Genomic DNA, 72,089 nt, shown 5'->3' with positions numbered 1-72,089 from the left:
TGGATTTGGGATAAGGAAGATTCAGACTGTATAAATTTCATTGCAATGAACCTCTATGCCTTTTATACAACAATCTCATCTGTTATTCTTCTTTCTCCCCGCTCAAAAAAAAAATATCCATTGCAAATTTGTTTCTTCCTCTAAAAAGACACACAAAAGTTCCATGCCACACCAAAACATTTGTCCGTGCCAAGGCTTCTATGAACTGTGAGATGCATCGCCCGAAAGAGAAGCAGTCCCTCACACTGACAAATAAATACATAAAATAAAATAATACAACTGGGTTTTTGGCTCCTCTGCAGCCGAGGAGTATAGAAAAAAAGAGGAGCTGGCTGAGAAACAAAAACAGATAAAGTTTTAAGAGTCTGGAGCAATTGTGTTTGCTTTCCTTTGTGTCCCTCTGCCTCTCTCTCTCTCTCTCTCTTTTGCAAAATGGGTTCGGCCCAAATGGATCGGGGTCACTTGCTCTTGCTGTGATTTTAAATTTCTTCTTTCCTTACAAAAGAAAAAAATCTAAGTAAGATGTGCGTTCCCTTTGGATGTGTTAGAAGGACGTCGCCTTTGCCACGGTGCCCTGAAAAGAATGCCTAGACCTCTGGCCCCGGCGGAGCAGAGCTTAAAGCACTCTGTGTCTAGCATGACACAGCTATCTCATCTGTCGAAGACAACTGCGGCATGCTCCACGCACCCAGGACATTTCATCCTATCCCCGCATCAAAAAGCCGTCCTAGCCCAAGTAAATATGAACACAAAAGGTCTGGTACGAGAAGCAAGCTAGCAAACGTCTTCTTTTTAATTATACACAGAACATTTGAATGTAGCAAAACAAGGCAGCTCTGCCACTAGCGTTGCAGCTATAAACCAGTTGCAACTGAAATATCTGCACTAAGTGAATGCCTCTGTTCTCGTACTTGAATTTTTAAAATGTTTGGTTGCTTTGCCGGCCCTTTGGAGGAGAATTCATTTTACTAGGGCTCTGATATTAACTCGCAAGCTTATATCTGTCAATCCAAGTCCCATGTCGCGAGTACGCATACTCTGTCCAGACATTTTGCCTGGAAAAGTAGTACAACTTCACTGCCGCACATTTCCAAGTATTAATCGGAGAGGAATTATCAGAGTTACACATAAGAATCTTGCCTTAACTAACTTCTGTGATTCCTGTTTTATTGGAATGGTGGATATTATCATATAAACATTTTGGAACCATATACTTCTTGTTTTATATACTCTGTCCAGACACACACATCCAAGTATCAATCAGAGAAGAATTGTCAGAATTCAGATATCTATGTCTCTCTCTATACACACACACACACACACACACATATATATATGCGCCTCTTAGCTAAGTTATGCATAAGAATCTTGCCTTTACTAATTGGTGCGATCCCTGTTTTATTGGAACGGTGGCTATTATCATATAACCATTTTGGAAGCATGCTGTTCTTGTTTTATATAGTTCTCGAAGTTGGTTGTATTTTGACTTTATGTGTTCTGTCAGCTTCCTCAAGGCTCCCATTGGGGCTGTAAGACGCGCATTTACAGAATAAACAGGAATATATATATTCCATTTAGCCGTTTTTCTCTCCCGTCATCTCTGCTTATCCATGCATATACATCTATGGCATCTATGAAGCACAATCCAAGACTCCACAGTCTTGTATGATACACAAGCACTAAAAATTGATGCAGGCATCTCTTGTATGTGTCGTTTTGCACTGCGTCTGTATTGAAATTTGCTTTTTAACAAGGAGACGTTGCCCAGTTAAAAATATTCTTTTTGCTATTAGACTCTAATCCTGCATTTAGAGTTCTGTTTTCAGTTGGCATCTAGCGGTGTGTTTGTTAGTCATTGTTATTCTGCTTTTCTTCGCAGTCTCCTGTGCCTAGATCCCAAAGGAAAGACAGAGAGAGTAAAAGAATCCCAAGCAGATAATCCTTGTGCAGCTTTCTTTACAGAAAGGGAAAGGATATCTAGAAACAACACTCCTGAAATGTAACTTTTATCCACTAGCTTTTGCATTTGCTTTTTTGAAGTGGCAAAACAAGCAGGCATAGAAGAGCTTTCAAAAGCTTGCATTCTCCTCTAGTTATTCGGAGTTTGCACACATCTGGATCTTGGTCTATGTTGGCATAGTTTATTGTGATGGAGGCATTCGGATATCTGTAGTGGAAAATAAAAATGGCACCAAAAACAAATCCTCCGGAGGTATATATTTGGTAAATCCAAGTCAAAGGATGGGACAGAAATCTGTTTTGGTCTTAGTTTCCTAAATGGATTGACCAAATGAACATTTCCCAAAGCAAGAGGAGGCCGAGAGTATGTGTCTCTGAATTTTGCACTGTTGTTTCTCAGCTCGAAAGTTGCAGACAATAATGCATATTCTCAAGGAAATTTGCATGGAAAATCAATGCAAATCTTCTTGCATTTTTACACACACACACACACCAACACAAAAACTGCAGACTGTGGCTGAAAATGGGATGAAAAGGAATTATGATGGAACACATGCAAGATTGACACAGACCAGGCACAGATTAATTTGTCTTTCCCTATATAACAGCAGAACTGCATATTTCTAATAGCCTCCCAGCCTCCAAAAAAAGGACGAGAAGGATACGTATTTTAAACACAAAGACGCAGAGCATAAATAGTTGCGCCTTCTCTATTAAGTGGATAAATTGATTTGTTCGTAAACTGTGTTTAAAATGTGTGCCATAAATATTTGGTGCTAAGATACTGTCTTTGAGTAACCAAGTCTCTTTTTTCTTTGTCATTTATATTTACCCTTGCAGGAATTCCTGCAAGATATTTTTAGGAGTTGTTGTCGTGTCATTTTTAATGGAAATGTGCTCCTTTCATGTATATTTTCTGAGATGCAATTGAAACACGTTTTTACTTTTTTAAAAAATATATACATAAAGAAATAGCCTTCTCATAGAAGTGACGGATTCTTCCAAAATACAGAAAAGTATTTTGTATTTCGCTACCTGTGCTAAAGATGAAAATGCTCTCCTGACCTGTGTTAAGTGAGATCCTTGCTTCTCCGCACCCCAAGAGATCCCAGCTCAACCTCAACTAACTGAAATTAGAAAGGAATCGGTTACTTGCTTCATTTCTGTTCATAAAGTTAAAGCAAAATCAAAAAAGGAAATCCACAACAGAATGGGGCTTCTTTTTTATTATACCTTAGTGCCATCTACTGTCCAGTCGTGACATTTAATTCTCCCTCCTTCATTTAAAGATTGGGGAGTTATATACACACCAGGAGGAATAAAAGTAAAACTTTGTTTCCCCCTTTTTAAATTGGGATTTGCATTGGCGTGTTTCGCCGCAACAACGCCTAAATGTTTTCCTGATGCAAAAGCATGGAGGCTCCCTGAGAAATGCAGTGTTCGCTTCCTAACCAAAGGGCTTGTGCCCTCAAAAAGGATGAGGGACAAACTGGATCTCAAAGGCAGTTGTGTTTTGGCTTGCTAAGGTTTATTTCCTGGACTATATCTCCCAGTATCCACATGGCCAGAAGGAGGAGCGGTCCACCTGAATGAATACCCTTCCAAACTGAGGACAACCACAAGATATTGATCAAATGCAGGCTATGACTAACGTCATCAAAAAGAAAAAAATCTTTCTTTCCCCTGTATGATTTCTAACGCATTCGCCTGATGAAGAAGCCAGTGGAGCTTTGAAAGCTTGCAACGTGTATAATGTGCATTTTGGTTGGCCCAGTAAAGATATCACTGTTTTGTGGATTTTGAATGATACGGTATAAAAGGAATACAGTGGGCCCTTGATATCCACTGCGGCTTGGTTCTAGGACCCCTCCACTATGGATATCAAAATCTTCAGATGCTGAAGTCACATGATATACAATAGTGCAGTAAAAATGATCTTGGGCAAGTCACGGGCTCTCAGCCTCAGGGAAAGGCAACAACAGACTCCTCTGAACAAATCTTGCCAAGGAAACCCCATGATAGGTTCACCTTAAGGTTGCCTTAAGTCAGAAATTACTTGAAGGTACACAACAATTTCCTTGAAGCCTGTTCCAGCACATAGACACCACCACTGACTTGGGAACCACCTTCCATGACTGGATATGAACATTAGCCCACCTTTCACCTCACTGACCACTGGTCCCCTCTCCCCCACCAAAGCTGATAGGCAACCATTTCTTCACTTACTAGATCTACAAGACAACATTTTTTGTATTTTCTTGATGGGGAATAAGGGGCACATGGTCTCAAAAGCACAGGGAACAAGTCCAAGAATGAACAGGAAGGTACCGTAGGATAGATAGGCAGCCTCATTCAATAGACGGCAGTTGAGGATAAGAAAAGCAGGAAAGAATGGAGCACCAAAGAGATCAACACAACAAGTAGGCTGAATCCACATGGTCATCTGTCTGAGGGAGGCAGAGACCATCTAATGAAGACCCTCTAAAGCAGTGATTCCCAAACTTTCAGTTTAATCAAGGAGCTATCCAAAGTGCTAAACCCTATCCCAGGAGTTCCCAAACTTTGGTCATCCAAATGATTGGACTTCAAGGTGAAGTTGAAGGCTTTTATCGATGGCATCCATACATTTCGCTAGCATCTGTGGCTGGCATCTTCTGTGAAAATGCTAGCCACAGATGTTGGCCAAACGTCAGGAATAAACTCTTCAAGAACATTGCCACATAGCCCAAAAACCCATAAAATCTAAGGTTGGACTTCAGCTCTTGGCATTCCTCACTGTTGGCCAGGCTAACTAGGCCACCAGAGAGCCAAAGTCCCAAACTTCTAGAGAACCAAAGTTTGGGAACTGCTGTCCCATTTCAACTGTAGGCTCCGAAACTGGGATAGTTCCTTTCAAGTTGAGGTTAAACCTGGAGCAGATTCATTGCCTCACTGATGTGGAGGCCACTCGTTCTGGCATCTCACATGCCCAGATATACACTCACATAACGTTTGCAAAGGATGGCAAGTAGGTGGGTGGCTAGGTGGGTGGGGAGAAAGATGAGACGGATCAGACATGGAAGGTGTCCTCCTTCTTCTGTGACACATCAAAGCCTGTTCTGTGAGTCTTCCCCACCCATGCAAATGCTGTGTCTGTGGTCTCCTTTGTACCACAAAGCATCTCATGGTGGAAAGATGGTCTTTAATGTTGCTGGAAAAAAGACGGACCTCCAGACAAGTTTAAAGAAGAGGTGCAACTCTCACATTCATAGGGGACTGTAGTCTTCTTCTGTGCCATACTCCAGGCAAGACCATCCTGGAAGGGAAAGGAAGAGTACTGCCATCCTTCCTACAGAGTAGGAAAAGGGGTTTTTAAAATAACAGAGGAAGGAGAGGAGGAGGAGGAGGCAAAAGGCTTCTTGGTGTCAGTCAGAGACGAAGGGCTCAGTTGGGAGTCCTGGTAGGAACCCAGATAAATGTAAGTGAAATAAAGGATATCTCTAATGTGTATGTTTTCGGCGAAGACTGCAGAGCAACATCCATCATTCTCCTGCCAGGAAAAGTGTTCTTTTTTATTTCTTTAAAAAATTACTTCTCTTTGAGCTGTGATGTGGCGTGAACACCGGGGTAGTTAAAGGCTCTTTCAATGACTTAAAGTGCCTTAACGCTAATGTTTACACTCAAAGTGCTTTGCTCTGCCAAACGCGGGGGTCTAGTGTAGTGTTTTCCAAACCACATTGTCAGAAATTCTGTGATTCCACACCTCTCGCTCGGTTTCAATCTCTTTCTTTCACACATATGTACGCATTGTCATTTTATTCACAATGGACAAAGAAGACGATGCCAATGCATGCCTTATAACACTGTTGTTGTGTACCTTCGAGCCATTTCTAACTTATGGTGACCCTAAGGTGAACCTATCATGGGTTTTTCTTGGAAAGATTTGCCTTCCTCTGAAGCTGAGAGAGTGTGACTTGGTAAGATCATCCAGAGCTTGATTTCCACAGCTGCGTATCGATTCAAACCCTGGTCTCCCAATGTCCCGTCCAATGTTTAACCCATTATACTTAATGGCTCAATTGTATTATAATCTGGTAAGAAAAATATTTGGCATTGCTAGACACACATGTTCTTTCAGGCTATATCTCTGCAGTGTGGACTTTAAATGAACCGTGTATTTAAATCTACACTATTTAAATGTTCCTCATTCTAATTGAATAGAATGCTGTCCCTATCAAACTACAAATCCCAGAATCCCATAGCATTCAGCCATGGTAGTTATAGCGGTGTCAAACGGCATTATTTCTGCAGCACAGATGCATCCCTAGAGTTATGTATCCATAACTGCAATACAGAATGCCAACCATTATTCACAACTAGTTGCTGCTTTGGGTCCCATATGTGAGAAAAGCGGGATATTAAATAAATACATATCTATATACATCTGAGCAACAGGAGCCATGAGGAGTAATGTTGTGGATCATGACATGACATGAAACATGTGCTATAGCTGCCTGTTATGGGACACACAGGAAAGAGATATAAGTTGATGGTCACCATATTGTTTAATATAATGGCTATTGTGAACCAAAGTGAGTGAGTATCATGAACCGATCTCACGTTTTAACAAAACGGATGGGGTTGCTGGGAAAACTTGCATCCATCTTTACCTCCAAAGATATCTATAAATACTTAGTTCTAAGGGCCCTTCCTTTGCCTCCATTGTGTGGGCCTAATTTAGGTGCTTTATCAAAATGATTTAGAATTACTCTCTCATGAGGAAGCCGTATATCATGGCTTTTATTTATTGGAGTCTTCCAACAGCGTGTGTTCTAATGCATGTCCTGACTTTTTGCCAAAGCTGTCCGTCGAAATGTTTGCCATCGGGACAGCCCTTTCCGGGGGAGTTATATTTATGAGATTTTTTCATATTCATACAGACCAATTCATCAAAATAAATCTTTCCCGGAGGGAAATAAATCTCTCCCTTGACACCCCCAAAGCAGGTAAAAACGCCCCTAACCTACTGCTAGAAACCGGACTGCATCCTTCCCAAAGTAAACTTCTGTCAACCTCTTCCCACCTCCAGAAATGGTTAGTTTCAGGAATGGAAGGAAACAGTCCATACTTCAGCTGTGCAGCATTTTCTTGCTGTAACCTTTGCAATTCTAAGTTTTCATGATGCAATTTAGTTTTGCATACTGAATTTTAAAAATGCTCTATATCTATCCATCCTCCTATAGTTATCAGGGTCCCAAATGTGGCCGTTGAAAATAGACACTTACAAATATACACATAAGCATCCCTGCCATTCAACTGAATAAAGAGATGCATCTCTTGGGGTGCCATTACAAACCTACCACTCATTTATAGTCCAATTTAGACACTGATGAGACCCAGAACATTCACTTTGTGTTGCATGCAAAGCCAACCAGGTTATTTTGGCACACAAGACCCGAAATCAAACAGGCACCTTTCTCTATCTGGCAGCAATAAAATACATCAATAATCAAATAAATTGTTGCCCTTTCATATTGCCCCAAATCTGCTGCCCAAAGCATTTGGCTCACCCGGCCTGATGGCAGAGCTGGCCCAGTGCGTAATATTCTGTCTTTCCTTAATAGTCTTGGCTAAATTACCCATCATATGCGACGCAGGTATAAAAGCTGTTCTGAACATCAAGTGATGGATCAAAGAAAGAGGGCGATAACTTTTCCGCGGGAACAAGCCACACCTCTCGAAGTCGGAGAACAAGGACAGGCAGTCTGCATTTTAACTACCTTTCCTGGACTTGAAACACCATTCACAAGTCTCCTACTGAGGCGAGAGTCTGGTACTAGTAGCTACAAAGATCCCCATCTACCTTCCTCTTCTTTATCCACTTCGCTTTTCTCTTACAAATGACATTTCCCTCGCCGGTTTCAGATGAATCGAAGCTGGCGCTTTTTTATATATATCCCTGTTGTTTAAAAAAGAAAAAAAAGCAGAGGAAGGCAAATTCTATTCAACTCTTTTTTAGACTGCTGGGAAGAGAGTACAGTTTGCAAGCACTTTCTATGGTACTATAAAGCAAACTGAGCTCTGTCCGTTTTATATAAGGGACACCATTTTGCTATGCCATTGTATTTAATGGGACTTGAGCATTCATGGATTTTGTTATCCATGGGGGGGTCCTGGAACCAAACCCCAGAGGATAACAAGGGCCTACTCTATTTCTAAATGCTCAGCTGAACATATTAAGTTACTGCAATACTAGAAATTTGGGTAGTGAAAGGAAATTTCATTGGAGAAAGAATTCCTATGGGGAGCAATGTCTTCACCTTGCTTCCTCCCAATAGATCCACACCTGGATTGCTATGGTTGTTTGTTGTTAGCTGTCCTCGAGTCAACCTCAGCTCATGGTGACCCTATGGATGAGACATCTCCAAAACCTCCTGTCCACCACTGTTCTGCTTAGCTTAGGTCTAGTAGATTCAGGCCCATGAATCTGAGCCTGGCCATCTGGTGCACGGCCTTCCTCTCTTTCTACTACCTTCTACCTTTCCTAGCATTATTGTCATTCCAAGTGAGTCATGCCTTCTCATGATGTGGCCTAAGTACAACAGCCTCAGTTTCTTCATCTTGGCTTCCAGGGAGAGTTCAGGCTTGATCTGTTCAAGAACTTATTTGTTTGTCTGTTTGGCCATCCATGGTATCCTCAGCACCCATCTCCAGGACCACATCTCAAATGAGTTGCTTTTCTTTTTACCTGCTTTCTTCACTGTCTAGCTCTCACATCCGTACATGGGGATGATGGGGAATACAATGGATTGGATTTTTCTAACCACACCTGGATGCCACCTTTAAATGGCAGATCTTCAGGCTGTTCAGTGTCAATCCTTGTGGCAGTATGAGGCCTTAGGTTTGGATAGTTTTGGTGGCACCTGGCCTTCTTTCCTTACTCATTCAACGGAATAGCACATTTCTTCTTGCACTTCAAGCAGACACCTAAAGTCCAAAGACCACAATCCAACAATTCAGGTCAAGTCAGGGAACTTGGGATGGAGACACCATATTCCAGTGTTTGATTTGGAGCACATCTACACTGAAGAAGTAAGGCGTTTGACACCACTTTAACTGTGATGACTCCACCCTCCAAAATCCTGAGATTTATAGTTTTGTGAGCTACCAGCCCCCTTTAGCAAAGAAGGCTAAAGATATTGTAAAACTACAAATCCCAGGATTCCATAGGATGGTGCTGCAGCACTTAAAGTGGTGTCAAACTGCATTCTTTCTACAGTACAGATGCACCCTCAGTTACAGTTGTCCCTCTCCCGACACAGCTTCAACTACATGGATCTGGTGAAAACAAATGTTAATATCTAAGCAGGTGAGAAGACTGGAGTGAATCGTAGGGGAAGCCAGAGATATTTCCACACTGAAAGCTCGGCCTGATCGCTTTTGACAAGCTCATTGTGGCTCTCGACAATTGGAACCATTTGTGCTGCTTTATTAATGTAATGAAACCTATCCTCCAGCAAAAACAGAAACCAAAGGTTGCCACAAGAGCTGAAGGGCAAACTGAAACTAGATCTGCTTGGGGATCTTTTAAAGAAGATGGAAAGCTAATAAAATCCAGCCTTCTTCCCTCCCTCCCTCCCTCCCTCCGTCTTTCTCTCCTTTTCAGCCACTTAGATTCATTTGCCCACCGTTCTCCATCAGGTTGGAGAGAATAGTTCTGCCTGTCCAAACTTAATTGACTCCATCAGCTTACTTGTTCTCCAACAGGCAACATTTTCTCATCCAGTGTAAGAGCATGATGGGTTGGAAACGACATTTCTGGGTATTCTACATATCCTATTGGTTAGTCCCAACTAGAAGAGAACTGCTGAACCCATTGTGAATAGTAAGTCAACACACAGGTAAATCCTGTTGATTCAATAGGTGTACTTTACCTGGGAGTAACAATAGGATTCTGGCTGTAACTGTTACTTGTCGTGCCAATAAAGTCACATTGTTCCTGGTTTGTGTGTTACATTTCAAATGTAATTTTCTTGCAAACTAAGGGCCTGAACAGACAGGCCAAAATAAAGCTGCTTTGGGTCACTTTGGAGGTATGCCGTTTAAATGACACACGCATCTTAAGAGGCCAGAAGCTGCACCAAAGCTGCGCTCCAGTCTTTAGGACTGGAGTGTGGCTTTGGTGCGGCTTCCAAGCTCTTAGAACGCATGCAGCATTTAAACAGCATACCTCCAAAGTGACCCGAAGCGACTTTATTTTGGCCTGTCTGTACTGGCTCTAAGTTGCTAAGAAGAGCAACCTGTTAACATGTCCTTGTTGTTATTTCTAACCCATTACTTCCATGCACTGGGGAAAGTACATCCAAAAACATACCTCTGAGGGGCTTCAGATGCTGTACTTAGGGATCCCAAGGGCTGCATGAACATATTGCCCATCCCTGGCAATGTGCGATCAAGACACGCTGAGCCATTTTCCTGCACAGTCTCTCTGTGACACATTTCGCAAAGTGAGTGACAGCAATAGAAATGGATTGGGAGTGCGATTTACTCTGCGGTGACTCCTTTAAAAACTGACACCCCCCCCCCTTGTTTCCAAAACTGAGCTTCAAAGTTTGCTCTAATTGTGAAAACGAACACACAGAGAGAGAAGGGGCGAAAAGAAAAACCAATCCATTCTTTAAGTTTCTTTTTTCTTTGGGGATAAAACACTAACTTCTAAAGGAGCAGGTGGAAAGGCAGCTAAAGAGACCTCTGAGGTCAGGGAGGAGGAATTTCAGAGTCCAGTTAACTCATTAAGTTTAAGTGGAAAATAAGGGATGAAAGCTTTGTCGAGGAAGAATTAAGGAAATACCTAGGAATGGGTTTACAAAGTGAAATATTTTCTCTCCAAGCCCAAAGGTTAGCAGGTTGGTTTCTGCCATCTGTGACCGATTAAATGCCTTGGATGGGGACAGGTGGCTTTAGGAAATGGAATACTTAAAGAGCTTTTAAAATATTTGCAGCGCTCAGACGGGGTTATTGGATCCATTCTCGACGTAAGAAGCGGAGTCACAAAACTGAAAGAAAGCCACCTTTTCCCAGACTATAACCATATTTTCTCATAATTATCGGGAGGGCAAAATGTTACAATTAATATGTCACCATGCATGTTAGCGCTGCCTCCTACCTACTAACATGGGAGGGAACCGGCTCCGATTTCACACACTTTTAACTAATTGCAAAGTTTAAGGTTGCTGTTCGAAGCGTAAAAACCACACTTTGGCTCCATCCACAAATCAAAAATAATCTGGTTTGACACCACTTGAACTGCCATGGCTCAATGCTATGGGATTCTGGGAACTGTAGTTTGTGGTGGCACCAGAGCTCTCTGACAGGGAAGGCTCAATATCTCACAAAGCCACAAATCTCAGAATTCCATAGCACTGAGCCACAGTGTTTAAAGTAGTGTCAAACTGGATTACTTCTGCAGTACGGATGCAGCCGTTCTAACCATTGACACAAATCCGGTTGAGCTTGGTTGCAGTGTGTCTACACTACATAGCAGTTTGATACCACTGTAACTGCCATGGCTGTGTCCTATGGAATGCTATGGTTTCTCTTTGGTGAATTACTTTGGCTTCTCCTACTATAGAGCTCTAGTCTGCTCCTCAGAACTACGGATCCCAGGGCTCCATGCAATGGAGCCATGGCAGTTAAACTAGTATCGAGATGCAACGAGTATGTAGTGTGAAAGGGCCCTAACTGTTCAAACTGCCCTAGCTGTATACTACAGATTTACTCTTAGGATGCATTTACACTGTACAAATATAGTCAGTCTTCATAATCCACTGATTCTTTATCCACAGATTCAAGCATCCACAGCTTCAAAATATATATTTTTAAGTATAAATTCCAAATAGCAAATCTTGATTTTGTCATTTCGTATGTGGGACACCACTTTATTATACCATTGTATGTAACGGGACTTTAGCATCGATGGATTTTGGTATCCACAGGGGATCCTGAAACAAAAGCCAAGGGCCTACTATAATGCGGTTTGACACCATTTTAAGTGCTGTAGCTCCATCCTTTGGAAGCTTGGGATATGTAGTTTTACACCTTTAGCCATCTCTGCCAAAGAGTGCTGGTGCCTCGCCAAACTACAAATTCCAGGATTCTGCAGAATGGTGCCATGGCAATTACAGTGATAATAAACTGCATTATTTCTGCAATGCAGAATTTGCACCCTTAGTCTCGAGAAAACATATACAGGATTGTACTCCAATTTGAAAGTAAAGCCCATAAACAATCAAAGAGACTTTCCAATATATTTGCTGAATGTTCCGGGAACGTTTAATATCTGTGTCTCACACTTTATGAAATTTGATTTCAATATTTGATTATGATATTTGACAGCAGGCATGTAATGCTGTTTCGGATTTGACAGGATGAGTTAGTCAGCGTTCAATAAGTTAATATTTGACAGGAACTTGATGATTGTCATAGAGTGATCACGGCTGCCATGCACCAAGAGACACCGGCAGGCCTCAAGCATTCAGACTGAAAAACCTGAAGTAAACCTTGATAGCCGCTCTTAAACAGTAAAATTAATCTGGACATCTGAAATTCTTCACTGTCAAGGAAGAGATTAATATCTATTTCCGATCTGAGTCGCCGTTTCTCCTGTAATTCCATTATGTCCCATTTCTGCATTCATCTGTATTTTTCAAAAGAAGTTCTCGAAGGGCATAAGCATATACATTTAAGGATGTATTTATACAGAAGCACCTCTTTATTAATTAAAACATGTTTCCTCTCAAAATAGTCATCCCATGTCTACCTTCGGTCAAAATGTTGTTTCAGTGAGCATTTTCTCTCCATGTCTGCACCTGGCAGTATGCAAGAGCCAAAAGGCAGTGTGTATGTACGGTTCCCATTGGTGTGTTTGTGTTCATGTGTCTGTGCATACTTGTTGTTGTGTGCCTTCAAGTCGTTTCCGACTTACAGCAACCCTAAGGCAAACCTATCATAGGGTGTTCTTAGCAAAGTTAGTTTAGAGGAGGTTTGCCATTGTCTTCCCCTGAGGCTGAGAGAGTGTGACTTGCCCAAGGTCACCCTCTGGGTTTCATGGTTGAGCTGGGAATCGATCGTCAGAGTCCAACACTCAAACCACTACGGTGTGTACACCTACCCATATACACAATAGTCTGAATCCTATTGCTTAATCTCAATGAAAGTAGATCCATTGAATCAACTGTTGGCTGTTGCACCGACCCATAGGCAAATCATGTTGTAAGCCGCCTCAGTCTTATTGAAGAGGTGGGGCAGAAATAAATTATTATTATTATTATTATTATTATTATTATTATTATTATCATCCAATATAATAATAATAGGTTTTATTTATATACCGCCCAATCACTGGGAATCCGAGCGGTTTACATAGAGGGGATAACAGACAGTTCCCTGCCCACAGGCTTACAATCTAAAAGACACGACACAAAAGGAGAAGGGAATGGTGAGGGAGGGAGGGAATCAGGTCCAGCATTCTTCTCTCCCTCTGAGGCCTGGACCAAGGCAGATGGACCGGAGGGAGGGCTCTTCTTCTTCAGGCTAGCCCCTGATGGTACTGGGCCAGCCTTCTCTCTCCCTCAGAGGCCGAACGATGACAGTTGGGGAGGGAGGAGCCTCTTTCTTCAGGCTAGCCCCTGATGGAATTGGGCCAGCCTTCTCTCTCCCTCAGAGTCCGAAAGATGACAGTTGGGGAGGAAGGAGCCTCTTTCTTCAGGCCAGCCCCTGATATGTCTACTCTAGTAAGGAGGAACATGACTAGTGTTGCCAGGGTTGCATCTATAACAAACCTCAGTGGAACAAAGTTTGGTTTCTGAATTAACAGACCCAAACATCTCCAAAAACTGCTCCCAAATAAAAAATAATTGCTCGAATGAGAAGCCCTTGCCAAAGCTGTTTTTTGCTAAGTCGCGCTTGTACTAAGGATGCCAATGCTCTCAGCTTGGCCATACTCCAGCTATTTTTCCCAAGAGAAGGATGCCTCTCCAACCCTTCGCCCTTTCGCACCCCATTCCATCTCCCCTTCGGATGTTTCCTCCCACACTTCTCCAGAGCTGGACTGCATTTTGATTTATGAGACGATGCTAAGATGCAAATCCTCTTCCCTTTCCTTTTGCAAAGCTCTGTTTTAGTGCTTTGCATTGTTAAGGAAAAGAAGTGGATTCTCTTGTCGAAAGGGTGGCTACACATCATCACACAAATGTCAAGCTTCTAGGAAACCACTTTAGAACACACGTGCACACACACACACATTTCTTGTAGAGTTATAGAACATCAGTACTCAAAGGATGGGACATCCTTTGTCTTGCGTAGCATTACTTTGATCATGATTTTGGAAAACAACTATGCCTACCTACCATTTACTAAGACAAAAGCAATTGAGTTGGCAAATTTATGCTTACCTCATAGGACAAATATAACTTTTGGGGGTCCAGGAAGGAGTAAAGACATCTGGAATCTTCCACATTTGTGGAACACTGAACCCACTCTGTGCTTTCATCCAAACTTTACAGGAGGGTTAATAGAATCATCTTGGGTTGTTTTGTATGGCTAACCTGCTTTACAGAATAACTGCAAGGTATGCATCCCCACCTTTGTGACCAATGTGATACCTTTGCAGTCAATGTGATAACTCTGCTACCTGTGCCTTGCAGTAGCAAGGCTGGAGTGTTGTCTATAAACCCAAAGCTTACCTTCCATCCCCCAGATAGCGAAACTTCACAGTGTGCTGCTATCAGCACCTGTGGTTGTCGATTCCACCTCTTCCCATGTGCCCTGCCTCTGAGTTGTAGCATGAGTAATCTAATTTTCCTGCATAGCATGTTGCTGTTTGATAGACGGATTGCCAGGGGACATTTCATGTGTCAGCATCAGTGGAAATTACTTCTAAAGGAAGCTCACACCCTTGCACAAGCGTGGAATCCAAATCTCTGCAAGGCTTGTCCATGCATTTGCCCCCAGTTTCACTCCCACTTAATGTATTCCTTTGCCTCTGGCAGGGAAAATCAGAGAGAATCGCTACAGAATACTGATATCGGCCAGGAGCCGGGAGGAGGGAATCCATAATTAGGAATATTTAGATGTTGAGCAGCCAGTCTTGCTAGTATTTTTGCATGGTTAAATGGTGGCTGGTGGGTTCCACGTCAGTCCATACATCAACGGTGCTGTCCAAGTTGCTTCATGCCATCAATACTAAAATTCAGCACCTTGGAAAACACCTTGAACATTCATCCTAAAACCTACTCTGAATTCACTACCTCACTGACATTAAAAGCATTTCCTGATACTAGTGTATAGAAAAAGATAGCATCAGAAGGAACTGAATCCTTTCATTAGAACTAACCAGTGCATAAATCGAGGCAACTATTCCACATTCACAATTGCTGCCTAGTCACAATCGTGAAACTATTGCCATAGTTGTAACACCCATCCAACGTACTTTACCAGGCATTAGCTGGACAAGAAATGTCCACACTGTCAGTGACCAGAATCAGGTTTGTAGAAGGAGCTGTCAGGCAAGAAGTATACTTAACTAAGGGCCTTACTGCACTTCTTTATACCACTTTAATCTGCTCCAACCATTTTTGGTAGTGATACAGAATAGTACTGCACTTTGCCACTTTTCTGTGGTAACCTCACTAATAGCATATTCCACACACAGATTTCTTTTCCATAGTGCCCATGTCATAGCCTCCTCCCCATCCCACCACCAGCTTCACAATTGGTATCATGGCAGAAAGACGTCATGCTAATGCCTGATGCTGGGCGAGAGCTTTTCTTGTGAGAGGTTGAATGGGAAAAGAAGGTGGCCATGCCATCCCCACCATCCCCCCCCCCCCATCTGTAGATGAAACTGCCTACTTTTGAAATTTTGAGTTGAACTTGTGTACGGGTTGTACTTGAGCATTTTACCAGTATCCTGGGGCATAACAGAGACTTCACATTTTGGCACCAACCAAGTAAGGTGATGCAGCTGAGAGTGATCTTTGTAGACCAAGCACCAGAAGTAATCCCTACACAAATCTCCTGGGGAATTCCAAGAGAGGAACTAGCTGACTACATCCTAAACTTGCCCACATCCCACCTAGTAATGGCGTTTTCATGGAAGGAAGCGGGATTGGAGCTCCACAATAAAAAGCTACTGTTTGCTGGCACCAAAGGTATTCATTAACGGATTATTGCCAGTATGCAAAAATGCACATTTGTGACAGCACTGCAAAAGGATGATGCCAAGACCCCAAAGACATTATGTGGTGAGGCATGATTGTTGGCAATGCTGTTACTATATCGCCATAGCACCTTGATGCAATAAGGCCTCAAGTAGCTGATATCCCCTGTCTCTCTTTTCTATCTGATTGTTTCACTATTTCCAGATCCTTCTGCTCTTGATAAACTAGGCAGACTTTTGGCCCTGATCCAGCAGGGCTCTTTTTGTATGCATGTCCATTGATTAATGCAAATCTTTCAATGAACCCTGCTGATTTCCAATGCTTGACCACTTGCGTGGGTTACAAATGCCTCCTTCCACTCAGAAACGTGGCTTCATTCAATGAAGGCATCAAGGGATTAAAAAAATCCTTTCCAAGCACTTCGTATCTGTTCTGGCAGATGATGCCTCTCACTTCCCATTGTGCAGAGAAGTGCAGGAATGTTCCCCATGCACAAAAACCATTGCTATTCATTGGCGTCTGTTAAGTGTAAATCTCTTCAAGCAACTGCCAGGCTCTTTTTATGGAAGCGGGCATAGATGGTTTTCCTTCATCAACAATGTCTGCCATTCAGCACACGCCACCTTATAAAAGTAACCTAAAATGGTCTGCTCCTCAATTAAAGTGTAAAAACAGAGCTGTTGGGGGAGGTTTACAAGGTGGTTATTTCTATTTACCTAGCAGAATTCAGTGCTGGTTATAATGCAGGGCCCAATTTCATCACTTTACTGGGAAGGATTGCTTGGGGTGAAAATGGTATCTATGGAGAATCAATATACATACATCTGCATGCCCAACATCCCTGCTTCAAATCTCTCCTCCTCCCCGACATCCCCACCTGCCAAAAACATAAAGAGGCCATAAGCTCAGATAGAATGGCTGGTCTTCATCTGAATCCCTTCTCTCCACATTGCTATTGGTGAGAAATGATAGGCCAGCCACAAGGGTCTCATTTGGAAGTTTTTCAGAGAGAGCCGAAGCACATGGAAAGCGAAGGAATTCTGCAATGCCAGATCCCACACCTGCTGATCTATTCATCCAAATTTCAGCAGACACTGAAATTTAGCAGAGAGGAGGATGGTGGTGTAGAAGTCCACTTTCCTCTCATCTGGGAATACCATTAATGGAAAGAAATTACTACAGCCCTGGTTGAAGATGACTTATTGTCTCTTTTTCAAAAGCCATGGATTGTGGCATGATCCAGCATGGCAATGCTTCAGCATTTATTGTATCCTCCAAAATTTCACAGATGAAAAGCAGGTTATGTGCAGCAACAACAGAGTGGGGTCAAGATGGCACAAGGTATGAATGAGGAAGAGCACACAAGCCAGGAGAGGCTACAGCAGTTTGCTTTGCCCAAGTTTACTGGGAAGGTAGGAATCACCCTCCTCCTCTCTTCCCCTCCACTGAATTCAGCGTACTTCGAATTCAGTTTGTAGCCACTGTGAACTTGCATGATACCTTTTGCATTGGCTTGCTAGTCTGAGTCTGGGAAAGGCCATGTAGGTTGAGGATGGGCTGCAGAAGTGAATTGTCCTCTGTTCCTAACCTGTTTGAACCATTCTCAAAGTTATGCGATGGGAGACACCAATCACTTTTATGCACTTTCGTTTTCTTTGTTTGCTTCTGCACTTTATAACCCTTGAGTGTCCATCTTTGGATTCCATCTCATCATTGCAAAAAGGAATTAATGACAAGTATCAAATTATTCAGAACTATTTATTGAATTCTGGGTTTCACCCGTCTCTGAAAACTCCTTTTCAAATTAGCCCTGCTCATATATCATACTATACATAATCCTACCATGCATTAGAGTCACTACCCAGCCGTGATGTTCCTTCTGTTCTGACACTTTCCCATCAAATGGTTAATTTTCTAGTGTCAGCAGAGAAGAAACAACTATTATCCCGGTCCCAATTATTTCTCTTAGCACTGGGTGGATTAGAAGATGATCCTAACAGCAGCACTCCCACCCCATTAAATGACATTGCACTGATGGAGACAGGTGACCACCAAACATTAGTCCTTTTGAAACCATTGTGCATTTTGCCTCTGCCTTTTCTCTTTCTTTTTTTCCTCCAGCCTGAAATGCTGTGCTGACCCCGCAGGTTTTTATTCTGCATATTGTTCATGGGTTCCTTTGATCACAGGGACTTTTTTGCATCCCTGTTTCTAATACAAACAGTTCCCTAGGAGTGTGATGCATCATGATACAGAGAGAGTGCAGAAGGGAGGGAATGCAAATAGGAATTCACAGATATTAGGGCTGAGCAGAGTTTGAATTGGAGCAGGTGATCTTTCAGAGTTACACGCAGTTCTTCTTCTTGTTGGACTCATGTTCCACACATAACCCTTTTTATTCTAGTTGACTGGAATAAATGAATAAATAAGTGTTATTTGTAAAAGATACACTTGAAGCCAGATAGAAACCACTGTACCTATTTCTGTGTTTGGCACTGCAAGAGGGTTTTTGTTTTCTCCTTTGAAATCTCTTCCGGTTTAAAAATCTGGTTGCATTCAAAGCAAGGTTATGGCTGGATTCTTGCTGGCATCTTACATCTGCATGCATTCCCTTAAGAAGGCAGCTGGGCATTCTCATGTGATAAGGCCTGTCTCCACATTGCAAAAATAATCCAACCTGATATCACTTTAACTGCTATGGAATTATGGGGACTGTAGTTTGTTGGGCCATGAGAGCTGGTGCCAAACTGGATTATATCTGCAGTATGGGTGCAGCCAAGGAATACCCACATTCAGTTCAAGACGACAGAACGCAAAGTTGCCCATGTGGTGGTGTTGGGCATGCAGATGTGCCGATGCTCAATGAGTGATGCATTAGGTTGTGTCTTCAGCTGTGTGCAATGTTGTCATTCAGCACAAGGTTGCATAGCACAATCGATGCATAACTCTAGATGCAATGCATCTGCTGTGCAATTCTGATGAAGGATCTCAGCCAATGTATAAGACAGAGCCTTGCCTTTCCCATAGTGTTGCTTCCACCATCCGTCCATTCTGAATACAGGCCAGATTGCTCTAAAAAAATCCCAAATCCTCTTTTTCCTTGCTTCCTCATTAGGAATTCTGGGAAGGGGGGGAATTGCTATTTCACAGGCGGGCTGCTATCACAGACAGCTAGTTGTTGATCTTTGGATGCCTTCGGGCCAACAATCTGTGCTACAAGTTACCCTACTTATTAAAAAAAATTAGACAAGAAGATAATACCGCTATGAGCATCTGTAACTGGCTAATTAAGCCCTTGTGGGCAACACAGTCGATCGGAAAAGGGAAACAAACAAATATCTCCTTGTATCATTGGACTTTAAAGGCCCATCGTTGCCGCAAAAGCCCAAGCCAACAAAGTTGGGATTGTTCTGTTCTAAAGGATTTAATTGTGGCCAGCTTCATGGCATTGCAAAATGGTAGAAGAGGGGGGGACGGGTTTGGGGTTGTTGTGATATTTTTTTTTCTATTTCATCTAGAAAGAAAGAATGCTTTCTGCCTTCAAACCCGAGAAACCTGTTAGAAGTTGGTAATTAGTATGAGCTGTTAATCTAGTTTGGCTGTGATGAAGCTGCGATTGAACACGACTGTGGTTCTTGTCAGTGAGCAATGCCTGTGAGCTAGAAAGGATGTTTAACGTGATGCCAGTCGCCTGGCACACCCATTGGGCATTGTTGCAGCTGATTGGCATGCGCGGCACAGGGCATCCGGGTGCGTACATCTAAACTGTAAGGCGCCACATCTCAGATTGGATGCAGCGTCATGGCACTGATAGCGCAGGTGGCGTTCTTAGCGCTTCCGCCATGGTGATCGTTTGCTAATCTGGGTTTTCATTTCCTTGCATTTAGGGTGTAGCCAAGAGAGAGTAGAGTGAACCCTTGTTATACGCTGTGGTTTGGTTCTAAGATCCCCCGTGGATAACAAAATCCAAGGATGCTCAAGTCCCATTAAATATAATGACATAGCAAAATGGTGTCCCTTATAAAAAAAATGGAAAATCAAGGTTTGTTATTTGAAATTTGTACTTTTTTGGAAAATTTTCAAACCGTGGATGTTTGAATCCGTGTATAAAAAAGCCGTGTATAAGAAGGGCCGACTGTATAGGCATATCTTGATGGATCAACGTAGCATTTATTAAGTCAATTTCAAAGGCTCAGGATATCATTTCTATAATCCTCAGGATGTCACTAGAGGGATGCAGGGGTTAAATACATTTAGACTCTTCTTATAATATTGTAATCCGAAGGTATAATTTAAAGGAGCCCTGTTGGCGCAATGGTTAAAAGCCTGTCCTGCAGCCACCATGTAGTAAGTTAGATCCTAGATGAGGGCTCCAAGGTCCACTCAGCCTTCCATCCTTTCGTAGATCAGTACAATGTGTACCCAGCTTGTTTTGAGCAAAGAATGCCCAGCCACAATCAGACTCTATGCTGGAAGATTTACACAACCACTTAATTGATTTGTTGCCGCATCTGATCAAATTGTTAATTGATTTCTCCCTTATCCTCCATTCCCAGAAGCATTTGATGTCAAGTCTGAATGCTGTGACGATTCAAGGTCAAGTGGAGTTATTATGGTGCCGAATGGCCAGGTGACATCTCCACAATAAAGAGATCATACAGATGAGTCCCCTGATTCATCTGGAAACACATTTCCAAATGCTGCCAGAAATGCAGATGTACAAAATTAGCATGTCGCTGGCACCAACGGAAGGAAGTCCACTCTCCAAGGGGGAAAGATGTCAGAAATTTGGAGACGCTAGGAAAGGAAATCTGCAAGAATAATTTTGCAGTGGGAAACAAACCTTCCTGGCAAAAAGACTCAAGGAAGTCAAGCTGCTTAGCTTATCAAAAAGAAGGATAAGAGGTGACTTGATTATGGTGCATAAGTACCTTCACTAAAGGACTCTTCAAACAGCGGTGAAAAGCTGCTGATAACGAGAATCAATGGATGAATTCAAATGAGAAATAAGGCTGGATTGAACATCAGTGGTGACTAACCACAGAGAACAGACCACAGAGGGGAGAAGAAGGGACTTGCTATCATTTACACCGTGTTTATTGAATCAAGATTAATTGCCTTCCTGTAGAGCAAGCTTCATTAAAGCAGTTGCACATAGTTGACACTGAAAGCAAGCGAGACCATGGTCAGAATCCTGTTGGTGTTTTATGCCTGGTGTCTTATGCATAAAGAAATTTCTAACATAAGCTTTCATGGCTTCCAGTGTACTTAACTGGATCCAGCAAATTGTTATGTTATTTCAGTCATGACAACTGTCACTAACAACCACTAGCAGTGCAGTATAGTGGTTTGAGTGTTGGACTTGGACACTAGGAGACAAGTGCTCAAAGCGCCGCTCAGCCATGGTGACCTCGGGCAAATCACACTCTTCGAGGAAGGAAAGGGGAAACCTCCTCTGAACAAATTCTGCCAAGAAAAGCCCATAATAGGGCCACCATAAGTCAGAAATGACTAGAAGGCAATGACAGGGTCACCATAAGTCAGAAAGGACTTGAAGGCACACAACACGTTGTATTTTTACCACAAGGGATAGGAGAAAATGCTTGTGAGATTTTTCTGCCAGGTTTTGCAAAATCATTTGACTGACTTGTTTGATTAGAGTGGGGCACTATTGACTGCTATACTTCAGGCAGCAAATGTTTTGAGTTCGGCTTGGGTGACAGAAAGCTTTTGCAGTAATCATCCCATTGACCTCAATCCTCATGCTCTACCCACAGTTGCAGCAGCTTTCATGGTAACAAGTCAATGAATCTGCTCTGATTTTCAGTCCAGACTCTAAAAGCACTAAGGGGCTGTACAGACGGGCGGCATTACTAGCCAGATCGGAGCTGTGGCAACCACATGCCATGGCACCAATCTGGCCTCTGAGGAGTGCAAAGAAGAGCTGCAAAAAGCAGCTCCTTTTTGCGCTCTCCAAGGGGCCCCATAGCTGTGGCGGCACAGCTTTAAGACGCTCCTTCGGCGCTGCACCATATAGGTACAGCGCCGGGGTCACACCATGAAGTCATGCACCATCTAGAAGGGCATGCAGTGTCATGACATTATAGGGACGGAGCCAGGGCATCCAGCATGTGGACACTGCACCCTGGCTCTGTCCGCAGGCTGGCACAAAGTGCCAATCTGTATAGGCCCTCAGTTGCTGAACCTTTGGATGGTTTGGATGGTTGCTTTGATATCTGGTCTTGAACCCAGAACATTTGCATGTATATGATTGGTAAATACAGGCACAATTTACAACTCTGATTGTTCAGGCATGTACCTCTGAGGAAATCTCACTGCGGGAGGAGAAACTGATTTAATCCTAAAGAGCAGATATTACCTTTAATGCCTCATAGCTCAGGCCACTTTGTTTAGAAAGCCGTCCAGTTTGGGCTTATTCTTTCTTTCTCTACTGGTCTACTCCCATCTAGACTGTGAGGAAGGTATGTTGTTCTCAGTACTGATCTTGGCCATTTGAACAGCAGCTCATTGACGAAAAGCATGAAGCTGCAACACTGATATTGGGGTGAGAATGAGGATGCTGGTATTTAGCTTATTCGGGGTACAAACTCCAATAAAAGAGAGGACACACCTCATTTGAATTTATCCAGGTAAATACTGGATGCTTCTGTATCAATGGCTGTGCGTATCTAGTTCAGGTACAGCCTAAGAGCACATTATTCATGCTAATGCAACCTTAAAAGAACAAGATGGCACTTTTTTGTACCGGATGCAAACAGCCGCTGGATGGCATTGTGGGTTGCACTCTGGTACCTGCGAGAAAGCTTTAGATGAGCAGGAACAGCCAGCCGCTTCCCTCGCCAAATTAATTCAACCTTGTCAAGATTTGGGTCAGTGTGAACCCAGCCTTTCTTTAAATAATGTACAGACCTCTCTTAACTCTGTAGTTATGACTTTGCAGTTTCCCCGGCACACAATTTGAGCGTAGTGGATTCTGGTGGAGGGAAAAATGGATTTGCAGAATAGCAAGCCTATTACTGCATTGAGCGGATTTCCACTCCAGTCCACCCCTTTTAACATAAGACTAAATTGCTGTCATCTTATTCTGATAAGAATGTTCTTTCCCTCTCAGGAGTTTAGGAAAGGAAGCCTTTTCCAATGCTTGAAATAGCCACTTCTGCTTCAAATGTAGAGCAAAAAGGTATTAAGATGAACAAGCTGGCAACGAGTCTGAATTTTATGAGTATTCTTTACATTTCTAATGCGCCCTCTTTTTATTGATGCCTTCATTAAAGGGTGCTTGTGCAAGAGGGTGCAATTGTGCCAACGATAATTCTGCCAATGTGCTCTATGCGCGTCTGTCCTTGAAAAGTTTCTTGGAGTCTTCAGAAACTGAAACTAGTTCAGCTCAGTGAAAGTACTGACTGGGCTGGCCATCGGAAATATGAAACTCTTTATTGATCCAAATGCATGGGCTACCAGGTAATTTCTGGACACAGTTCAAGATCTGGTTATTAAATTTGCAACAGTGGCAACAAGTGACAGATATGTCAATGGGGTGGTGGATCCATTGAGGACTTTAATCCAAACTATAAAGGAGCAACATTTGACCATATAAATAGCCACCTAACCTTTTGGGGTGACCATTTACCCTGCTTTAAAAAAGACAGTCCTTGGACACAAAAGGACACTTACTATCCTAAACTTTAAGAACAAAAACTAAGAAAGGAGAAGAAGGGTGTTGAAGTTGTCCATCCATTTAGCACTTCAACAGCAGATTAAACAAGCACATAGTTATCCCCATTACAGTGAGTTGGCCTGTCCCACAAGTTATAGCTTGCATATCAATTTTTGGGTTAATTTGTATATAGAGATGCAAAATTAGATGTGGAAATAGCCTGCTCTTTCCACCAGCAGAGCACCATCTGTGGAGCATCTGCCATGGCAGAAAGCTCTGCCATTATCCAAGGAGCATCTCCATGGACAGGCCTCCCTCTCCAGCCTTGGAGAAAGAGGTCTGAAATATCCTCATTTGGAAAAGGTGTTCCTTTTTCCCTAGAACTCCTGAAAATCCATAGCCACCATGGTTGGAAGATATTGGGAGTCAAAAAAAGAAGTAACTCTTCCAAGCCATCCCTGTGTCCCTTGGGCTGCCATTCTGAGGACCAAAGGAATGCCCCATTACAAAAAGGAAAAGATAGACTTTTTAAAAACAGTCCTTTGTGAAGTTGGAGGCTCTCATGGCCAGCATCCATAGTTTCTTGTGGCTTTTTCGGACTATGTGGCCATGTTCTAGAAGAGTTTATTCCTGATGTTTCATCAGCATCAGAGAAAATGCCAGCCACAGAGGCTGGTGAAACGTCAGGAATAAACTCTTCTAGAACATGGCCACAGAGCCCAAAAATCCCACAAAAAGCAGTCCTTTCTTTGCAGTGTGGATACCTGTGAGAAAGCAAAGCTGTGTTGTTGCTATTCCTCTTCTTATTATATATTTTTCTTTGACAGTCATTGCCTTGGCTAACTCTGCGTCAAAGACATGGATCAAAACAGGTTGCCGTGGTCTGTTTCGTCCCTGTTTTCCAGTGGTGCAGCCTTGAGGGATTCCATGGAAACAGACTCCTGAGAGGTACCAATGACATGCCAGAGATGCTATTTTTGAGTGCCTGATGAAGACAAGTTCACAGGCCAAACAGAACATTAAAACACAGTTAACTCTTCCTTTGCTTTGCTTTGCTTTGCTTTGCTTTGTTTGCATGGCAAATCTCGTTCCTCCCCAATATCTCATTCATCATTACTCATCTAATATGGATTTGCCAATCCTTCTCCCACTTTTTCTTCGCATCATTGAGAGAAGGGTGGATGAGAAATGGTCACTGTGTTATCAAATGGGTGTGGATGTTGCTCTAATTTCTATTCACAGAAAATATAGATTGGAACTCGATATGGGATTTACACATATGTAAGTGAACTTACAGTATGTTGGAAGAAAATAGAATTGAGAGGTTCTGCAGCATCCATATTCAGCAAAGGGCTGCCATGATGTTACTATCTAGGGGAGCCAGCAAAGCGACCGTTACACATCAGGACTGATACACAACAGATACTCCTGTGCCCATCTGGACAATGGCTTGGGACTGCCAATGTGCACTTATAGATCCTGATATGCATTAGGATACTGACAAAGGAATGTTGATGCACAATGGTAGAGTCTACTCTTGCCAATGCCCTAATATGCATGTTCACAATGTACTAGGAGGGGTCTTTAGCATACTTTATGCAACATAGACTGCAATATATAGAATTGCTGCCACAATTCATACAGCACAAGTAGTGGATATGTCTCTTTTTTATCCTATAAAGAGTTGAAGGAGACATTGTGGTGTCTCTCCCCTGACCCCTGGTCTATCCACACAATTTCCCACTTGAGCTATCAACCCTAGTGGCAGAAGAAGAATTTGAACAGAATGTTATCCTCTACACCTGTGTTTCTCAGGCTATTCAATGCAGGGTATCAGCTATTACCATGTATATTCAACTATAAGTTGATCTCATATATAAGCCAAGGGCAGGTTTGGGGGCCAAAATTATGGATCAATTATGGAGCTTGGAAATGTTCCTTTCTTGGACGACAACTCCCAGAATCTCCCAGCCAATGTGCCATTCCCTCTCCTGCTTTAATATGCAGTCAAGAGCTTGCCAGCTTGCAAATTGGAAGCCTTCATTAACCCAACAATGCTCTGCTCAGGGGTCTTTATCAAGAGTAATCCAAACAACAACCATGAACAGACTGCTTTCCCCAAATCTGCTACACAGTCGTGAACCGGTTCTTCAGTGGAACCAAGCATGCATTGTCTCCATCAGTTCTCATCTAGAGTAACATTCCCATTTGCTGACCAGCAGGTGGTCCCAAAGGGAAACAGGTTGCAGCGACTCATTACTCAGACAACATTCACACTCCAGTCTCACTCCCCAAGCTGCCCAACTGTTGCAGTGCTGTGTACGTGGCAATAAACAAAGCCCGACTCAAGTTCTTCCAGCACATGCTGTACTGCTCAGGCATATGCCGCTTCTTGCTGAAGCGTTCATCAGCTCCCCAACGAGAGGGAGAAAGCAATGGGAAATGTCGGGAGGCACATGTGCTGTTGTGACTTGGGCAGAGGTGCAGAAAATCTGTCCAGGTTTTCTACCTGAATTTTATGACTATTCTTGACTAATGTAGACCCATCCCTTTTGAATTGTGGTATCCAGAATTGGACACAATATTCCAGGTGAGGCCTTACAAATGCATTCACTTGTTTAGCTGCCACATGACACTGTTGACTCATGTTTAACTTGTGGTCTGCCAGACCTCCTAGAACCCTTTCACATGTAGTGTTGTCAAACCAGGCATCCCCTATCCTACATCTGTGCATTTCATTTATCCTGCCTAAGGGTAGTACCTTACATTTTTCCCTAGACATATGCAGTGCATGTACAGTATTAATTTCACCGTACATCTGTCTTATGCGTGTGAGATAAACCAGTGGGAGTTTTCCTGAGCACATTATAGCTCTGTGTGAACGCTAGATGGCACTTCACTGCAAGGAAGACTGACCCAGCTTACGTAAGAGAATTCAACCAGAGTTCACTGGTGTTTGGAAAGCACACTTGCTTGGTTGCACAATGCATGCGCAAGGTGGGTCAGCTGGTCAGTGGGTCTCTCCGTCTCCCTATCTCATGCCCATACCCATGCAACATTATGGTTATACCCAAAACGGCATGGTAAGGACCAGTCTTTGGCATTCCAGAATGATTTGCAACTGATGCTCATCAAATTTTTAGATTGTAAGCCTGGGGGCAGGGAACCGTCCAATTAAAAAGATTGTATGTACAGTGCTGTGTAAATTTACAGCGCTTTATAAATAAAGGTTAATAATAATAATAATAATAATAATAATAATAATAATAATAATAGCATCATTTCTCTGCTATTCAAAAGGCTTAAGAGGGGAATGCAATGCCTCCCCCCCGGCAGCCCTTTTTCTTTGCATTTTGACAAACTGCTGCACCAAAGACGAGGGGGAAAAAACAAGATCATGAATGACAGACATGTCAAGCTTATAGTGCTCTCCCCACCGCCACCACCCTTTCTGCCTCTCATACAGGGCTGTGCAACTTGGATAATTTCAAAATGCCATATGGTGCCCTCAATCCCTGCACAGATTTTCCTCAGTGATGTGTGTGGGAACTGGGCGTACAGACCAAAGCGGAGGGAGTTCTAAGAAGGGAAAGACATCAAAGGACAGGAATCCATTTAAAGCATTTAAAAAAAATATTTTCATGCACCAACATCACCTTTCTGTCTCATAGAAAAAGAAGGAGGCAAAATATAAATATAGGTTTGCAGGTGAAGGCTGTCTCCAGGATCCTTGTTGAACTGCAACAGTGGGCAAGGTGCCAGCTGATGGCAACATGTGGCCCCTAGGTAATGGTTTGCATGTTGGACTACGACTTTGGAGACCAAGGTTTGAATCTCTGTTCAGCCATGAAAACCCACTAGGTGAGTCACACACACTCAGCCTCAGAGGAAAGCAATGGCAAACCACTTCTGAACAAACCTTGCCAAGAAAACCCAATGTGGGTTTGCCTTGAGGTCGCCATACGTCAGAAATGACTTGACAATGACGGCAACAGATCTGAAGAGACCGGAGCGTGGTTGTTTCTTAGCTACACACACAAGGCGTAAAGAGAAGACAATGTAAAATTTGAAGTGAAATGGCACTGCAAAAAATGTACAGCAGTAGCAACAGATCTGAAGAGACCAGAGTGTACCAATTTCTTAGCTATGTGCACACAAGGCATAAAGAGTAGAAAATGTAAAATTTGAAATAAAACGGTGATGCAAAAAGTATACAGCAACAGCGACAGGTCTGAAGAAATTGTTGTGTGCCAATTTCTTAGTTACATACACAGAAGGCGTAAAGAGAAGAAAATGTAAAAACTGAAGTGAAATAGTGGTGCAATAACTGGTGACAATTCAAGTGGAGCTTGGAAATGCAGTCTGCAAAATGGCCCTTCACAGCATCAGTAACTGGTGATAATGCAACCATCTTAGGACTCTGAGGTCCATAAACAAGGGGTTGGATGACCATCTTGCAAGAGTACTTTGGTTGTGTATTCCTGCATGGCAGGGGGGTTGATCAGATGGCCCCTGGGATCCCTTCCAACTCTGTGATTCCCTGAGCTATGCTCAGCCTCAAGGGATTATTGATCCTATCTGCAGGAAGGGATGCTATGCTCCCTTTTGTGAGCTCAATTTTTTTTTGGAGTACCCTCCTGATCTGGTGTCATTTAGCACTGGAGAGTGAAGAGGAATCCACTGGTATGGAGAGTGCAAAGACGGATGAGGTGTAATGTGCCATCAGAGGCTAAGAATGACGGCTCTCCAAAAATTGCTTTCAGTAAGATGGCGTGTCAGCAAGGCTGCACATGGAACAGAAAAGCCAGGTCATACTCTATTAAAAATAAAAGCAGGGATGTTATTATTTTACTTAATGGAGCAGCAGTGCTCTCCTTCTCTTTCTGACAGATCAGGGAGTTGATTAAAATGCCAGAGAGGGAAGAGAGTGGAACAATTTGGCCATTAAAACAGAGGAAGAGCAAAATGCCACCAATTTTCGTTAATCCTGTTGGTGACAGATTGTAAGGGGGAGATATATATATATATATATATATATAAAATCTTAACTGTGAACAACAGCAACAGCTTTACACAATGTAGACCTGCGACTCTAACACCGTCATGTATTTTTTTATTTCCTTTTAAAAGCACCTTTGCTGGATGAAGAAGCCAGTGGAGCTTTGAAAGCTTCCACCATGTATTTTGTGCATTTTGGTTGGCCTAAAGAAGGTATCCAAAAGGATTTTGGATGTTATTATATTCATGTAGTTAGAGACATATGAGTATGGCTGAACCCACTGAAGACGATGATAGCAAATGTATAAAGTGAGTGAGAAAACTGGAGGAAACTCCAACACAATCCTATTTGATCTCAGAAGCAGAAACATCTTCGAAATGGAGGAAGTGAGAAAGAGGAAGGGAAAAGTCAAAGGAGTCAAATGTTTCCATGGTGTTTGGCACATACTTAAAACCACATCAAGAGATGCAGAGCTAGAGTGCATACCACATGACAGAAAGGGAAGGATGAAATCCATATGTGGTTACAGTCAACATTCAGCTCGCACATGTGAGCGGTTAAAAGGGTGAGGGGGCCATGGCATACAAGCAAGCCCCTTGCCCACCTTCATTGCACCTGCATGATCTGGCCCTGATGCCCTGCTTCCAGTTTTGCCACAACGAGCTGCAAGATCTGAAGGAAAAAAATATTAGGATCCTTTGTGGATTTTCAAATCATGGAGAGCTAGCATGGCTCTGGAGACTAGCTTTCAATTCCTCACTTGACCAGGAAACCTACTGGGTAGCCTTGCGCAAATCCCATGCTCTCCGCATCAGAGGAATACAATGGCAAACCTCCTCTGAACCAATCTTGCCAAGAAAACCCTGTGATAGGTTCGACATAGGATTACAATAAGTCAGAAATTATTTGAAGAGACACAACAACAACAACAACAACAACAACAACAACAACGTAGCATTACACGTACCCCTGATTTTATCCCTCACATGTGCAGGCAGAATGCTTCAGATTTAGTTTGATCTCGAATTTTGGAAAAACAGGTTTTGCTCGAAGGAAAAAACCTGAAAAATGTTGAGTTGTACTCATGCATGTTCAAAAGCATGCAAATGCAAGTAAATAGGTACCACTTCAGTGGGAAGGTAACAGCGTTTGGTGTAGTCATGCTGGCCACATGGCCACTAGATTCATCTTTGGACAACGCTGGCTCTTTGGTTTAGTAATGTAGATGAGTACCATTCTCTGCAGTCAGTTACAACTAGACATTCATGTCAAGGGACTACCTTTACCTTTTTTTACCTTTATGTGCATGTGTGTGCCTTTTCTGAGTATCATCTAAATGTCTGGAAGGATGAAATGAAGCATTATCTCCCATTTTCCTTGTTCGCCATGTGTTCGAGGAATAATTTTTTGTGGGATTTTTGGGCTATGTGGCCATGTTCTAGAAGAGTTTCTTCCTGACATTTCGCCAGCATCTGTGGCTGTTATCTTCAGAGAAATGGAATGTCAAGGAATATCTGAAAGGAGTACTACTAGTCAGAGATTGGAAGGGCTGAATTGTTTTGTGACCTGGCTTCCTCCCTTTGCATGTACCTCTGTTATTGCCATAAGTAAAGAAAAAATAATATCTATGAATAAAAGAAGCGTGGCAAGAGGTGTAAATGGGCCATTTTGTGAATTAGGGAGGGGGTTGGGAATATACCATCTGTGATTTAGCACAAATCCCAATTTCCCATCTGTGATCTAAGAGCCGCTTCTTGCAGGAGCCTCCATCGCGGAGTCATTTTGCATGATAAAGATTCTCCTCCAGGAGGAATTGCATGGGGATGTACTTCTGTTTTGGGGAAATTACATCTCCTCCATGAGGCAGAATGCCTCCAAGGCTCCATTCTGCTCTTCCTTAAATGAGAAGTTCTGGAAGGTGGATCGGACCAAAATACCCAGCCCACATTTATTTATTCAAGAGTGTGTAACACTTTCCCAGAAGGATGGGGCTGCAAGTGCCCAAAGGCAGATCTGGATAGATTAATGTTGCTTTGTGCAGCACCTCAGATTGGTTGCATATGTGTGTGTGTGTGTGTATCTGTGTGTGTTTTCTGGCTCTAATGCACTGGGACAGCAGGCCTTCTCTTTACTATGTCCTTCCCTCTAGTGAACTGGACTTCTTCAGTACATTTTATCAATTAGTTGCACTTCTGTCAGGTCTTGATTGCAATAAAGATAGCAGATCCCATCTGCTTTGGGAATCTAAGCAGAGTCCATCTTGGTTAGTACTTGGGCAGGAGATAACCGTCTTGGGTAGGCTATATTTCAGAGGAAAGACCTGGCAAAACCACTTCTGAGTATTCCTTGAAAATCCATGGGATTGCCATAAGTCAGCATGTGACTTGAAAGTAGCTTCATTTTAACCCGAAGCGATGGCATGTGTGAATAACATTGGGTTAAAACGACTCAAAAAGATTAGCAAACACAAAACAAAATGGGAACGACAAACCCAATATGCATCAGCACAGGAATCCACATCTCCTCCGGACAAAAATAATGAGCATGAATGCCCCCTCAGTCATACTTTATGAACCTTCAAGCCAAGGATTTTGTGGTTCATCTCCCACAGTATCCAACAGCCATACAGGATAGGAAAGAAAAACATAGATTGGACGTCCAGACCAGAACTTGGAAATCTTCTCATTTTGGACTGCAGTGCTCATGAAGAGTTTCCCAGCTATGAGCCAATTCTCAGAGTTGCAATCCAAACAAAAGTGACTTTTCCCAGATCTGTCCCACATCCTACAAAATCAATCTCAGGAGAAGTTTCCAGCGATAGATGCACACCCTGCGCCAGCTTTCCTCTTTTCCAAAGTTGCATCAACAATCCTCCTATGCAGCAGAGCATCCTTCTTCTGGGTACCCATAACATGGCGCTTGATGGATGCCAGGCAGAAAAGCGGAAGTGCTCTCCAATTTGAACAGCTGCACCAGCATGTTAGTAAGTTTAAAATTCACACAGCTATATCTTTGGGGAATGTGGGGAGCGGGGGGGAAATGTATTTTATTTTTGTTTTTAAATCTGCCATAACGCAGCTGGTAGCATCAAATTGTCATTAAAACATGGTATTTAAGATGATTTAATGGGTTGATTGCCAAGCAAGAGCTACAGCAGTTTACTCAAACTACTGAGCATGAAAAAGGATGTAACTATTTAAGTGGCGTTCAGAAAGAGAGGAGCCGAGGGAGGGGAAAAAAGTGGTGGGGGGGGTTGTGAGAGAAATGCACAAAATCAAACATTGTGTGTGGGTTTCTGGCTGGGCGTTTTGGTCCCACCACCATCACTTAAAATAAAATAAAACCTCTTACAGATGGAAATGGAAAAACAAAACAAAAAACAAATGCAGAGATCCTAGAGCTAATCAAACTTGATTTCTTCCTGGAAGCCAGGTGACAAAACTGAAATTGTCACATTTTGGCCATATCATAAGAAGACATGGTTGGTATAGTGGTTTGAACATTGGATTATGACTGGAAAACAGGGTTCAAATCCTGGCTTGGCCATGAAACCTATATTGAGGCTGGAGCACGCTTGTTTTATCCTGCTCCGGAAACTAAGACATGGAGCAATAAATTGTGATTCATGGTGACCCTAAGGCTATCATGGGCTTTTCTGGGCAGGGAGTGTTCAGAAGAGGTTTGCCATTGCCTTTCCCTGAGACAGAGAGAGTGTGATGTGTCCAAAGTCACCCGGTGGGTTTCATGACCAAGGTGGGAATCGAATCTGGTTTCCAGAGTCATAGTCCAGCACTCAAACCACTATGCCATGCTGGCTCTCACCCCGAGGTAATATGACCCAATTTGCTGTGGGGTTTTCTGGAAACTCTGTGGGAAACTATGGCTGTTTAGATGGCCCCCTATGCTCCTTACCTTGTTGTGCCATCACTTGTAGAACCCCATCACTGCATGACCAAAACAGGGTGCCCGGCCATATGGTTGCAGCCAGGCACCCCATTTCTGCATCAGACATGGCAACAGAGGGCTTCTAAGTACAAGCAACAGCGTGGCAAGGTAAGAAGTCTGTGACGGTAGTGGGTCCCGAGTTCATGTGGTGATGGGTGTGTAAACACCTGTCCATCCCCTCAACAACCTAGGTGATCACCATGGCCAGAGCAGCACAGGCTCAGCCCATCTGCTCGACCCCAAAAGCAGTGGTTCTCAACTTTTTTAATGCCGTGACCCTTTAATACAGTTCCTCATGTTGTGGTGACCCCCCCAACCAAAGGGGTTGCGACCCACAGGTTGATAACCACTGCCCTAAAGAAACCACCACCACTTATCCAACCCATCCTGAAATCCTGAAAAGCATTATTTCCCCCAGTATCTCACCATGTGCTCATCTTAACATCTGCTCCATTGTCATGAGGTTTGGCCTCCAGATCGGAATGGATTTTGATTACATCAAGCAGTCTATTTGAACCTAGAATGACCCTATGCATTTAAGCTATCAATTTGCTCATCTATATTCATTTACTCATTTGGGCAATCTTTTTTTTTTTTTTTTTTTTTTGTAAGAGAGGGAAAATATTCACAAGGTGTTAACACACACAGAACATCTGGGAGAGCGGTGAGGTCTGAATGAAGGGGTATGTCTGGCTGGTTTTACATCTGTTGTGCTCACTCTCTCCCTTTATGTATGTAAGCACTCTATACTGTGCGGAAGCAAGCATAGACATATAATGTGCATGAGCATATGAGGTACACACACACATGCACGAATATATGTGTGCAAACTAGACAAACAGTCTTTTCCAAATGACACCCCAGATGGCTTTTGCAGTTCCACTGTCAAAACTATTTTTGCAATCCTCCCAGTCCGACTTGGTCAAGCTTTGGAACAAATTTAATTCTCTCCTTCCAAAATCAGAGAGAGCTGAGCTGAAAGAGTCTGAGCATTAAGGCAAGAGTTCCCTTTTAAAGTGTGGATGCAATGGCCACATTTCCTTTCAACTCTCTGTTCAGATAAGTACCTTAAAAGGGAGGACGGTGTTGAATATTGGTTCATTCTCCTCCATCGCCGTTCGCTGTGAAGCTTTGATTAGTTTTCTTAAAAGACTACACACTCAATAATTTGAAGCAAGAGGTTAATGGTGTTATTACAACTATTATCCCTTTTAAAATCATTATCCTCTTGTTTTTCATGTCTATATTACCTTCACCTTTGCATGAACCCATTTTCCCAGCTGTTTCTTTCCGCCGTAAAGTTTGCCAAACACCATCCCAGGAAAGAATAAATGGAGTGTTTTATCAACCGAGCCGGAGGGAATTTGCCGATTCCCGTAACCCAACCCATACAGAGAGATTAGAACAAAACGTACATTTAAAAAAAGAAAGGGAAAAAAAAGAATTGACCACAATTGAAATATAGACCCTGGAAGGAAAAAGGTGAAATTATTTGGAAAAGGCTACCTTCGTTCAGGAAATTTAAAAGATTGGATATCTCCATAAATGCTGAGTTTATGTGATCGGTATTTACAGGGAAATGTCACCTTGAGGTGAACAATCCATCTAATTTCATGAATGGTTATTAGGATTGAGCTATATATGTATATCCATTGTTATGGTGGCAGAAAGACAGGGAAAACTGTAAGTGGACAGGATGTCCACACAAAGTAATGTTGCCCCCAAATGTCCCATTTCATTTCTTCTACTGCAGGAGTGAATGGCTACTATGCACTTCTGAAAGAGAAAATAAAAGATGCATCAATAGAATCATCGAATCATAGAGTTGGAAGAGAGACATAAAGGAACACCCAATCCAACCCCTTGCCATGCAAGAAGATACAAATCCAAGCCCTCTTGACAGATGGCCATCTGTTGAAAACCCTCCAAAGAAGGGGACTCCACCACCCTCTGAGGCAGCTTCTTCCACTGTCAAACAGCTCTTACCATCAGGAAGTTCTTCCGACTGTTAAAGATTACGTCTTGGAGAGTCTGGTGAAAATACAAACAATATCAAGCAATCCTTCCCAGTTGTAAAGACCATTTCAATATGCATATAGACGCACCGGAGCATAGAAAAGCAACGAGGATGGCAAGAGGTATGAAGAACAAAGCATGTGAGGAGAGGCTGAAGGAGCTGAACATGTTCACCTTGGTGAAGAGAAGAGTAAGGAGTGACATGATAACATTCTTTAAATACTCAAGAGGTGTCACAAAAAAGGGCAAAAGGCTCATTCTCTGTTGCCCCAGAGGATAGAACTAGAACTAATGGTTTTAAGTTACAGGAGGGTAGATTTCGCTTGAACAGTAGAAGGAACGTCTTGACAGTGTGAGTGCTTTGGCAATGGAACCAATTGCCTGGAGAGGTGATGGGGTCTCCTTCTCTGGACATCTTCAAAAACAGGTCCCTTCTGCAGATGTTCTAGCTCAGTGGTTCCCAAACATTGGTCCACCAGGTGTTTAGGACTTCAGCTCCCAGTATTCATGACTGTTGGCCATGTGGGCTGGGACTTTTGGGAGTTGAAGTCCAAAACACCTGCAGGACCAATGTTTGGGAACCATTGCCCTTGTTGAATCTCCTCCGCTGAGCAGGGAGTTGAAGTCTTTGGCTCATGGGACCCCTTCCGACTCCATGATTCAGATTCTATGAAGGTAAATCTACGCACCCACAAAAGAGATAGACCATGTTTGCTGTTCCTCTTTGAGAAATGTGTTCCAAGTAGGAAGATAGGCTCTGAAATTCTGAATACATGAAACTACACATCCCAGGATGGGATGGTACCATGGCAATTACAGTAGTATCCAAGTGCAAAATCTGTGCAAGAGACCCAAAGCTTCCAAGGTGTGGACAACCAAATACTCATCAGACATTATTTGTTTAAATGTACTTTTGTCCTACTACAATTCCCAGATTCAGACTCAAAACCACTAGCCATGCTGGCTGGGGATTCTGGGAGCTATACTCCAAAAATTAATGTTTCTGGGTTCAGGCCCCCAGATATTGAGCAAGACAAAAGGGGAACTGGGGATTTTTGTGATTCATAGCTCCATCTCTTAACTATACCATTTCCTTCATTGAAAAATAATGTCAGTCATCTTACAAGAATCATTTCTGAACAATGGCTCCATTGTTCCGCATAAAACACTACAGACTTGGGTTGTGTTTAAACTCCATTCCCATAACCTTGAAGTAACACAGGGTTGAAAGTCCTGGTGAAAATGGCCAGGGGAGACAGGACCTTGTGTATTTTTGTGTGTTTTGCTATATTCTAAAATTGGCTTGCTTTTTATCACAAGTGCCCCGAGAGCAAACATCACCTGAGATTATAATGGGCACACAAATGCATTCCCAAGTAATTTGTTCAATATTTGACTTTCAAAAGATCCTGGATGCTCGCATGTTCCTTAAGAGTATAATGTGTGATACTTAGCTTGTTGTTGAGATCTAAATCTGTGGACACAATGTGTTGGTCCCAGCTTTTGGAAATGGCACCTCTTGCCTCCTGCATTCAAATGTCACCTTCCTTCTCTGAAAAACACTCAACCGGCCTTTTTAGATATCACAGATTCCTATGCAATAACTATGGGCCCAGTACTTGTTGTTTTCTACTCTGGGCTCAAAGTGAGGTTGATTCAAGGGCAATTTATCCATGATGCCAGTTACATAAATGATAACTTTTTAAAAAGTAAATAGCTGGCATAGCCCTCCCAATCTGGACTGGAAACACTGGTGGCTTGTAAGAACTTTACCATTTGTCCCCTATTTCTGTCCCAAATTAGATTTCAGCAGAGCAGGCAGGTCTACTGTGAAAAGGGCAAAATTTCTCTTGGAAGCTAGGAGGGGAAAAACGAAAACAAAACTACCAGTATCATAATTTACTATTGTTATTACATGCCTGCAACTGCAAGGCAATTCTGACTTATCATAAGCTTTTCTTGTCAGGATTTATGGATATATTCAGAGGTTTGCCATTGCCTTCCTCTTAGGATGAGGATCAGACAGTGGGTTTCCATGGCCAAATGTGGATTTGAACTCCTGGAGTTCTTGTTCCAAACTTAAACCACTAAATCACGCTGGCCCCTAAAACGGACTTGGGAGCCATATGCAGTCCATGAGCCATACTTTCCCCGCCCCTGATGTATGTGATCCTTTGCTGGATTTGCTGTTCCTGTTGTGTGCCTTCAAGTCAATTCTGACCCATGGTGACTCCTCTCCTAAGGTTTGCTTGGCCAGATTTCTTCAGAGGAAGCTTACCATCGCCTTCAGTGTGACTTGCTGAAGGTCATTTTTGATAACACCAGTTCATGCTCTGTGCTACAACCTGCTCCTGGTCTTGTTTTTGCAAAGAGAATGGAGCTCCTCCATCTTCTGCTTCCAGTTACACAGTCTATTTGATTTCTATATTGGCCATCAGGTGATGTCCATGTATATAGCCACCTCTTTGGTTGCCTGCAGAATGTGTTTGCAGTGAACAAACTGGTGGCCTCACAAAAATTCAGTCAGTTGTCTCCTGCTTCATACCTTGATCCTTGGATTATGAGTGGAGATCATAATGCTCTTGCTTAAAAACCTACTGGGTGACTTTGGGCAAGTCACTCTCTCCCAGCATCAGAGGATGGCAATGGCAACGGCAAACACTTCTAAAGAAACATGCCAAGAAAACCCTATGACAGGTTCACCTTAACAATTTGGAGGCACACGACAACCACCACACCTTTATACCAATTTATGTTGTGACATTATTTGGAAGGTTGTGGGTAGTTCCAGTCACTGCCACTGAAAAAGGACATTGTAGAAGTGAGGATGGTTCAAAAAAAGGGCTGGAAAGTCTCCGACAAAGACATATAAAGTTATGTACAGTGCAAATATCTGCTTTCCTCTCATCTCTCATGTTTCTAGTATTTGGGATCGTACAATGAAACTGAATGGGTGGCAACTAAGATGTAAAATTCCCTAGCACAACTGTAGTGATGCATTTAAAGGGGGATTGAACACATTCATGGAGGACAATACTATCAGTGGCTAGTTGGCTCCCAATCATGATGCCTATATATTGTCTTCAGTATCAGAGGAAACATGATTCTATATACTAGTTGCTGGAGCAGAGAATTGAGAAAGGGCTATTGCACTTACATCCTGTTTGTATGTTTCCGTTGGATCCCTGGAAGGCCCTGGAACACAGAAGCAGATAGCCTTTTTGATCTGACCCAGCAGGGTTGTTCTGATGTGCTTTTAAAAAGAACTGTTCATGCTGTGCCTAATTGCAGGAATGGCATCAGGTCTAATTCGGTCCTGAGGTGATGACAAGTACTTTGCTCTCTTGGGCAGAAACTTGTGCCAATGTTTTTGAGATACATTATACAGTACTTACATATAAAACATTTCAGACCACAGCTTCCAGAGTTGCCAACATGAGTTGCAATCCCAAAAAGTAACTTTTTCCAGGCTGTGTATTTAATCCTGGTCTACATCGTGATCGTAATTGATTTCCATTTTGCAAAACGTGAATTCGGCAAAGAAGGACTTCTAAGGCATAGCTGAGCTGCGTCGGTTAGACTTAGTTAGAGCTGACAACCGCATTGCCTGTCTCCCCCGACTTTAGAAATCCCATCTGGCAACTTTGGATAGAAAGGAAGAATAAAGATATTTTAAAACAAACAGAGTGCTTCTTCTTCTTCTTCTTCTTCTTCTTAGGCGGTGTTATGCTGGAAGCGAAGGAGGCAGGATGTCTGGGAAGCCGTGTAGCCATCACAACACTGGAAGTTGTGTAAAGTTGTTTTCTAGGGAAAGGAAAGGGGGGTGGGTAAGGACAACTACGTGCATTTAAGCATGTCAGTACAGATAAGGAGAGGTTGATCATGATAGATAATGTATGTCCCTGGCCCTATGAAAGACCTCATCTTTCCAATTCAGAGCAATTATACAGTATGGTCGGCCCAATAAACAAGATCACCTCATTGTTTCAATGGCTTTAGCTTCTGGCACCCAGGAGGACAGTGGCATTTGGAACAAAATAGAAACCGCTGTTAAGATGTTCAGATAAGTTTATGACATTCTTCAGGTTCTGAGGTTGCATTCAGAGCATTGCTCTGTAGGAAAGAGCTTTTTAAAAGTTTGTTTGGTTTTGTTTCAAATTCTCTTTAGGTGTCCTTGAGTGACTTTAGGCAAGTCACACTCTCTCAGCCTCAGAAGATGGCAATGGCAAACTCGCTCTGAAGAAACATGCCGAGAAAACCCCATAACAGGGTTGCTTTAGGGTTGCCATAAGTCGGAAGCAGAGAAGGTTAAATGCCTTGCAAAACTACAGTTCCCCGAATTTCGTTGCACTGAGTCATGGCAGTCAAAGGGGCGTCAAACTGGATTATTTCTGCAGCCCATTTCTCAGAATTAAAAAGAAACCCATTCAAGGGTTGGGAGAATACAATGCCCTGTATACACAAACACACACACACACACACACACACACACATATATACATAAATGTGCACGTGTGCACACATATAAAAGACACATATACTGTCGGCCCTCAGATTTTTTTATCCCTGGATTCAAGCATCCCCGGATTGAAAATATAGTTCACCCTCCATTTTGTGGGGGATCCATTACAAAAAGTGGAGGCTCATGCATATTCAAGCCCCATAGGCTTGAATGGGGTGCATCCCCAGGCGTGTGCCATTGGAAATAGCGGAGGTTGCCCCGCCGCAGATATTCAAGATCATGGATCTCAGATCCGCACGTTAGGAAGGGCAACTGTATACAGGAATGAAAAAGCCCTGGTGACGCAGTGTTCAAATACCTATCCTGCAGCCACTCACTCACAAACCATAAGGTTGCGAGTTCAATTCCAGCGAAAGGGCTCAAGCTCAACTCAGGCTTGCATCCTTCCAAAGAGGTCACTAAAATGAGTAACCAGATGGTTGGTTTGTAAACTGCTTTGGGAATGCTGAAGTGCATTGATAAGCGGTATAGAAATGCTATTGCTATTGCTATTCTCTCCCTCTCTCCTCTTTGTTTTTCACTCATTTGCGTCCTGTTGCAGAATTTGCACGGATCCAGACCCAAAAGCCAAGCGTTTCACATCGTTTGCATCCCTGCGTTTCACCCACCTGCGACGTTTTGTTTTTTAACAGCCGAAAACCGGCCGAGACCAAAACCGTCGCGTGTGTTTTGATGACATCCTTCGCAAAGGTCCAAAATACGACAGATCCTCGGTTGGCGTTGTCTGACATGTTTACGCATCTCTCTGCCAGTGTCTGAATTTGGTCCCAGGCCTGACAATACTGGGATTTTCCTGCTATCTTGTCCTATCAAAATGGCCTGGGGCTTTGCATTGCCTGGAAGGGTTGCCTTGCTAGCAAAGGAGCCACGTTTTATTGCCTCTGTTGTACTTTATGGTATTATTATTTTGCATTCTGATGTATTTTAATGCTGCTTTAATGCTGTTAATCCCCCTAAAATGCATTTAAAGCGGTATGAAACCGCATCGTCCTTGCAATGTCTGCATTGCTTCATTTATTTAATTTCTCTGCAGCCTTTCCTTATGCAAGACCAAAAAAACCCTATAACATGGAGCTGCAGCATTTAAAGCAGTATGAAACAGCATCATTTTTGCAGTGTCTGCATTGCATCATTTATTTAATCCATTCCTGCAATGTCTGGATTGCATTATTTATTTAATTCATTTATTTAATCCATTTATTTAAGTGCTATTATGCCTTTCTCCCAACAAGGGACTGACAAAAGACCAAAAAAACCCCACCAATCCCCCATGAAAAAGAGCTGCAGCACTTAAAGCGGTATGAAACCGCATCCTTTCTAGCGTCTGGATGCAGCAGCAGCAGCAGTGCTTACGTCATCATCGAATTCTCACTCTGTGTCACTCCGCTCTCTTCGCCACGCCCCTTCGGCTTTGGCCACGCCCACCGCCCCTCCCTCCCTGTTTACTCGTGCACATGGCTGCCTCGGCCTCTGATTGGTCAGCCTCGGCGTCCCCGGCCAATCACGTCACTGTCCACGCGCCGGAGGCTTCAATGCGATTGGCGGAGAGGCTGCGATCACGCCGGCCGCCGAGGGCTGGTCACGAGGCCCCCGGCGCAGGCGCAGTCGCGGCGAAGATGGGCAAGAGGAGGCCGGGGCGCCTGGGTTCCGCTCAGAGCCAGGAGGCGTCGAGGGCGCCGCCATGGCGTCGTCTGTGGCGGTGTCTCTGGCGGAGCCCGGCCCCTTCTGCGGCGGAGACAGGGTCTCCGGGGCGGTGGCGGTGGAAGTGTCCGCCGCCTCGGCGCTGGCCCTCCGCGCCCTCCGCCTCGAAGCCTCGGGAGCCGCCCGCGCCGCTTGGAGCGAAGGGCCGGGCGCCCCCTCCGCCTCCGCCCTGGAAGCGCCTCCGTCTCCGTCGGTCAGCGGCGCCCGGAGGGAGGCCCAGGTGCTCTTCCTCGACGTCAGGCAGGTGCTCCTCGGCAGGGAAGAAGGGCAAGAGGGACCCCGAGGTGAGAGGGAAGGAAGGAAGGAAGGAAGGAAGGAAGGAAGGAAGGAAGGAAGGAAGGAAGGAAGGGGCTCTGGGTGGGGACCTGGGAGAAATAAGGGAGAGGGGTCTGGAGTGAGGATTGAGGGAAGGGGTCCTGAAGGAGAAAGAGGGAAGGGGGCTGGAGTGGGGATTGAGGGAAGGGGGCTTAAGGGGGGAAGGAGGAAGGGGGTCCTGTGAGAAATAAGGGGAGGGGGTCTTATGAAGGAAGGGGTCTTAAGGGAGAAAGAGGGAAGGGGCCCTGAAGGAAAGCGGGGAAAGGGGAGGGGGTCTGGAATGAGAGCTGAAGGAGAGGGTCTTAAAGGGGAAAGAGAAGGGGCTCCTGGGGGGAAAGGAGGCCTTGAGAGAAGGAGGGGAAGGGGCCTTGGAGAGGGGAGGGGAGGGAAGGGGGCGTGAGAGAAATGAGGGAAGGGGCTCCTGAGGGGGAAGAGCTCCTCCTTTGCAGGCCTTAAAGCAGACTATCTGCCTTGGATGCTTGGATTGAGAGTTCCTGCATGGCAGAATAAAGAGCTTGGACTGGATCAGGGCCCTTCTTGGGGGGGGGGGTCTCTTCAACTCTAGGAGTCTATGGCTTGTGGCGACCCTAAGGCCAAAACGCTGCGAAAGATCCACCAGAGGGTTGTTGTGTTTATTGTTGTTGCCTTCGGGTTGTTCCCAAGTTATGGCAACACAAATTTCCTGGGGCCTGGCTGGCTGTCTGTCTGTTGTGTGCCTTCAGTTGGCTTCTGGCAGCCCTAAGGCGGCCCTGTCTTAGCAAGATTTGTTCAGAAGGGGTTTGCCATTGCCATCCCCAGCCTCTGAGGCTGAGAGAGTGCGCTTTGCCCAAGGGCCTCCCAAGGGGTCTCTGTGGGTCCAGCACTCAAAACACTGGGCTACTCTCTCTCTCTATCTCTCTCTGTGTATAGCATTTTATTGAAACTGCTTGAAATATGTTTTAAGTGTCTTGGCTATTTCCAATCGTATTTTAAAAAAATATATTGGTCTTTATTTTGTTTTGAAAATTAATGTTTGAGTCAGGCCTTTTTAAAAACATTGAGTTTGGGGGGAAACCATACTTGCCCATAGAGAATCATTGGGGAACATTTGCCCAGTGATCCTCTATGGGAAAGTATCCCCCAGTAATTCCCTATGGGCAAATGATCCCCAATGATCCTCTATGGGCAACTATTCCCCTATGTTTCCCTATGGGCAAGTAGTGTCCTTTGTTTTAGTACACCCCTTTTTTCTTCCTGTTCATTCTTCCCTTTTAAGATTAACAGCGAATTCCCCTTCTGTCAGCAGTGCATGCCTACGCAACAGAGAGAGAGAAAACCCATTACATAAGAGGAAGTATCCTAATGCAGAAAGATGCATCATCCATCATCATGAACATTCATATTTCATAAACTGTGTTGGTTTACTGCCTTACTTTGTAGTTCTAAGTCTGTAAGGGGATTTGAAACAGTTGGAAACCATCCTTTCAAAAAGGCAGCCAAAGACAGAGACCATTTAAAGCATACATTAAAAGGAAAGACACCTATTTGAAATAGGGAGCAAGGAATTTGGGAGGGGAGGGCTGAAGTGGGAATGACTCCGGGGTATAACCGTTTTAAGGATTGGTGAGGAACTGCTTGAGATCAAGGTGGGGAAAGAGCTCCTTTCCAGCATTAAACAGGCGCTTTAAAAATTCATATCAAGGCAAATCAACTGTAAGGATGATTATGTAAGGGCCAAAATAAGACCAAATTTAGAGCTGAAACAGTTTGAGCAGATCTGGGAAAACAAAAACAAAGGGGGGGGGGGATAGGGAGTTTTGAATCTGGGATTGACCTGTTCTTGAGGAATTGGGGATAAACCCCCTTGTCTGACATTGAAAGAAAGGTCTAGGGCTGTGGTTCTTAACCTTTGCTCCTCTAGATGTTTGAGACTTCAACTCCCAGAATTCCTGAACAATGAGTGTACTGACTGGGACTTCTGGGAATTGAAGCCCAAAACATCTGGAGGCCTAAAGGTTGAGAAGCATTGGCCTAGGGTTCAGGGAGGATGGCAGGTCAGTTAGCAAGGATTTGTATGGTGGAGGCTGGGGAAATTGCTGTGCTTTTATTTGTCATTGTTGTTGTGTGACTTAGGACCACCCTAAGGCAAACCCATCATTGGGTTTTCTTGGCAGGTTTCTTCTGAGAGGGTTTGCCATTGCCATCCTCTGAGGCTGAGAGAGTGTGACTTGCCCAAGCTCACCCTGTGGGTCTCCATGGCCAAGCCAGGATTCGAACCCTTGTCTGCTGGTCAAGCCTTTGCACCACACTGGCCCTGTGTGCTTTTAGTTGTTAACATGTGTTATTTACTAATCTTTGGTTTTATCTTTCAAAAGGTCCCCTGGAGCACTGTTAAAATAACCTGAAAGTTGTAAAGCATCTTGCATGGCCAGCCAGTGTCTTTTCTCAAAGGTCCTTTTGAAGTAGTTTTCCCAGGTGACTGTAACTTGAGTCAGGCTAAATACAAATAAACACACACACACACATATCTGTGTGTTTGAGGTTATTCCAAAGCTGTGGCACAATGAGGACAACAAGTTGTTTTGGGGTTATAAAAGGAGAAGGTCAGTAGAGGGAATGGGAAGAAGCAAATGGAGCCAGCGTGTACAAAAAGAAATGCTCATTTGTTCCTTTTCAATTGGTATAGGGATATCTTGCGTCAAGGTTGACCTGGCTGTTACACAGTGCTCTGTGCAGTGGCTGCTGAACACTTCCTTGGTGGCTCAAGATTGTGGGGCAGAGAGGCATTTCCTCTGGTTAGGGAAGCAGCCCAGGTTCAAGTGGGAGGAGGGCCAGGTTTCTTAGGCTGGAATTAGGAGAGATGTGACTTCAGGACTGCAGGAACATAGCACACTGCCTTCTAGTGAGTCATGCCTTTTGTTCTTCAAACCCAGTTTCATCAACACTGAGTAGCAGCTGCTCTTCAGAGTTTCACCCAGGAGCTTTTCCTGCCTGTCTCAAGATAATACTGGGAATTGAACTTGTCATCGTCTGCATGCAAAGGATGTCCACTATTGCTAAACTAAGGCCCTTCCCATGAGGAGAAAGTAGGTCCAGAACACACTGCAGACATAGCCCTGGCTCAATGCTAGGGAATTTGGGGAACATTCAGTGAGCTCTGGTGCCACAATAAACTACAATTCCCAGGATTCCCTAGCAGCGAGCCAGGGAAGTTAAAGCAGTCTAAAAGTGGATGATTGCTGCAGTATGTTTTCGACCATAGTTAACCAGCATTTGAAAAAGCCAGAGTTAACCCCTGGAATTTTTGCTTGGTTCTAAGTAGAAATGCCTCTCTTGCGTCCTATAGTTCTTACTTCTTCAAGCAGGTACATAACTGAAAGAAATTTGGCTGATGGTGTAAATCTATGGTCCACATTTCCTGTGCCCTGGGTCAGCATGATGTGGCAACTGCAGAATGGCACATCCTGAACTTTCCTCCTGGTGCTTATTCTTAAGCATGATCTTAAATTATCTTGGGCATTATTCAGTTTCCTCTTTATGCTCCAGGGGAGGAGAGAATGTCATATAAGGTTTAAATAACATCTACAGACTATCTGGTGCTCATGAGAGCCTGTGGTCCTCTTTTCCATTCCTAAATCGCTGTATGCAGGAGTGCATTTACTTTCCAGGCATGTACAGTTCCTGAAGATCATTGTACAGAAACATACTTGTTTCCCATGGTTAATTGCCTGGAAAAAATTTAGTCAACAAGTTTGACCTTAGTTTTATTAATACTGGGTCTGTTCCAGGTGTCATGCTAGGCAATTTTGGTTCATTGTGTTGCTAATTAAATGTACGAAACAGCCCCCAAAGGAATAGCCAGTTTAGTCTGTTGCAACAAAAGCACCATTATCCTGTGGCACCTTAAAGATTATTTTAGCCTGTGTTTTCATGGGCTATAGGCCACTTGATGAGAATGAAGTATTATCTTATATATGTGTCTGTATATGTAGATGTGTATCGTGCAAACTTTTACAGGTTAGATTTTAAGCAGTGAGGTCTGAGGAAAAATAACTGGTATCTTTCTGGGCCAACTGTCTGGAATTGGGACTTGGGGGACACTATTATGCAGTAGTTCTGCTATTTCGTGGAGGGGGCAAACTCAGAAGGTGGTGCTGGGGGATTCATGTTTGATTCTCTGGCCATTGGACTGTGGGCTCTCTTGGGGTTCTGTTTTGTCCCCATGCTGTATAACATCTACATGAAATAGCTGGGAGAGGTCAAAGTTTGGGGGTGCGGCGTCACCGATGACACCCAACCTACTTCTCCTTTCCATCTGATTCTGGTACAGAAGCCATGCCTGTTGTCAGTAATGGGCTGGATGAGGACACAGAGATTGTGACTTAATCCAGACAAGACAGAGGTGCTCCTGGTCAATCAAAAGGCAGATCAGGGAATAGGAACCCTGCCTGTGCCAGACTGGGTTACAGGTTTCAGCAGTGACCCGGAGTGCATTTGCAGAGGAAAAAACTAGTGCTTCTACTGCCCCCATTCATAGAGATGTCAGATCTGGTTATGGTGACACATGCCTTAATTACATCCCGTTTGGACTACTGTAACACATTCTACATGGGGCTTCCTTTGGAAAATGTACGGAAACTTCAGGGGGTCCAGAATGTGGTGGCCAGAATGCTGATGGGGTCAGTTATAGGGGCCATATAGCTCCCTTATTAAAGTCACTTTACTGGCTACTGGTTCATTTCTGGGGACAATTCAGAGTGCTGGTCATGGCCTATTAAAGCAGTTAGGTCCAGATTGTCTGAAGGACTGTATCTCTCTTTATGAACCAGCCAGAATTGTAAGATCTACAGGGGAAGGTTTTCTCAGACCCACCACCATCGCAGGCTCACTTGGTGAGGAGGACATAAGAGGGAGTCTTCTCTGTGGCTGCTCCCACCCTTTGCAACTGCTTTTAATGAGAGGCTAGGCTGACTTGCTTTGTGTTAAAATTATATTGTTTTAGCTTATTTTGTGAGACACCTTGGCTCCTAATCCAGGAGAAAGGCAGCATATTAAAAAAATGAAATTAAATAAGTGAATCTCCTTGCAAACCACTTCAGTTCTTAGAAATTATGCTGTTTCCAACCAGATCTACCCACATGAGGTACTTCTTGGCCTTAGAACAAAAAAAGGAGCCCTCTCCAAGGCATAATAGATGACTTTTGATTTCATAGTTTTTATAGTTGCTGGGATTTTTGAGCTGACTGTTTTAAAAACAAATTTTCTTTTTTCCTTAGATGATGAGGGCTTAGTCCTTTTAGAACCTGGAAAACATGAATTCCCTTTCAGCTTTCAACTTCCCGAGCAGTAAGTAATACAGCATAACTTGAAATACAGACCAGAAGTGTTTTGGATTTTAGGTTTTGTTTATTTTGGATTTTGGAATATTTGCATATACATAATGAGATATCTTGGAGATGGAGCCCAAGTCTAAACATGAAATTCATTTATGTTTTGTATACACCTTATACACACAGCCTGTTTAACAACAATGACGGTAGTGGTGATGATGCCGACAGTGGTATAAGCAGTCAGCTTTATAGTCGTGGCTTCGTAGAATATTTGGCGCAGTTACATAGGAGGCCAGTTGACTGCTAACCATACTGCAAACTCTCTTAAATACTGAATTAGTTATAATGTTCCTCGGGATACTGGCAGTTAGGAAAGACTATTTTAAATAGCTGCATTTGCTGAATTTACCTATTTGTTTTTGACATACAAAGCCTTAAAAGCCATGGGGACAAGATAATTAAGAAAACGGCTTCAGTTGTGTATGCCCAGTCAACCACAGTGATCTTCCGTGGAGGCTTTTCCAGTTGTTATACTACCACTCCACTACTCCGTACAGTTGGACATGACTTGACAACTGTGTCAAAGGGGAACCTTTACTTTTTTATATTACCACTGGAATGCTGTGTGGCAACAAGTGGGCCTTTTCAGTAGTAGCTCCCAACCTTTGGAGTTCTCTTCCCTGAGATACTAAAAAAGAGAAACAGTGGTCATGTTCAGATAATTACTGAAAACCTTTTTGTTTACACTTTTACCGCTCCCTTTTTGTAGTTGAACATAAAATGTCAAAAAGTGCATAATGAATGAAGGAATCAGGCAACACCTTTGAGAGGAACTGATTTCTTTTAGCCTGAGCTTTCATGGATAGCAGTCTAATTCATCTGCACCAGTAGAGTTGGAAGTATCCCCACAGCAGTGTATTTCTTTGCTTTCATCCGAAACAGACAAGCACAGCTATGTCTTTGCAAACAACTGAATGTTTTCATTTTCAGTTATTTATTTTCAAAATTGTTTTCATAAGCATTTCATATATAATTTTAATATGAACTACTTCAAGCAGCATACATATCATATGTAACATACGTATAGGAGCCCTGGTGGCGCAGTGGTTCAATGCCTGTACTGCAGCCATTCACTCAAAACCACAAGGTTGCGAGTTCAAGACCAGCAAAAGGGCCCAAGCTCGACTCAGGCTTGCATCCTTCCAAGGAGGGAGCTAAAATGAGTACCCAGACTGTTGGGGGCAAATTAGCTTACTTGCTAATTAGCTTACTTGCTGTTCACCGCTATGATCTTTGGAATAGCGGTATATAAATAAAACTTATAAAAAAACTTATATAAAAAAAATAACTCTGGGAATGTCTTTATCTCATCTTCAGACCATTGGCAACCTCCTTCACAGGAAAGTATGGCAGCATCCAGTACTTTGTGAAAGCAGTCCTGGAAAGGCCATTGGCACCCAGTCAGATTGTCCAGAGGGAGTTTCAGGTTATCAGCCACATTGATGTGAATTCACCAGTTTTATTGGTAAGAGCAACACACTGTATGCGGCTATTCACATATGATCCACATGTGGTCATTCTCCATCATATTGCAAGCTTGCAATATTCTAGTCTGTCTCTTTGCTTGCTTTTCAAAGCTTGGACACTCTCTTAAGCTTTGGTTAGAAATACATAGTTTTAGAAAGTGTACATTTCAAATTCATGTGGCTGGGAGAGTTACGCCATTGATTCCATCATTGCCAGCACAGCTGCTCTGCCAGAAATTGGAGCAAGATTGACATGCATTAGGACTTAGTAATAGTGCAGCTGAAAAATATTTACTTCAGCAGAGTACATTTACAGGACCGCAGAACCCTAAGCCCCTCTAATAATAATAGGCTATGAAATAGTAATTATAATGTACAGTGTAATGTACGGTGTAATTGTATTGATGGTCTTGTGAACCACTTTGATCACTGTGGAAAGGTGGTATATAAATAAAGTTATTATTATTAATGAACTATTCATCACTTCTAGCATTTGATTTAAGCTCTGGTCGTTATGTTATGTTTAATTCACTAAATAAAAATAAGTAAATGTTACACATGCTTCCATTGTGAAGATTCCAGCATTAAGTGCACAGATACAGCTGCCTCAGGGTGCACCTACACTGTAGCAATAATGCAGTCTGATACCATTTTAACTGCTGTAGCTCCATCCTATGGAATCCTGGGTCTTTAGCCTTCTCTTCCGAAGAGTGCTGGCACTGCACCAAACTACATGTCCCAGAATTCTGTAGGATGGAGCCATAGCAGTTAAAGTGATGTCAAACTGCATTTCTGCAGTGTAGATGCACCACAATATATTTTTACTTATTTTCTTATGAGGGGTTTGCTTACATGAAGTAATTGAACTTTGTATGATTAATAAAATGTTTTAGAAAATAGGATAAATGTACAATAATTATTAGAATGCTACAGTTGAAGAGTATAACCTATTCAGGAAGAACAGATGTGGCAGAAAAGGAGAGGGAGTGGCAGAAGAAGGGAAGGGGTTGCATTATAAGTCAAAGACAAATTCACATGTACAGAAATCCATGAGAGTGAACAGAGTGGGCCAATTGAAAGCAAAAATAAGCGGAGAAATAAATAAATGGAACATTGTGGTAGATGTGTACTATAGGCCACCAAATCAGAGAAAGTATTTATTTGTGCCTGCCAGCCACAACTTTCTCCCTTTTCCTTGGATACTCTGTTCAGACCAGCAGCCAGTGGCTTGGAGGCCAATTCTTGTCCACTTTGAGTAGCATTGCTTTAGACAATGTCAGCTGTTGCTGCTGTGAAAGCTATTGCAAATACAGCTCATTGTTTCCTGTGTTTCTGGTTTGTAATAAGAAATTATTGCATCCTTGCTAAGATGCCTTTCACTTCATATTAACTTGCATGTTTGTTTTCTTAAGTAAACCAATTAGGGCTTAGTACAGGAAATGTGAATTTTGCCTCAAACGAATGTCCTAATTCTGTTAACTCTTGTATTTTTCATTTTGTCTATATTAATTTAAGATATTAGTTTAACTGGTGTTCTGAACTGTAATTGTTTTAGCTCTGGAAAACAGCTTTTCCAAAACAAAAAAAAACCCTTTTTTGTCTGAATGAATGGGTTACATGGTATTTTTTGTTTCTCTAAACTAACATTATACCTTTCCCATACTATTATGAAATGGTAATATAAACAGTGCAGTGGAAACTGCTTCCTAAGAGAATGTACTCTGGGCAACGGGCCATATGCAGTGTCCTCCCACACAGGAGCTTTTTGGCCTTCTCTTTTTGGCTGCAAGCCATTCAAAAGCTGTCCATAGACCTTTCAGTTCCAGCTGATAAATCATGGGATAAAAGGGGGGCAGTTGCTGGTAGGGAAAACTAGCACAATACTGTTTGGATCCCAAAAAAGAGAAGAAAAAACAGGCATGGATGTTCGCTTAAAGAATGATAATTTGCTGTGCAAATTAAACTCGTATATATGCTATATGTATAGAATCAGTTATTGTCGTCAAACTTGTAGCAGTAACACTGAAATAAATGCATGCAAAAGTGGTAGTGAAGCCAGAGCACAAACCTGATTCTGGATCCATTTGTAGATCGGATCTGAGGTGATAGAATTGGCCAAGGGCCTGTTTTTTTCCCTCCCTTGCCTTGGCATGGATGCTACCAAAGCTAATTTGCTATTCTGAGCTCCATTTTAACCAACAATTGATACACAGGTCATAGAAGGTGAATTACTCATGCTTTAATTTAGAAAATTGCTGTTCTTTTTCTTGACTTTTATTTTTATCTTTGCAGACCCCTGCAAGGCAATGCCAGGAAAAGATGGTTGGATGCTGGTTCTTCACTTCGGGACCAGTTTCTTTGAGTGCCAAAATTGAGAGGAAGGGATATTGTAATGGTAAGTGTGCCTTAATTAGTTTTTTTTTAAATATATTCAGAAACTAGATACTGCCTGATTTCTCTATTGTGCCATTATAATGGGAAGGCAAGGATGGAAGATTTGGAGGGGGAGATTTGCAAAGAGGAGTGCATAGCTCTTTGTACATGGCACTGATTTTACTCACAGAATCATGCACTTGGAAGAGATCATCAAGGGCCATATCCCTCTGGAATATACAATTAAAATACTCCCAGAAGATGCACATCCAACCTCGGTTTAAAGATGCTGAAAGAAAGAGTGTCCATCACCCTACGAGGCATTCTGTTCATTGACAAAGAACTCTTACACTGAAGAGGCTCTTCATAATGTTAGGTGAAATCTCTTCTCTTGCAATTTCAATCAGTTGATTCATGTTGGTCTTACTTCTTTTTTTATATATTTACTTACATTTTCTGAGCATTGTTGAAGGAAATTATTTACATGATGGGTTGAAGAATAGCAAAGAACCTCTCCTTCCTTTCTGATAATTTAACCCTGCAGATATCGTCTGTCACCCTGTTTTATTCATCCATTCATTGCATTTCATCTTATCTCAGCAGCAACATATACATTTACTATATGCAAAAACATGGTTAGTTGAAAAGAAAACCAAATGAAACTGCTGAATTGTTCCAAGAAGGACAGGTTGCAAAAATGAGAAATGTTTTCTGTCCCATAGTGGGTGAACTTTGACATTTACAGCATAGTGTTTATTAGCATACTGATTCCCTCCTTCTTGATGCATTTGATTTTTAGGTGAAGCCATCCCAATTTATGCAGAAATTGAGAATTGCTCCTCTCGTTTAATTGTTCCAAAAGCTGCCATTTTCCAAACACAGACTTACCTTGCTAGTGGAAAAACAAAAACTTTTCGTCAGATGGTTGCTAATGTGCGAGGAAATCATGTTGCATCCGGCAGTACAGATACTTGGAATGGGAAAACTCTGAAAATTCCACCTGTCACCCCTTCTATCCTTGACTGCTGCATCATCAGAGTTGACTATTCCTTAGCTGTGAGTATGGCTTTTCACCATTCAACGCATATAGCAACACGTTGTCTGAGAAGTTCTGGCAGCATTCTGGTCATTGTTGAGGTTAGGGCTGTGCCCTCACACTGATGGGCTTTTAAGCAATGCAGACATTGGGAGCTGCCTCTGCAAGTAGATATGGAATGCTCTGTTGTGTAAATGTGTAAAGAGTACAGTTAGTGTACTATCAAAATACTATTAAACTTTTGTACCTAACTCAAAGGAAGTTGTTTAATTTCCTGATGACCAAGTACCTGTCATCAGTAATGAACAAACAGATTGATGCTTAATCCTTCAAGACAGAAGTGCTGCTGGCCAATGGAAAGACAGATCAGGGGATAATAGTTAAGCTTGGAGTGGATGAGGTTATGTTCCCTCTAGACTCTAGATACACAAAGTCTTAGACTAGGTGCATTTAGCCTGGAAGCTAAGGTCGCTGATGGTCATGATTGCATTTGCACAGTTAAAGCTGTAAGCTATTTTAAGTCCTAGGGCTGGGGAAAGGACATGGCATAAATAATTATAACAGCAATAATAACCCAACTACCACTACTACTGGTGTAAGCATGCATTAAGTCAGCATAATTTCCCGACAGGATTCTGGCCACTTAATGATGCTTCTCTAAATTCTTGATATTGCTTAGTCTTGGTAGTCTTCAGAGCACAAGGCAATACAACTTTGTTCAGGGGAAAGTGTACCAAGTTATGAGGAAGCTAATAAACCAAGCCCAGATTCTTCTTCATACCTCATAATTATTCATACTCATGGGTCTGTATATTAAATGGTTCTTGACTGGAATGAAAGTGGATGAAGAGTCCAGAGTAGATCGGTAGAACAGTGTAAAATTACTTGCGATTTATCAAGTTTAATTTACCAAAGTTTGAAATTAAAGGTAAAAATGTGAGCGAAAGGAGCATCTCTGAAACAGGCTAATAGGACTCAAACATTTGGAAAAGGAAGTACTCTTATTTTATTTATATTTCACCTTTCTCTTTGCAGTCGATCCAAGGAGGTTTACAACAATTTACAAAGTTCAGATAAAACCTTACACAGAAACTTAAAAAGAGTGAAACAATTTTATTAAATAGTACATAATTAAAGGAATCTTGGGCACATTTAAAACATAATTAAAAAGATAAAAAGCACTGAAAACATCTTCTTGCTACATGATGTAGTGGTGACTGTCCTCCTTTTGACAAATTCTCTGAAATTTTATCTTGTCACAGGTCTACATTCACATTCCTGGTGCTAAAAAGCTGATGCTTGAACTGCCTCTGGTCATTGGCACTATTCCATGTACTGCATTTTCCAGCCGAAACTCCAGCCTCGTCAGCCAGTTCAGTGTGGATATGAGCTGGCTGGCGCTGACAATGCCAGAACATCCTGAAGGTACAGTTGTGGGTTTTGTTTTAATTTATTATGCACTTTTTATAGCAGGAACAGGTAGATCGAATTTTGCAAATCTCTAAAGCTCTCATAAAATGAAAGCCATTATAGTGAGTAAATTTTTGGACTTGGAGAGCACTGAGACATTCTTTCAGTAGCCTTAGGCCAAGGATGAGGAACATGCAGCCCACCAGTCATATGTAGCCCTCAAAGTCTGTTTTGGGGATCTCTAGGGCTCCCCAGCATCACTCCAATTTTTTTAGACCAAAAAGCCACATACATCCTTTCAGGAGGGGTTGTTGTTAAATGCCATCAAGTCTATTCCAGTGCCTGACAACTCCATTAAGAAAAGCTACACTTTCAGATGAGTGCCTCTTACAGGGTGCGTCTTGTATATTAAAGTGTTTATTTCCGGGCATCATTAATCATAATTACAGTGAAAGAACAGATTTATGTGCTAGAAAAAAAATAATGCTAACAAAGTAGTAGCTGAACTGACTTGGCCAATATGTGTGTATGTTGTTTGTCTTCTAGCCCCACCCAATTATGCTGATATAGTATCAGAAGAAGAGTTTTCAAGACATGTTACTGCGTATCCACCCGCAGTTGACTGTGATGAGCAGCTGTGTTGTCCTATGTTTGCCTACATACAAGAATTCCGGTTTCAGCCCCCTCCACTCTATTCAGAGGTAAATTAAGGTCCTTCAGTGCAGAAAAGTTCTGTGATCCAAGTTAAGGGATGATTTACAAATGATACGGTGAGGGGACCTCTCCTCTACCTGGACCAGTTGCTGTTTGAGTGCAAGTTTAAAATCTACCCCACAAAACATGCATGCTTTTCAGAATCTTAAGCCGTAAATGTGTTTGCTTTCTCTACAGATTGATCCACATCCTACTGAGGTAGAAGACAATCAACCAGTTTCAATCATGTCTTAAGGATTGTTTTGAAGTTACTGCATCTTCATCATATGGAATATCTTGGTTTTGGTTTTCTGCACCTTCTGCTTGTAATGCTTTTTAAGAAGCAATGTACTTACATGCAGCCAGGTATCAAGGCACCTGAGGTCTCAGGTCCAGATACCTTGTGCCTCTTTGTGGAGCAAGGAGAAGTAAAGGAAAGCTTTGTGATTTTGCTTACATGGAAGAAGCTTTGCAAACAGTTATTGGATGAAGTAAACCCACATATACCTGGAACAGATGGACTATATTTGGGGTAAAAGAAAACATAGAAGTTGCTACACAGAGTAAACGGGAAAAATCTTGTTGTGGATGTTTCAAAGAAATGAAAAAAAGTAGATTCAGAAGAGCTGCACTGAGCAGATTAAACACTTTTATTTGTATGATTCAAATCCTCCCCTGATTACTAAGGGCCTCTTCAACTTGACAGTTTCAATATCTGCACAAGGATGTCTGAGATCCTTAGTCTGTTGGGGAAAAATGCCCATCTGACATCCAATCAAACGCTCTCACTAAACTTCACACTGATTTTGAATGGAAGATGTGGAAGATACTGTGTATCATGTGATGAAGAAGCAAGCATTTGTTGTTAGAAGTGGAAAGAATGTCACAGCACGTTGGAGCGTCTGTGTACATGGGCTTTTTCTTCTGGTTTTTTGTTTGTTTGTTACTATTTATTTAAAGAGGGTGAATGGAGTAGCTTCTCTATAGCTCTGCTGGCTTTTAGTTTTTGTTTATTCATGTGTTGGTTGCATCTGCAGCAATGGGGCATAATGTAAGGCATAGAGGGCAGCCAAACACTCCACCAATGTGTAATTTCAGCAACTTGAGCCACTACCACTAGAATATCTGCAGTTATTACTTATCGACTGAAGGTAACACTGCTTTAACACTGTATTGGAATGTGCGTACAGAACTGTGAAAGAAGTAGTCCTCATTGCCAACATGCAGTTTATATATTTCAAACCCTTCATTTACAAAAGGAAAAGGCCTACTTCTTTTAGATGTGGGAGCCGAGACCAAAAAACGATTCCATAGAATTTGTCTCTTAAATTAATGCAAAATAAACGAAGAACCCTCTGGCACCTTAAAGACAAATTTATCATAGCATGAGGATGATAGCTTCATCAGCTATAGTGAAGTATGCTTCACCTGGTGCAGGATTCCATTATCTAAGATAGAACTGGGACTGCAGTGTGTCTGTTTGTAGTCCTGCTTCGTGCATCTAATGATGTCTGCTATACTCCATGAAAGCTCATGCTGCAATATGTGAATTTTTTGATGCGACACAGCAGTCCCTTTGGGGAACTTAAATGAATATGCTTTGAGTATCCTGGCTCATTTATCAGGGCATTGTTATTTGCGATCCCTCTAGTCTTAAGGATTGACTTAAATTCTGTTATAGTGCAATATAATTTGATTATTCCTCAGGTCATATGGAATGTTGAACTTTGATGTTAAGCTCTCTAGCAGATCCTTGTATTCGTGTATACAGGGTCATATCACATGCAATATGATTTGCACTGGGAAACCTCTGTTGATGGACCATTTAAATATTTAATCTATGCATAAGTCAAAAAAATTGGAAAGCAAAATATGTTCTTAGGTTATGCATGCATTGGCATGATGCGAGCACTTTCTCTTTCTTCAGGTCACTCCTTTTTTTAAAAAAGCACTCCTTAAAGCCCTTTTTCCTAAAACCTTTTTGGCGCAACCCTCTGCTTTCGCCCTGTTGTATAAGTAAGCCTGAGGTCAAGCCACTGAAAGAATACATTTAATCTTCTGTATATTCCTGCCTCCTACTCTGTTGTGCCTCCTGTATCAAATTATAGACTGTAAGTCCTTTGGTCAGGGACATCTTTTATATGGCAGGGCGTCACACACATTGCTAGCATATATGGATAGTGGGTTAATTGTGTATATAGGCAAATGTTAGGCAGACTGATTGCTCAGATTTGGGGAAAGCTGTCTTCTGTCAGCGGAGTCCTTCTATCTGTCACAGACAGATACTGGCTTCAGTCCAATCAATAGTACTTTTTAATTTCAGCAGGTTCTTGAGCCTCTGAAGATGGCTTGCAGTTTTTAAGTCCTTACATTGAAAACAGGGCTGTGTACTCAGGGATAAGCCTTGTTGATTTTAGTGAGACTCACAGTTAAGTAGGTATGAGATTGCAGCCTTTTGTTCTTCCCAGTGAGAAGGCCCTTTGGCTAGTGATGGCATTGCTAGCTTTCTACTTAGAAGGGATAAAGTACAAAATTGTGGCGCTTGTATGCATAAATGTGACTGAACTGATAACATAAATGGTTTCTTATGCAGGACAGCCATATATTCCGTGGAGCACTGGAAAACATGGAGAAAAAGTAGGTTAGAAGTATTTATTTGTAAGGGCATGTGTCTGCAAAATGATCCCTCCCCTGGTCAGGGTAGAAGTCTCCTCTGTGCAGGGCAGATGCTCATTTGCCTTTCATAAGCAAAGAAATTCTGATCTCTGTAGAGCTGGATCTTAGCCAAAATCATAGCTGCAAGCTGGATTTCTACCAACACTTCGTGTAATGCCTATCCAAGACCATGTCTGTGTTGCATGTTACTCCATCCCATGAACATGGAAATGGAAGAATGTTAGGGAGGGAAGGACTCCTAGTTCAACAGTGATGTGTACTTGAGAAATTATTTGGCACTAAAATGGAGGTAGGCCTTCCTTATTTTTAAGACCAAGCTCAGTGTTTCACATGGAACGTCTCAGATGTTTAGATGTCAGACATGGCAAAAGGATCACAAAATGCTTGTCTCCAGAGATGCATACTCTTTTTGAAAGGTACACAAGCACTTCTACCTCTTGCAAGAAGCTCTCTAAGTGAGATCTGGGATATCTAGTGTCAGGAGTAGAGACCAAGTTTAGTCGTGGTTGCAACAGTGTCCGGATGCAGCATTTTCACCTTCATAGAAGTAGCTGATATTATGGGAGGAGGCAAAGAATACATTTAAGATGGCTCAGTCTATGACTCCCTTCAATGCAGCTGCTCATAATCAAACTTGCTTCTGTCTGGATTGTGTTTGTGGACATGCTAGTATGCCAGAATGTTGTAAATTTGCTTCTAGGTAAGCTTAGTTGTTAATAAGAGACTTGGAAATGCCTGAATTGTCTTGCTTGTCTAAGTAGGGAAAGAAAGTGTACTTAAACTATTGGCATATGCCCTGTTTGCTTTTTTAAAAAGGTCTCTGGAAGAAAAAACTATTCAACCAAAATCACATTGCAGCTTATTCTGAGAAATACAGTTGTCTTAAAACCAAATCCTTAGTGGTATCACCAATGCCTTTAAAAGAAGAAGAAAGAAATGGGAAGCCTGTAAAATGTAATAATATTGCAAGAGTAGCATTGGAAGGGGAAATAGTCTCTTTATTGGCTCCTTTTAATTACTTGAATAGCAATAACGTGGCTGTATAATATGCATGTCTTAGAGTACTAAAACCATGATAACTTTAGGTGCTTACAATGACAGACTTTAATACCAATAAGAGCTGGCTGTTGGTATCATTGTGTTCATGCAACAGAAGAATATGTATCAGTGCAAATAATCAAGATGCTGTTCTTCTGTTTTTAATCTTGGGATCACTTTCTGGGTTACTTGCAAATAAACTGTGGCCTTAGATTGTTCATAAAAAGAATTCTTCAGAAGCATGCTCTCTTTCTAAGGGACTGGTTTGAAACTAAAAAGGCAAAGTTCTGCCTCTTAACATTTAAGGGCAGATTTTTTTTCTCCTAATGATATATATATATATATTGCACAAGTTTGGATTTAATAATGCAGGGGATTGTGTTTTCTCAGCTACTGTAAAACAGTTTAAAAACCAAGCAAAAATGGGAAATGGTTGTATTTTGTATTAATGTATGAACCCCATGGGTTCTGGGTGTGTGTGTTTTTGAAATAAAAACAAATAACAGAAGTCATTTGATCATCATTCTTTATTGGCTTTGTTTCTATTTTAGTTGTCTAGCTATAATTTTAAAATATATATATATGTGTGTGTAATGAAGTGAACCTTAGTCCTTGGGAGTGTCTGTGATGCTACAGGAGTTCCTGGTTTTGGTGAAACAGACTTCGAAAACCACCCTCAAAGAGACTTACTTGGCCTCAGTGTGTCACCTGAGACAGACTTTAATTAAGCTTATTGACTTTTCCATTTGTATTGTGTCTTCTCTATTTTATGCTGCTTATAATATTTTGCTGTTGTAACTTATTTTCCATCTGTTCAGTATTTTTAATATAATAAACCACTTTCATAACTTGATGGACAAACAGAAGTATAACATCTTAATCGTAGGATAAAATTGTAAAGAAAGTGGGCATGAAGGTCTTCCCACCCTCATCAACGGAATAGAAATTGCACCGCATAAGAGCTAAATTCTATGCACTGCAGTGTGGCTTGGGCAAGAAAAGGACCAAATAGGTGCTGCCCAGTGGTCTGCATTGCACCAAGATGTGTGTATTTTTAGGATTGGACTGTAATCAAAATGCATTAAATTGTTGGCTTGATAGAAAGGGAACTACTGCAAAATATCAATTTCTCCCTTTATAATTCTTTGTTAACTTGCTTGTCATTTGCCTCATTCACACTACATTTGTGATGATGCTATCCTGGATCTCTAAGACAATTGGGTGCTTCTGCCAGAGTTTACTACTTTCACTGGAACCAGCATAAACCACCACTACATACATTTCTACCCATATTCTGTAAAAACCTGACCCCAGCACATTAGAAAAGGACCCAGGAGCAGATTTTAAGTAGCTGGGGAAGGGAGCAGGACAAGTGCTAGTCCTTGATAGCTTATGATAATATTTTGATAGGTAGTCAAAAATTGGCTTTTCCGTGCAAGAAAACAAGCCAAGACTGTGCCAAATACAGTGTTTAGAGAAACTGGTTGCTTTCCATTCTGGTGGGTGAGGAAACAGATAGGCAAGTATCCACTTTTGCATCTTGAGGCTCTCAGTCCTTCTACTACATCACAACCTGGTCTATGTTGCATGAGTTGGAGAGAAGCATCTTTGAACAGTGTAAGCATAAGTATGCAAATATAACTATAATGCTTTAGAATATTCTGTATTTACTTGCCATGGTTCAGTGAGCCTCAATAAGGAATATGTCCTGATTTTATTTATTTTACATGTAGTGATTTGAGGCCAATATAACAGTAACGTGAAATCCATAAGTCAATAGTGGCTGTGGGATGTTGACAAAGTACAACCGCAGTTAAAAGTTACCCAAGCGGACCTTGTATAGTGCAGTTCAATGGTCAGACCATTTGGGGAATGGGCACAGCTCAGTGGCAGACTATATTCTTTGCTTGTAAAAGTGTTCCCCTTTCAGTCCCTGGCATTTCCTAGTCAGGCTGGGAATAATGTCCAAGATGTCTTGAGAGTTACTGAGCATCCTTCACCACAGTTGCTTTCTCCAGACGTTTCAAATTTAAATTTCCATGATGGATGGTTCAGTCTGGGGGAAATGGGAGTTCTATTCACCGAGGCTGGAGTGGATAATACCACAATGAGATAAAAACATTGGTCTTGGTGGTAGCATAACCTCTCGTATTCAGGACATCAGAAACCTATCCCACATCGTATATTGATTTAGAGTTGTTTTTCTGAACTTACCCTCTAAAGCTGTTCCAAGAATGTCTTGATGCACTTTTAAAAATGAACTGAGGTGGGCAAAAATGCAGACATCTATTTACCTAAACTATTTAAACCGCCATTTAATTGTACTTTTGGCAAAATGCTAATACCGCTGTGTTGTCCTAGAATGGCTTAATAGAAGAATAAAAGATGGCATGAATCGAGCACAGCCATCCAAACATTGGCTTGGGAATATTTTACCAGTGGAAAACCCTGTTACATTAGACAGTGATTTGAAAATAAACATTGCCCAATGAAGGCAGAAAAGAAATTTCCATTTATACTCGATAAATAGACTATTGGGCCAATAGGTTTAATGCAGGGGAATGGTAAATACAGCCCTCCATTTTAGGTTGTCCCAAAGGTCCCTAAAAGTTCCTGAATACCTTAAAGGCAGCAGATCCAGTCTGATCTTGGAAGCAAAGAAGGATTAACCTGCTTAGAGAGACTGGCAAGAAGAAGGAACTAGCAAACCCACCTCTTGAGTCTTCCTGGTCTAGGAAAACCCTATGAAATTTATGAGGTTGCCATAATTCAATAGGCGATTTGAAGGAACATAAAATACATAAAGGATCCTATGCCCCAATGGGATGTTTTAGGCCAAACCCCAATAGGTTTGCCTCAGGGTCACCATAAGTCAGGAAAGACTTGAAGGCACACAATAACAAAAGTAGTATCAGGATGATAACAGCCTCAGGGATTCCTGGTTAAATTTCAGGCTGGTTCTGGCAGTCGCAGAGACAGGAGGTTAATATTTAAATCAATTAAGTTATCAATTAATTTGGAAAGGAGTTTTTTTTAATGGAATGGGGAGACTTAATTACATTTAATGTTTAACTTAATGGATTGACTTAAATTCTCATTTCAGCATTTAGTTAATTCCAGAATTAAGTTACTGATTGATTAAATAAGATACAAATCCTACACTTCCCAGCCAGTTCTCTGCCTAAAGCTTCTTGGTTCTCCTGGAGCTTTGCCAAACTGCGACCTGCTTTTTTTGTTAGTCCCTCACAGTTGGGAAGTTATAGTGTTTAAGTAGCACAATCCAAACCATTTGATTTAACTGGGTCACAATTGGCTGGGTTCACAAGCACCTTGGATCACATTTGATTTGGAGGAAAAAAGCACGTCTAGTCAAAAATAGAGAGGAGCAGGGTCAAGTCTTCCCAGGTACAAGCCAAGTATTTCAGCCTCTTCTAGCTTGTGCTTTACCTGTGCAAAAGGAAGATGCAAGACTTGAGTGTTTCCTTCTCTGTGTTGTTTTGCTTCCTGCACTGCAGAGATTATATACAAACATATTTTGGGTATGTGCTGAAGGGTGATTTATGGCACTTGTCAGTTCTTGAAACGATCCATAAAGCATTTCTTTTCCCTTTTTTTAGTTATTGAAAAATAAAACAATTGACTAAATATGCTGCCGGTATAATTGATTTTTCCATATTTCAGCCATTCTTCCTGCGGATGTTCTGCCCCAGATTGAATTTGCCTCCTCTTAAAACAAATTAAAACAGAACATGGTGCACATCCCAATGCGGTCCATCTCAGGTTAATTAAACACATATAACAAAATGTTAGACAATATTGGCCACATTTGTCTCTCCAAAGAATACCCCATCTTTTGACATTTTCCTTGCATGCAACATTTTTCTGTTTCAGGATTTTTCCTGATGCCAGTATTGCTGTTCTTGAAGGTTTTAAGTGTGTTGGGTTTGCTGTGGTATTCATTTACAAGAAAATAGAAAGCCCTGTTTGTTTTACATTAGCTTGAGCTTATCTTTTTTTCCTTTCAGATCCTCACTTATCTCTTTGCTCTCTTTGTTCATTGTCCCTTAGGATTTAACAGAATAAGGGAGGAGATCCACAGACTTCCAGCAACAACCCATAACCTTCTTAGAAAGCTATGTTTCTTGTAAGGTTGGTCATATACATGGAGAAGAAATGTTTTGCAGGGTAGAATAAGTAGGCATCTAAGAAGGTGCCTTTTGCCATTGTTGTCTCAACCCATGGCTCTCAGTCTTTGTCTTTCCAGATGTTTTGGACTTCAGCTCCCCAAAACCAGTAGCCAGCATGGCCAGTGGTAAGGGATTCTGGGAGACGAGGTCCAAAACATTGGGACAGAGGGCCAAAGGTTGAGAATTACTGCCTGATGGCATCTTTCTAGGACTTTAGACAGACTTTCCAGGCTTATTTGCAAATAATGGGAACCGAGCCCCAGAACTTCTGTTTATCAAAGGCAGATACTCTATTGCTGATGGATGGCTCTTCCAGTACTTGGGAAATTAGCTATAGAACAGATCATGGAAGTGAGTATATAATCATTTTATGAGTCCATTGGAGCTCAAAGATCTTCAGGAGGGCCCTGAAGTTATAGGATGGGGGATTCCTGGCTTCTGGTGTCCGAATCCAACACTAGGACAGCACATAAATACACATCTGAGGTTTGGGCTTCTTCAACCACAAGGCAGTTGAGTTCCATGTTGCCCAGCAAAGTTGAACTTAGACCGCTAAGAATGTGAAACAGAGCAGGAAAGATGTGTGGCCGTACCTCATCTCTCCTTTCAAAAACACATTCCTCCGCCTGCTCCAAAAAGGCTGCATTTTGCAACCCAATCCACCTGGACATCAGAGACCTGCCACTAACTACACCTCACCTAAGTTGTCTTGCATCCTCTTACTCAGTACTGCAAGAGGGCTGCATTAATAGCACAACATTTGTACTCATCATCAGTTCTAACTCATGAAAGCAATGCCATTTTGAACATTTATGTATTTGCTACTGTTAAGTTTTTCCATTCGGTGACTGTTTTCCCATTTAGAGGAGAAATGCAAAACCCCTAATTGCAACGTATGGAATGTTAATCATATTTAGTTTTCAGTTGTCGTTTTCAAATGTGCTTGTTTGTGTCTCAATAGTGTGGCTGCATGAATCGCAAGGTGGTGGAGTTGTGGAGACGTTCCTTGGGGAATCAATTAGGTTTCCGTTGCAGATGGTGGCAGGTGTTTGCTGCTAATTCTTGACAAGAAAGTTCTGGTCACTCCGAACCAATCCAAACAAATACTCCTCGTTCCCTCAATATTTTTCTTCTTCCCATTTTTCAGGCTGTGAGAAGCTGTCAGGGTTGTTTCCTTGTGTCACAGCTGGGTAATATGGGTGCCAAATTGTCCCATGGAGGGAAAAAGCCAAAAAGAAGAGGAGGCTATGCCAGCCTTTTCAGGCCAGCTGGGTGGGCTTACCAGCCAGTATTCAACCAGCATCTCTAAGTTTGTATAATGTCATATTCCACTCTATAGAAATGAGGCTACTTCAGGCTACTTCCTCAGGTGCATTTATGTAATGTAATGCAATGTCCAAATGTATGTAGAGAGATTTTGTGACACCTTTGAGACTAACTGAAAGAAAAAAGTTGGCAACAGGAGCTTTCCTAGACTTCCTTAGATGCTTTTGAGGAAGTAGACTGAAGTCTACGAAAGCTCATGCTGCCAATTTCTTTCCTTCAGTTAGTCTCAAAAGTGCTACAAGATTTCTTTAAGTACTGATTCTACAGACTAACACAGCTATATCTTTGAATTATGCCAAAAAGAGACCTTTCCATGATGCAACATTTAATTCATAACTATGTTTATACTATATCTCCCTTTCTTCCAAGGAGCACAAAGGGGCACATGCTGAAGTCCTCCAACCCTATGATCTATCCTCACAACCCTGTGATGGAAGTTATGCTGAGGGTTTATAACTGGCCCCCCAAAAAAGGAAAATAGGAAGTGGAGGAGAACAAAATCTAGCAACACCTTTATGACTGAGTTATATTTTCGCATGCGCTTTCATGGCGATTAATCCTCCACTGCTTTGCTTTGCAAAGACAGAGTGATATTCAAGCTGCAGGTCATTTAAAGCATATCTTAATAACCTGGTTTCTCTCATTTTGGATTTCCTTTCCCTCCAGTTTACTGAAACCGCCTTTTACTATTTGCAACGTTGATGTGTGTTCAGAGGTACTGCTCTGGCAAGCATTGCTAAAGTAAAACACAAGAGCGTTTGTTTCTTTTAAAGTCAGAACATTATAGATGGCAATAAAATTGCTCGGTTCAACACAAAAGGAAATAAAGCTTAATCGGCATTGGAAGAGCTACAGGCTGCTATAAACACATACACTTCTCCACATTCACAAACCAGCACAGAAATAATATAGCTTCTTTTCCTCATCTTGCTGTGTCTCGGGACTAAAAACAAATGTACTGAAGTTAAAATAAGATAGATGCTAAATATCAAAGAGGCCAGGGAGAAAAGCACATCTATAGATACCCTTTGGTGGGATTTTACGTTCGGCTCTGTGCATCTTAAAGATGGACAGCCATATTCAAAGGCACAATTAGGTTTGACAAATACTGCCCAGAAAATCCCATTATGCCCATAATGTGGATTCCAGAACATAAGAAAATGATAGGCATTAAACTCAAGGAGAGAGCATAAAGCAACCCAGTATGGTCTTAAGCTTGCCTAGGAGGTGTGATGAAGCATCGTTGTCTAATGTACAATCATGATCACCGCTGAGAACATGAGGGAGAATGAGTATTGGCTGCACAGTACTACACACTCGCTGCCATAAGCGCACAATGCCCATGAATCTTGTAAAAACCGCTGTCTTTGCGGCATGCCATGTGCAACCGCAATTTAGACTTGCATTTTTAAATCAGGTAGCAAAAGGATCCGTAGTAAATCCAACCAGTGTCTGTGTGCGCGCTTGCGTTTAGATAAATCAGATGCAAGTAACAGCATTGTGGCCTATTCTCTGGCCCCAAAAGGCCACACATAGACACACACCATACAAAAAATGCCTTTTCGGAGTCCCTGTCAAAATAGGATTGTGCCACTTTTGGTCATTGGACTCTAAGGAAAACAGAGGGACTTGGGTTTGCGGTATTTGGTTCTTTTTCATGCACCAATGAGTCTTTCTGCATGGCAAAAATTGCCTTAAAATGTATTAATTTGGCCAAGATTGAAGGAGCTTTGATGGATTTGTGGGAGCATTGGGAGCTGTAAAAGGTTCTGCACCGCAAAGAAACTAAGTTCAGGACCTTGGATAGCTTCCATAAAGACAGTGTGGAAGAAAAGAGACGTTTTGGGCTGCAGTTGTTGTCCAAAGCAAATATTAGTGGGGTCGAAGTGGACATTGAAATGCAGGGACTGGTGAGTGAGCATGTCTTGGACAACCAAGATGGTCAAGTGTCTGCAGCTGAAGGAGATGGATAGGATTAGCCTAGAAAAGAGAAGGCTATGGCTGCTGCCGAACTACAGAATTCATGCAGTTTGGCATCACTTTAACTGCCATGGCTCAATCCTAGAGAATCCTGGGATCTGAAGTTTGTTGTGTTAGACTAGTTAGAAGAGCTGTCTGACAGCTAAGTATCTCACAAAACTACAAATGCCAGAATTCCATAGCATTGAACCATGACAGTTAAACTACATTAATGCTCCAGTGTAGATGCAGCCTGAGAGGTCATGTAATAGCCATCCTCAAATATTTGATGGCCCACCAGATGGAAGATGGTGCAAATCTGTTTTTGGCTACTCCAGACAATAGGATTCAGATCCAAAATGCAAGAAAGGATCTTCCAGGTAAGCATTAGGAAGGACTCCATAATGTTAAAGCTGCTTGAGAAGGGAATGGTCTATCTTGGGAGGTGTTGGACCCATCTTTTTTCATTGCAGCTTTTCCAACAGAGGTTACCTGGCTAAGCATTTAACTGCTGTTTAGGATTTCACGTATCACTGGGGCTTTTGGAGTCTGTTCCAACCGTACAATCCTGATATTTTTAGTTTGTGGTTCATTATTATTGCACCTTCGCACAATACATATTGCACATATTTCACATGAACCGACGGCAACTACAACTTCTTGACCAAATGCAGGACTATGACTAACAATGTCAATTTTAGTTTTTTGTGGGTTTTTCAGGCTAAGTGGTCTTGTTCTGGAAGAGTTTATTCTTGATGTTTCACCAGCATCTGTGGCTGGGGTCTTCAGAGAATGCCAAGTATTATCATCTTCCTTCCTTCCTTCCTTCCTTCCTTCCTTCCTTCCTTCCTCTTGTATCATTTCTAACACCTCTGCCTGATGAAGAAGCCAGTGGAGTTTCGAAAGCTTGCAACACAAATAATGTGCATTTTGGTGGTTCCAATAAAGGTATCAGTGTTTTGTGGATTTTGGATGATACTGTACTTTTCTATATGGCCATCATAGTTACTCCTGGATACATGTATTAGCCAGAACTCAAAATCCTAGGATAGCCCCTTGCTTGCAGGTCTCAGTAAATCTAATCTGATGGTTTGAAGGGAGGACTGAAGGTGTTGTACAGTGAGAGCCATCCAGTAAGAATTAAAAACAGGCCATCAGAAACAAGTATGTATTTCTTTCTATTGCCACCTAGTGGATAATAGAAATGCTTTCCTGGAGCAAAGAGAGAAACCTCTCCATAGGAGAATGGGAGAATTGTTACATAACAAACACACTTGCTCCCCTAATCTCCTATCCCAGTGATTCAGGTTGCTTTCATTTAGCCATTCGATCAGTTGCTCCCACCTCCAGACATCCATTGGTTTGATCCCTTGGAGTTCTTTACAGCAAGAAGGCGGAAGACGGGTAAAATAACTTCCCCTCTTCATAAAATCATTTATTTTGCCATGAGATTTACAGCAATGTTGCATGCAAGGGGAAATCTGCCATAAAATAGGCATGGACCAGATTATAAAACGGCCATAAAATGAGCCATAATGCACAGCTGGGTACTTATATCTACCACCTGTTCACAACATGTTTTTTTCTCCTTAAAAATCTTCAAGGTTTATTCCATATGAAATACGAAATATATTCCATATTCCATATGAAATATAGATTTAAAGGGTTCCTTGACATTTTGTAGCTACCTCTACGCTACACTCTGGCCATACACACATATGTAAAAACCCATATGGATTTATGATATAGGCATATATATTTTCAAGCAGGGATAGGATAGGCATTTCTTAGTCATGCCCTTAGTCATTTCCTAAATGGATCTGTGCTTTGCTGCACACACCATTGGATTAGCAAAACAAATTATTTGCATTGAAAGACCCTCCTGACTTGGACACCATTGACATGTTTGAGGAGTATCTCAGGTGCAAGTCAGTAGCACAGAAAGGTATACTGTATAAAAAAGATCAGGAACTTCTTTTTGCCCAGAAAACAAATTCAGTTTCATATTTCTTAGGAGGTGGCACATTCTAGTGAAGGGTCATGCCAATGGCAAAAGGAATGGGACAAAAAAAAACCCCACTATATTTTAAATGAAAGCTTTTACTTTCCAGTAAGTAAGTGTGAAGAAAGATTGGGTTATTTACCTCCATGGTCTGAGTTGGTTGTTGTTGTGTGCCTATTGCAAATCAGGTCTGAACTCACCCTAGATGCCAAGATGACTAAACTGAGGCTGTCGTGCTTTGGTCATATCACGAGAAGACATTAGAAAAGGTGATAATGGTTAGTAAGGTAGAAGGACATAGGAAAAAAGGCCACATTCGAGATGGAAAGACTCCATCAAGGGAGTCACAACAACTATGAGTCTGCAAGACCTGAGGAAGACACTTGATGTCCTCTTCTGAATCCCAATGCAGGAGAAAGGTGGGATATAAATCTTGGATATAGTAATAATAATAATAGAATTCAAAGATACAGCCGTGTTAGTCTGTACAATCAGTACATGGAGAGATCTTGTAGCACCTAACTGATAGAAACTGGCAGCATGAGCTTTCATAGACTTCATTCTACTTCCTCAGATGCATTTAATAATAATATGCATTATTATTGTTGTTGTTGTTGTTATTATTATTATTATTATTATTATTATTATTAGGGTAACTTGGTGGCCTTTCATTTATGGGGTCCCCATAAGTCAAAGTTGTGTTGATGGTAGTTAACCACAACGAACACCCACACAATGGGGGAAAGTGAAAGAAGGAGAAAGAAACTGGGACATTTGCAAAGCCGGTGAAAAAGTGGAAGGATTCATTGGGACTGTCCATGCAAAACTGGAAGAGTTGGAAGGTATGGAGAGCCAGCGATGAGGACAACATATCCAAGGGTGAGGAATGTTGTTCCAACAGCATCTGGAGGGCTCCCTGAACTATCTCTTCCCATAGTCTTCACATGGTCAGAGGATTTCACTCTGCGGATGAACCCAGCACAGCTAAGGCCATGGCTACAAAGGTCTTTGCTGAGAACCATATCTTTTGGTTAATTGAACCAAGCTAGAAAGTCTCCCTTGCCCACCAGGCCTTTGCTCCTGACTCCTCGCCCACCCTCCCCACCACTTCCAACACTGCGCCGCTTTTTCTCCCCAACTTCCAACTTTCATAAGCTAATCAGGCACTTTTACTGGGTGAAACGTCTCTATTAAGTCTCTCATTTCTCAGTCGTGTGATACAAAAAACAGGGTGATAATTGAGGCTGCATAATTGATGCGCGCAATGACAGAATATAGAAAAGGGCCCCATTAGCCAGGTCACATCATTAGCATACATTACATTCAACAAGATTGCTCTCTTCACCTCCGATTTATTAATGGGTTAATCCAGCCCCATCAGCCTGTGTACATCATTGTTCGGCTCCTTTCCACTTAAGATATGGAAGCCTGGTTTTTCTTTTACTGCCTGGGAAGCATTGCTGCCATAGACCATCATATCCTTCAGTTTTGAGCAAGGCCATGGCTGTGCTGGTTAGCTTTGCAAAACCTTTAAAGCCTGCCACTTTTCATGGGGCATCAGGTGGATGGAGGACAGGTAGTTTTGTTGGGCACCTCACTCAATGGACAAAGCTATACTCTCCAACTATCCTTCAGAGAATGCATTCTCTGAAGATGCCAGCCACAGTTTATTGGGAATAAACTCTTCTAGAACATGGCCACATAGCCCGAAAAACCCACAAAAAGCTATGGATGCCGGCCATGAAAGCCTTCGGCTTCACATCTCCATTAATTCTCTGCCATCCCACTTGATCGTCTGCTTTTAAAATGTCCCAGTTTCTCTCTCTTCCTCCCACTTTCCCTGTGTATCTTCAGTTTACTTCAGTTGCTGCAAAATGAGTTCAAAAATGCAAAAGTAGTTTACACCCAACTAACTCAACAGAGAGGGAAAGGAGCAGGTGGGATCAGGCCTTCAAGCAAAAGCAAATTTGTGTGTTCTTCCTCCTTTATACATTTTGTCATCTTGACCACATGCTTGGCTACACCTGTCCCAGGTTTCATCTGTGAAATGTGGGAGGGTATGGCATTGCCCATTGTTGAAGTGCCTGGGAACATATGCCCCTTCCTCATCCACTTGCCAACTACTGCATACGGTAGCCAAAAGTCCATTTGGGTTGTTGCTTCCTCACCCATCATATGGACAGAAATTCAAAGGAAATTCTCTCCTCTCTTTTCCTATAACATATCCATAATCAAGGTTTATTTATCTGTTTGTTTCATACCCCATATTTCCAGTATGAGGGCCAACCAGATTCAAATGCCAATGTTTTAAAAATACAATTAAAGCATAGGTTAAAAAATAAAATTAAAAACATGTGACCAAACAGTGCCCAACCACTCCAAGTAATGCTGAAGTTGAAACAAGAGAAAGGGGGCTGGATACAGGACTGACTTAATTGTATTAATTATGATGCATTCCTTTTTTTTCCCTGACGAATGCTGCATTTTACAAGCCAAGGAACTGTCTCACTGAATTTTAATCGGAGATCTGCGCAGGCAACTGAAATGTGATTAGTCTCTCTATCTGACACTGTGCTTACTGCTTAAGAGACATCTGCTGTTGCATAAAATCAAATCTTCCCCTTCTCTCCCCCCGCCCTTCCCACCCTTTTAAATGTCTCCCATTGTTATCAAGCGATAATCTGTCTTTTAATGGTAGGAAAACAGCTCCCTGAGCTCCCCGGGGTGGAATCGCGGGGCTTCCCGCAGTTCCAACTGCCCTGTTGACACACTCCTCCATCTTGGGTCGCAGCCCTTGGAGAGATAGTCGGGCCGCATGCTGGAAGGGGCAGAGTTCAACTGTGCCTGCTGATTTGCATGCAAAGTGCTCTTCCTCTCTGATTGGGACCAGCTGCCAACACGGCACATTTGGAAGCTTAGGTTGTCCTCTTTCAGCCTTGCCGTTATGGGATAACTTGCGTTTGACAGCCTTGTTGGGAAGTTGGAAGCGTTTTTCATGGCGGAGGGAGAGTGTGGTGGGGTGAGCTCAAGACAGACAGGGCATGATGAATATTGAAATGGGTTTATCAAAATCAAGTGTGCACTAGAAGACGTAAAGAAAGCAACTTACTGTCTATGCTCATGCATAAGTCTAGAAATTTATAATGTGTAAGTCTAGAAATTAGGGAGCCCTGGGGACACAGTGGTTAAATGCTGGAACTGCAGCTGCAAGGTTGTGAGTTCGATCCTAGGGCTCCAAGGTTGACTCAGCCTTCCATCTGTTTGTAGTTCAGTAAAATGAGTACCCAGCTTGTTGGATGCAATTGGCTTACACATTGTAAACCAGGAGGTCCTCGCTCAGCCTTTTAAAATGGCTCCAGCCTCCCAGACTTGAGCTAGGATGCAGGATGGAGGAGGGGATTATCAGACACTAAATCACCACTGAGCTGCCGGCTGTCATCAGTCTGGGTCCCTGCCGAATCCCAGCTGCGCTCCACCAGCACTTTTTAGAAGCAACCCTAAAATGACACTATCACACGGTTTTCCTGACAAGATTTGTTCAGAGGAGGTTTGTCATTGCCTTTCCCTGAGGCTGAAGGAGTGTGACTTGCCCAGGGTCACCTAGTGGCTTTCATAGCTAAGCTGCGAATCGAACCCTTGTCTCCAGAGTTGTGGTTCAGCATTCAAACCACTGTGCCATGTTGGTTCCCTAAGACTATCATACCCCCAAACATTTCACAGATGCAAATCAGGACGCATGGTCAAGGAACATCAGAATGTGATCAAGGTGGCAACAGTTATTCATGAGGAAGAACACACCGTCTAGAAGAGGAACATGTCTTGTTTTACAAGAGATTGTCGCAATCCCTGAAGCTTTCACAAGAAAGTATGATTCTCATTAAAAATAAAGCATGCCTCTCCAAGCACTTTGTTTATGCAATTTTTCTACCACAGCAGCAACTACAATAATCCCACTTTGTTATGAAGCATGCAGGGCATCACACTTCCTGGAGGCTTCTAAAAGCCCAATGCACCTAAAAAACAAGATAGATGCTCCCCGTTTGCATTGCTTACATGTTCACATATGCACTGGAAACCTGTTGGCATGTCACACATGTGCCATGTTCCCTTATGAAAGTAGATGAACATTTTTGTCCAATGTGCCTTCACTTCAAGCTCACAGAAGTAGAGTTGTGCACATGGTGCCATTGTGCATGTATGTGCATTTGTTTGCCTATTTGGCATGTGCACCTTTTTTTTTATTCAGCACAAGGACTGTGTAGTATAATCAATGTCAGTACATAACTTCATATATAGGGATTTACACTATGCAATTCCAGAGCAGGATCTCTGCCATGATGATTTCTCTGTGTGGTTGTGAAAGTTGGATAGTGAAGACAACTGATATGAAGAAAATCAGTTATTTCCGGATGTGATGCTGGAGAAGAGTTAGGAAGATGCAAATTCAAATGAGTGGGTCTCACTGCAAACCAAGACTGTATTCTTGCTAGAATTGAAGATTACTAAAATGAGGCTATCATACTTTGAACATATCAGGAGATGGCATAAATCATTAGAAAAGACAATAATTGGAAGAGCAGAAGGAAGTATGGAAAGAGTGAGACCACATTACAGTTGGATAGACTCAACCAAGGAAGCTATGGCCCTGAGTTTCCAAGACTTTGCACAACTATTAATGATGGTATATTCAAGGTGTCTTATTCATAGACTCGCATGTCAAAGCTAACTTGACATAAATTTACAACAGCAGAAAATTCAACTCTCAAGTTGGCTGTGGCCCTATTTGGTTTGGGAGGGAGTCCAGTGTCACCATCTCATCCTTCAGAACGATTTCCCCTCTTTTAGATTTTGATTTGCCCTCGTTTGGATGAATTTTAAAAAAGAAATAGACACATTCATAGTAGACAGGACTACCAACAATGAGGAACATTTAGGAACTCCATGTTCAGCTACTCCACACATCCAGATGCCAGATTTCCAGATAAGCAACAGAGGCTTCTCATCATCACATAATGTGCTGCTCCATCCATTTGGTCCAATCCAGCAAGCCAGCTCTGTTCTTCCATAGCATCTTCTGAAACAGCAACAAACACAAGGCTAAGCAAAGGCTGGGATACTTCTTCAAGGAGGTGGTGTGTAAATTTATGCTCACAGAATGATGCCATCTCATTAATGAATTGCAGCTTGGCACAATTGAATGTGAAACAAAACATGCAGTGCA

The 72,089-nt window shown here is 42.3% G+C and overlaps 1 protein-coding gene across 1 annotated transcript; it reads left to right on the top strand.

The window, feature by feature from the left end:
• The first annotated feature begins 40,934 nt into the window (after positions 1 to 40,934).
• On the top strand, positions 40,935 to 57,916 carry LOC149307447 (arrestin domain-containing protein 4-like). The gene is made up of 8 exons (XM_089539185.1): positions 40,935 to 41,302; positions 46,589 to 46,658; positions 48,020 to 48,167; positions 50,461 to 50,563; positions 51,341 to 51,597; positions 52,840 to 53,002; positions 53,534 to 53,688; positions 53,879 to 57,916. Exons 1-8 carry the CDS (start codon positions 40,999 to 41,001, stop codon positions 53,933 to 53,935), a joined length of 1,257 nt encoding a protein of 418 aa, XP_089395311.1. The 5' UTR covers positions 40,935 to 40,998; the 3' UTR covers positions 53,936 to 57,916.
• Positions 57,917 to 72,089: the final 14,173 nt, after the last annotated feature.

The sequence above is a fragment of the Sceloporus occidentalis genome, unplaced genomic scaffold, assembly GCF_023333645.1.
Source record: "Sceloporus occidentalis isolate IW3139 unplaced genomic scaffold, rSceOcc1.0.p SCAF_9, whole genome shotgun sequence".
NCBI lineage: Eukaryota > Metazoa > Chordata > Lepidosauria > Squamata > Phrynosomatidae > Sceloporus > Sceloporus occidentalis.
The sequence above is the reverse complement of the archived record's forward strand: the minus strand, read 5'-3'. Positions and strand labels throughout refer to the sequence as shown.

Coding starts and splice junctions, on each gene's coding strand:
- LOC149307447 (XM_089539185.1), top strand. CDS start 40,999: ATGGCGTCGTCTGTGGCGGTGTCTCTGGCGGAGCCCGGCCCCTTCTGC. Junction 46,659..48,019: donor AGCTTTCAACTTCCCGAGCA/GTAAGTAATACA, acceptor TCTCATCTTCAG/ACCATTGGCAACCTCCTTCA. Junction 53,689..53,878: donor CCCCTCCACTCTATTCAGAG/GTAAATTAAGGT, acceptor CTTTCTCTACAG/ATTGATCCACATCCTACTGA.